Source organism: Rhinatrema bivittatum, chromosome 2, assembly GCF_901001135.1.
Source record: "Rhinatrema bivittatum chromosome 2, aRhiBiv1.1, whole genome shotgun sequence".
Classification (NCBI taxonomy): domain Eukaryota; kingdom Metazoa; phylum Chordata; class Amphibia; order Gymnophiona; family Rhinatrematidae; genus Rhinatrema; species Rhinatrema bivittatum.
Window position 1 is genome coordinate 114,797,674 of NC_042616.1, and position 72,089 is coordinate 114,869,762.

Here is a 72,089-nt window from a genome sequence, read left to right on the forward strand (position 1 = left end):
TCCAACATCATTAACATTCCTGGGTTAAGTTAGTCAATAACATAGCTGAAAACCTCAGTCCTATCCAAATGAAAACTATTAACAAAGAAAGGAATAACTCCAAACTGTACAATGATGAATTAAGAAACACTAAACAGAAACTTAGAAAATGAGGGGGACAATGGAGGAAAATCCCATCTGTGGAATCTCTAGAAAAATATAAATCCTTCCTTACAAAATACTGTACACTAACCAATAAAGCAAGAAAGATTACTGTGCTAAACAAATTCACGGGATTATATTTAATTCCAAACCACTCTTTGAGACTGTTAAACATTTAATTTAATTAAAGATCCTACATCATCCATCTCGAGAAACTACAACTTCACAAAGGCCTCTTGCAATGAATATGCCAGTGCACTCATAGATAAAATCAATAAGTTGAAAAAACAATTCACGATCAGTTCTCCAACAAAAACACCTGAAGACAGAGTATCAAAACTGAAAATCAATCAAATCATTGCTAAAATGAAACCTGCTATTCACCCACGTGACCCAATAACAGCCAGGTCCTTGAAACAAGTACACCATGTTATCACTCTGACAATCACAACCTTAACTAATCTTTCACTGTCAGAAGGAATTATACCTCATGGATTAAAAGAAGTGGTGATAAAGCCGATCCTAAAAAATAAGACTGGTAGAATTGACGATTGGGATAACTATTGTCCAATATCCAACTTACCAGTTCTATCAAAAGTTCTTAAGAAAGCAGTGTTATCCCAACTTGAAAATCACCTAGATCAAAATATTCTCTATCCAAATCAATTTGGATTTAAGAAACATCACTCAACTGAGACATTACTCCTCTCATTAACAGACTCGGTTTTATGAGGGCTTTATGCAGGTGAATCTTACTGCCTTGTGCTAATTGACCTAATAGCCGCCTTTGACACAGTGGACCATATCATGAGATGCCATCAGATGAGAGACATAGGGATTGATGGCTTAGTTCTCAGATGTTTCACTTCATTTCTATCTAACAGAACATTCCAAGTCAAACTGGGCAACCACACATCTGACACTTTCCAATGTGATACAGGGGTCCCTCAAGGCTCTACCCTCTCAGCAACACTGTTCAATATTTACATGCTCCCACTGTGCAAATTACTGACAAATCTAGGAATAACTGTCTTCTTGTATGCTGATGACTTACAGTTTTACATCCCACTCTCCAGATCATTTGAAAACACAGCTTCAATACTCTCTACCTATTTGAAAGCAATACAACAAGAACTATCACATTTTAAACTGACATTAAACCCTAAAAACACTGAAATCATTTGGCTAAGTATAAACTCATCAACAGTTAAACCACCTACCCTTGACCTGGGTCAAATCAAATACGAGCTAGATGAGAACCTCACAATGAAAATGCACATCAGTAAATTAATTCAGACAGGTTATACCAAGTTACAAATACTACATCGGCTGGAATCATTAACTTTTGCAGACTTCCGTACTGTATTGTAAACTCTAATCTTCTCAAACCTTGACTAATGTAACTCCTTGCTACTACGTCTTCTAGCCAGTCACTTAAAACTACTACAACTACTACAAAATGCTGCAGCAAGACCATTATTAGGATCTAGGAAATATGATTACATAACACTCTTGCTGATAACACTATAGTGGTTACCAGTACAATCCAGAATCTACTATAAAATATTAATGGTAATATTCAGCATCATTCACTCCAATAACACCGGCTTATTAGGAGTGACACTACAACCTTACATGCCTCAACAAACACTAAGATCTCAAAATAAAGGACTACTGTCTATTCCCACAATATGGTGCACACAACTGACACAAATAAGAGATCGAGTGTTTTCAATAGCAGGTCCAAAGCTCTGGAATTCCCTGCCTGAAGCGTTAAGTATTTTACAGAAAGCAAGAGATTTAAATGTGAATGCTTATAATTTAACTTAAAAACATCACAATATACAGAACCACAAAAATAAGAAGGACAAAAATAATAATAGAATCATGAAGAATAAATCAAACAAGAGAATGGAAGATTCTCAAACAACTCACTATTGGGGTTATTTTCCAAAGGCTTATCGCACGCAATATTACCGTATCACGTGCGATAAGCCTCTATCGCATGCGAAAAGGCCCTTTTCATGTGTGATAGCATGTAAATTAGATTGGGGCGGAGTTGGGGTGGGGAGGGGTGGAGTTGTGATGGGGAGGGGGCGGAGTCGGCAGTGGCTTCGCTGCCGGCAATAATGTTACTAACGTTATCGTCGGCAGTAGCGCTGAATAGCACCATCTTTCACGGTGGTGCTATTTGGTGTGAAAGCTGGCAGCCGGCATACCGCGGCCGCCAAAATCGCACAACCATGGTGCGAAGGCCCGCCCCACCCCCTGTTTTCGCAGGATTCATTATTCTGCGAAGAATAATGAATCCAGGCCTAAGACTTGAAAACTACCATTTCGTTTGTAATTATCCTCACTCTTTGATTCATGTACCGTGGTAGATCATTTTTAAGATGTAATAGTAAATTGTTCTTGACAGATATCAATGCCTGACTGTAAAGACCTCCTCTGTAACCAATCTTTGTTTGTTGGTTGAGTTACAATTATGAATGTTACTTTATAAACCGTTGTGATGGCTGCCAATCAAATTTAGATTCTTGTATAAAATTGTGATGATAATACACTTACTAAACAGTTCTGATTCCATCCGGCTATGTACAACTTTGAGAGTATATAAACCACCGAGAGAGCTTAGATCTGCTACTAAGAACCTGTTAGAGATACCTTCTGTACGACTTGCTACATTAAATGTCACAAGGCAAAGAACCTTTTCAGTAATGGGTCCCATCCTGTGGAACTCTTTACCAAATGCCCTAAGACAAATAGCAAACAGGAATGATTTCAAGAAAGCACTAAAAGCTTATTTATTCAAAGAAGCTTTTGGAAATATAGAGCTTAAAGCTGAAGCACCAAGAGGGTCATTTATCAAAGTGCTATATGGCATTTTTGCATGCATTAAGGTGTTTTCACCTTTAAGGCATGCAAAAATGCCCTTAACGCATGTGAAAGCACCATAATGCATGGTGTGAAGCAAATGAGAAAAATAGGAGGAGTTTGGGTGGGATTTGTGGTCAGGTGGGCTCATAGTTTTGCAAAGTCATATTGTATAGCTTTAATGTGAATGTTAACTACCCCTTTTTCATTTGTGTAAAGCCATGTGATAGGGCTTTATTGTGATGTTTTTAATCTCCTGGCTGTCAGGGCCCTTCTATAACCATGAGGGAGGGAGGGAAAGAGAGAGAGAGAGACTAGCCACAATGGCCTCATCCTAGGTAGGTATTTATAGCTCTATAGGAGGCCCACATAGTAACTTGAGGTGAGGTTTAGGTATTAGTGGAGGGGTTAGGGACCACTTTGACATTCAAAGTGAGATGTACGAACAGAATAGTGCTCTCTGGTGAAGATTTGATGACCTTCAGAGTGAGGAAACTCACCCAAAGATGAGATTTGTGCAATGTTCTCTCAACCTAGCTTGAAGTTACACAGGTAGAGAGTCCATCATGCTAGGTTGAGAGAACATTGCACAAATCTCATCTTTGGGTGAGTTTCCTCACTCTGAAGGTCATCAAATCTTCACAAGAGAGCACTGTTCTCTTTGTACGTCTCACTCTGAATGTCAAAGTGGCCCTTAACCCCTACATTACTACCTATACCTCACCTCGAGTGACTAGGTGGGCCTCCTATAGAGATATAAATACCTACTTAGGATGAGAGTATTATAGCTAGGTTCTCTCTCTCTCTCACTCACTCACTTACTTACTCACTCACTCTCATCCCCCATCCCCCCCTGGTTATATGTAGGAAATACAACAATTCTGGCAATAAACTGCCTATTACCATGTGATATTTAGTACATTTTGATAAATCCAGGCCCAAGTATGTTTTTTCTCCTTGATTCCTGCTATTCTACCTGTTTCTTGTTTTTAATTAATATTTATTTAGAGGTATCTTATTTGCATAGTTGACATTTGAATTTTTATTTAATATGAATTATTGTATTTTTCTCCAACTGCATTTTTTATTTTATTTATTTACTTTAATTATTTCTAAACACTTAAGGATTATGAAATATAGTGGTTTTATTTTAATTATAATTTTTATTTTATTTTTATTATTGTAAACTGTTTTGGTCAATTTGCTTTGTTAAAACAGTATATAAAACTATCTATGCCCGGGCGGCGAGCCTTTTTATTGGCACATCTGCTCTTGTTTTGAGCCGAATTTCCCTATAAATTCATTGTAAGAGTGTCCATTACACACACACACACCCCCTCATACAGGCTCTCTCACTCTCTGGTACACACACACATCTCCTCATATAGGCTCCCTCTCTGAAACCCACAGTCAAGCATCCTGTACACTTCCCTTTTACCAACCAAGCTGTCTCTTGCACTCCCCCACACCCCCTCTCCTCTCTCACACACACACATTCTCTCTCACCGGCATCCCCCTCCCCTCATATAGGCTCCCTCTCTCTGAACCCACACTCAAGCATCCCCCCACCCACCCTCTCTTACCTCCCATGCTCTCTCTCACACCCTCCCCACCCCCCTCTCACCAACAATGCTCTCTGTCAGCCCCCTCTCTCACATATACATTCTCTCTCACCGGCATCCCCCCTCCAAGCTCTCTCTCACACACCCTCCCCACCCTCTGCTCACCAACCATGCTCTCTGTCACCCCCCTCTCTCTCACACACATTCTCTCTCACTGGCATCTCCCCATGCTCTCTCTCACACCCTCCTGCTCTCTCTCACCCTCCCTGACACACATTCTCTGTCACCGGCATCCCCCTCCCCTCATATAGGCTCCCTTTCTCTGAAACCCACACTCAAGCATCTCCCCACCCACCCTCTCTTACCTCTCATGCTCTCTCTCACACCCTCCCCACCCACCTCTCACCAACCATGCTCTCTGTCACCCCCCTCTCTCACACACACATTCTCTTTCACTGGCATCCCCTCCATGCTGTCTCTCACGGTCTCCCCCCCCTCTCCCACTCACCAACCATGCTCTCTGTCACCCCCTCTCTCTCACACATACATTCTCTCTCACTGGCATCCCCCACTATGCTCTCTCTCACACCCTTCCTACCCCCCTCTCACCAACCATGCTCTCTGTCACCCCCCCTCTCTCACGTACACATTGTCTCTCACCGGCATCCCCCCCATACTCTGTTTCACACCCTCTTGCTCTCTCTCACCCTCCCCGACAAACATTATCTCTCAGCGGCAAGCCGCAGGACCCGAGCTGTTCACGGCGAAGATGAAGGACTGGTGTGCCGATTGCAGCAAAGATGAAGGCCCGGCGCACCATTCGCGACACATGGGGGCCTTCCATTTTCGGCGTGATCAGAAAATAGCAGCGTAGATCAGAAAATAGGAGCGGAGACCCCGGCTTGCCGCGAATGGAGCGTGTCCCGTGGCACACACTCCGTTCACGGCGAAGATGAAGGCCCAGGCACGCTGATCACGGCACACGGAGGCCTTCCCATTTTGCCATGAACGGCGTGCCGGGCCTTCTTCCTTGCTGCGGGACACGCTCCGTTCACTGCATGCCAGGGTCTCCTCTGCTATATTCTGCCTCTCCCGCGATGGCCACTGTCCTTCCTACCTGTGCCATGTTTGAGCCACCTACGCCATCTATCGGCGGGCTGGGAAACTCAATGCCACTTGAAATTAGACTGCAGAGAAGCTTTAAACTTTTCAAAGTAAGTCTAAAAACCAGGCTTTTTAAACAGGCTTTTTATAAGGAGTAAGCACCAAGCAATCAGTTTTTAAAAATTTTCTTTCCTATCTCCTAATACATATTAGAGTGTTAAATTTATATAGGAACTGTAAAGAAGTTTTTTCAACCAACATATAAGCAAAATCAACACATAGCTTTTTATATTATAAAAAAACATGTTACCGTTCACTAATGGCACATCTATAATATGTAATCTATACCAATCAACTTTTAATACTATTTGTGCCTTTTTGTAAACCATTGTGATGGTGAATTAACTTAACAACGGTATAGAAAAGATTTTAAATAAATATAAATAAATAAATAAATAAATAAATAAATATTATAGCGCCATCTATTGGTGGGCTGCAGAACATCCGCGATCACTGACGGACACACTCCAAGCCCGATATATTATGGATACTTTAAATAAATAAATAAATAAATAAAATACACATGGAACAATGGTATATAAAACATCTAAATAAATACATATTTAGATTAAAAATATTTGCATTATTATGTAATTTACACAGGGACCAAGTAATTAAGAAATTGATTTGTGTGACTTTATGGAGATTAGAGAACAGAAGGGTTATGGATGGTATGCTCCCAATCAAAGATGTAGACCAAGGCAGGAAAGCTCACATTTTGAAGATGAATGAATGGCTTTATAGATGTTATTAATGAGGTTGTTTTGGTTTCCTGGAGCATAGAATGATGTTTCAAAGACTGCTGAGAAGAAAAGGAGTCCACCTCTTGAAGAAAGGCTGCAGCATCTTTTAGGACAGACTGAAAAAACTACTGAGAAGTGTTTTAAACTAGGATTGTCAGAGATGGGTGTTTCGGGTAAGTAAACCATTTGTTTGGAAATGAGGGAAAAAAGGGCAATATCTGGAAAATTATGTACACTAATGTTCATAGTATGGGAAATAGTCCTGGATCTAGAATCAGTCATGGAATTGCCCCTATAGTAGGCTGTCACAGAGATGTGGTATATGGAAATCCATGACTGGAATATAGCTATACCAAACTACAATGTATTCAGGAAGGACAGGGAAGAAGAAAGGGAGAAAGAATGGCCCTATATAGATATAGATAGATATAGATATAGGGCCTTATTTTCCAAGGCTATCGCAGGCTTGCCCTAACAGCGCAAGCCTGCGATAGCTTGCGAAGGTAGCGCATGCCTGCGCTACCTAAATCAGGGCGGAGTCAGCCCCGGAAGAGGAGGAGTCGGGGCGTCACCGGGGCCGACTCCGCGAAGACGCCGTGGATGGTGAAAAGGTAAGGGCCTTTTCGCGTCCTACTTCGCGCCCAATAGCTACACCTTCTATGGTGGCGCTATTGGATGCAAAACCGGCAGCGATCGCACCACCGTGGTGCGATCGCTGCCGGCTAGCGCAGGACCTCCCCCCCGCTTCGACCCCCCCACCCCCCCATATGCACAATTTTCTAAAGTATTGCAGGCCTGCGATACTTTAGAAAATGAGGCCCATAGATAGATATAGATATAGATAGATAGATATAATATTATTGCTACAGAATGGCGGGGCTTATGAGTTAAGAAGGAGGCATTATGGGTTAAGCAGTGTATTGGTGTAATATACAGACCTCTATCACATACAGAAGAATTAGATAGATTTAATGGAGGATATTTACAAAATTGCTTTAAAAGGAGAGATGGCTTCAAGCAACTTGTTTGGTAATAAATGCAAAATATAAATATTTTGCAAATAAATAGGGGATTTCAATCTGTAGTATCTTCTAGAAGCAGGGAGATCCTGGATTTTCTGCAGGGCAAACTGTTCTGTCAACTAGTAATGGAACCCACATAAGAGAGGGAAATATTGGACTTGGTGCTTACCCTTGGGTACAGTATTTATGTTGTCATAGATTGTTAGGGTGCTTTGAAAAGGTTTTTTCTATGGAGCTATTATTATTGCACTGTGAAATTACACAGATCAGATTTGTAAAACTCTCAAAGTTGCTGACATACCAAAATATGGTGAAATGCTAAAATGTAGACCATAAGTCAAAAAGTATGTCAAATTAAACCTTAAATTTTGTTCCTGCCTTCTGTGCTAATTTGCAAGAAATAGCATGATTTACAAGAATCCCAGCTTCATTATCACCATCCTAATAATGGGATGTTGTGTTAATATCACCAAATTAGGAAAATGTTATACAAACAGGCAAACTAGCTCTCTGATGTATAAACTGGCGGCGTCAAGAACCATCAGGCCAAACAGCTTAGATAAGGATTGCACATATATCTTGATAAAAGAGCCCAACTCTGGCCAAGTTTCACACTAGGCTGCTTCAGGGAATAAAAATACAAACAAAAGGACAAATGTAAATGATAAAAACACAAGTCAAAACATAAAATTTCAATAAGAAAATATGTGTATGTGAAAACCACATCAATTGAAGGTGTGATCTATTGCATCAATTGAAGGTGTGATCTGAGGAATTGCTTCAGAATTTTCTTGCACTCTAAGTCAAGATCTTTCTTAAGATGCCAGTATAAAGTGTTTATTTTGTTGACCCACAACAAGATGATCATTTAGGATCCAATGATCAGCAGATGGTGTGATTCAGCATTAAAATACAGGAGGTGATTAAGCCTCTATTTACCTGGATAAATTGGAACTTGTTCAGATAAGTGACACTACTTAGCCAAATAACTCAAAACGTGTCTGCTATATTCTTGTATTTTTCGGTCTAACATTAAAAATATATGCATGGAGGAGCGAGAGAGGAGGTCAGTGTGAGCTGGGAGGCACCCGTTTGAGCTGCCACGAGGCAGCAGAGAGACTATATCAACTGCTCTACAACGCGGTGAGTCTGAGCCCGGACCGAGTGGGCGGACCCGACTGGTGACATCATCAAAGGGCGCCACCGGGAGACTATAAGATCGAGGGCCCTGCGAGCAGCCGATTGAGGAGCGAGCGAGGAGGTCGGTGTGAGCTGGGAGGCACCCGTTTGAGCTGCCACGAGGCAGCAGAGAGACTATATCAACTGCTCTACAACGCGGTGAGTCTGAGCCCGGACCGAGTGGGCGAACCCGACTGGTGACATCATCAAAGGGCGCCACCGGGAGACTATAAGATCGAGGGCCCTGCGAGCAGCCGATTGAGGAGTGAGAGAGGAGGTCGGTGTGAGCTGGGAGGCACCCGTTTGAGCTGCCACGAGGCAGCAGAGAGACTATATCAACTGCTCTACAACGCGGTGAGTCTGAGCCCGGACCGAGTGGGCGGACCCGACTGGTGACATCATCAAAGGGCGCCACCGGGAGACTATAAGATCGAGGGCCCTGCGAGCAGCCGATTGAGGAGCGAGAGAGGAGGTCGGTGTGAGCTGGGAGGCACCCGTTTGAGCTGCCACGAGGCAGCAGAGAGACTATATCAACTGCTCTACAACGCGGTGAGTCTGAGCCCGGACCGAGTGGGCGGACCCGACTGGTGACATCATCAAAGGGCGCCACCGGGAGACTATAAGATCGAGGGCCCTGCGAGCAGCCAATTGAGGAGTGAGAGAGGAGGTCGGTGTGAGCTGGAAGGCACCCGTTTGAGCTGCCACGAGGCAGCAGAGAGACTATATCAACTGCTCTACAACGCGGTGAGTCTGAGCCCGGACCGAGTGGGCGGACCCGACTGGTGACATCATCAAAGGGCGCCACCGGGAGACTAAAAGATCGAGGGCCCTGCGAGCAGCCGATTGAGGAGCGAGAGAGGAGGTCGGTGTGAGCTGGGAGGCACCCGTTTGAGCTGCCACGAGGCAGCAGAGAGACTATATCAACTGCTCTACAACGCGGTGAGTCTGAGCCCGGACCGAGTGGGCGGACCCGACTGGTGACATCATCAAAAGGCGCCACCGGGAGACTATAAGATCGAGGGCCCTGCGGTGCGCAGCCGCTGGCGCGCAGCCGAAGCCGCGTGCCAAAGGGGCGCGCCCCTGGTAAAAAAATTTTCTTTTAGTAATTTTGTTTATATAATGGGCAGGAAACGCATATCTAAGACCTTTGCTTCCTCACCAATAACATCAGTGCCGAGGAAAATTGGACCCATGGACTCCCACATAGTTCGTATGGGTGAGTCCATTGGAGAGGACGTTTTAGAAGGAAGCTCTCAATCGGGAGATTCCTTAAGTCCTAGGCCATTGCAACCTCCCATACAGACTAGAAGTGAAGCAGCACTGGTTAGCAATGTAGGTATAATGCCACTGGGTGATACAACCCCCAATAGAGTGGAGGAAGTAGCCCCAGTGAGTACTATACAATTTCCAAATTCTGATATAGTGGACTCAGGAGTAACTGTCAATATAAGAGTAAAATGTCCAGGAATAATATTTGAGCCAGGTAATGAGGAATTAGACAATGAAGCTGAGCCCGAGAGTGTTTCATTATTAGATCTATGGAAGCTTACGAAGAAAATAGATAACAAGTTGTCTAGTTCTATCACTAAGATACATACTTTTTCCGTGGAAACTAGGGGAAAGTGTGTGGAATTAGAAGATAGAACCAGCAAAATTGAGAAAGGATTGGGCAATCTGAATCCATTAGTTAACAATTTGCAAGCTATCAGTGCTTCATCCATAAAAGACAATCTTATATTGCATAATAAAATTGAAATGCTTGAAAATGATTTACGTTCAAATAATCTTAGAATGTTAAATTTCCCCGAATCAAGATTAATTTCCGCTTTTGAATTATATAAAAAATATGCAGTAGAAATTTTGTCTTTTGATGATATACATGTCCCCAAACTATCTAAGTTGTATTATATTCCAAGAGGGAAAACATTAAATGCACAAGAGGGTGGATTGGATACAATTGAAAGTCCAGGGATCTCCACTTTTCTTGAGGACTCCCTGGACAATATAAATTCTAGGGCAACGCTGTTAATATCTTTTTCCCTGAGACAAGAGAAAGACTTGTTCTTCTCAAAGTATTTTCAATTTAAAGAAGTAAACTTTTGTGGACAGAAGATACAAGTCTTTCCAGACGTTTCGCGAGCCACACAGGCTCGTCGTAAACAGTTTTTGTCTCTTAAACAATCTGTAGTAGATATGGGGGCAAGTTTTTATTTAAAATTCCCCTGTAAGTGCCAAATAATGTACCAGAATAATAAATTTATTTTTGTAGATCCCATGCACTTAGAGCGTTTTGTTAGGGACAAGACGGTAAATAATTAATGGTTTATGGGGTAGGTTATAAAATAAATATTATCCAGCTCCTGGTACCTGTATCTCACTTCTCCGAGATGTGGACTAGATAACCTAGAATATGTGTATCAAAGTTTATGGAAAATCTTGTATTTGATTTCTATTTCCTTGGAATTCTTGATTGTATCATTTGTAATAAATGTTATACTCAATAAAAAATAAATTAAAAAAAAAAATATATATATATATGCGTGGAGATCTTACTTGTATAACATTACATGCATTTACCCTCCAAAAGGCAGCTTTTATGCATGTAAGTTGAGAGATTTTCTAACATGCGCGGAGGCAATGAAATTATCAGTTTTACCAATCAGTCTACCAGTTCGCCCAGTCCATCTGTAGGTTATCAAGATGCTCCTAGCTCTTCAGACTCATGTCCCCCTATTTCACCCATAACCTCCACCCAGTCAGTCTTTCATTTTTTAAATGATTACAATCTCTTACTCCAGATATAGAGCAGGTATAAATATATAAGCAAGAAGGCTGCCAAATTTACATGCATAAATTGCTTATAAAATAGCATCTTCCTCATGTAGATGTTGGCCCCATCCTAGAAGGCTCCTAGCCTATTCCTTTTTTACATGCGCAAATTTACTTGAGCTTTATAAAATGGCATATATACTATTTTACATGTGCATCTTATGAAAGTTCACTAAGGGGGTCATTTTCCAAGGAGTTACCGCAGGAGACAAATCACGCTAACAGCCGTTAACGCAATTTGCGAATGCAAATTTGTAATTCAGGGGGCAGAGCATATGTAAAGCAGGAAACGGTTATCGTGTGCCGTGAAACAGCCACAGTGTTAGCATGGCTCCTATCGCGGCTAATAGCTACAACCCTTTCATTTGCATGCTACAGGTCAGTGAAGGGTTATTGCAGTCCACAACAATTCCAAATGGAGAGAGAGAGAGAGAGAGAGAGAGACTTGCTATAGTGCCTATGCCATAGACAGGTATTTGTATCCCCATGGGAGGGCCACCTAGTAACTCGAGGCGGGGATTAGGTATGAGCGTAGGGGGTTGGGGGCCACTTTCACATTCAACATGAGACGTACGTACGGAAAGAACAATGGTCTCTAGTGAAGATTTGCTGGCCGTCGGAGTGAGGAAACTCACTCCAAGAAGAGATTTGGGCAATGTGCTCTCCACCTAGCTTGATGGACACTCTACCTGGGCAACAACAAGCTAGGTGGAGAGAACGTTGCCCAAATCTCTTCTTGGAGTGAGTTTCCTCACTCCGACGGCCAGCAAATCTTCACTAGAGACCATTGTTCTTTCCGTACGTCTCATGTTGAATGTGAAAGTGGCCCCCAACCCCCTACGCTCATACCTAATCCCCGCCTCGAGTTACTAGGTGGGCCTCCCATGGGGATACAAATACCTGTCTATGGCATAGGCACTATAGCAAGTCTCTCTCTCTCTCTCTCTCTCTCTCTCTCTCTCTCTCTCTCTCTCTCTCTCTCTCTCTCTCTCTCTCTCTCTCTCTCTCTCTCTCTCTCTCTCTCCATGCCCCCTCATGTGTTACCACTGTGATATTGGAAGTTGAGGCCCTACGTTTGTACCTCAGGTATTAGAGGCTGAAATGACTTCTCTAAGGTCAGCAGCAGCAGTGGGATTTAAACCCTGGTTTCCAGTCTACTAGCAGGGCTACTAATACTAACATCTAAGTCACTTGGGCCTAAATTCATCAAAATGCTATAAATTTGGCATGAATAGCTCCTGTGAAAAAAAAGGGGCATGGTTAGGGACATTTTTCACTTGCTGCAATATGTGCTATTTATAGATAAGAACATGCCATGCTGGGTCAGACCAAGGGTCCATCAAGCCCAGCATCCTGTTTCCAACAGAGGCCAAAACCAGGCCACAAGAACCTGGCAATTACCCAAACACTAAGAAGATCCCATGCTACTGATGCAATTAATAGCAGTGGCTATTCCCTAAGTAAAATTGATTAATAGCCATTAATGGACTTCTCCTCCAAGAACTTATCCAAACCTTTTTTGAACCCAGCTACAACTAACTGCACTAACCACATCCTCTGGCAACAAATTCCAGAGCTTTATTGTGCATTGAGTGAACAAGAATTTTCTCCAATAAGTCTTAAATGTGCTATTGGCTAACTTCATGGAATGCCCCCTAGTCCTTCTATTATTCGAAAGTGAAAATAACCGAGTCACATCTACTCGTTCAAGACCTCTCATGATCTTAAAGACCTCTATCATATCCCCCCTCAGCCATCTCTTCTCCAAGCTGAACAGCCCTAATCTCTTCAGCCTTTCCTCATAGGGAAGCTGTTCCATCCCCTTTATCATTTTGGTTGCCCTTCTCTGTACCTTCTCCATTGCAACTATATCTTTTTTGAGATGCGGCGACCAGAATTGTACACAGTATTCAAGGTGTGGTCTCACCATGGAGCAATATAGAGGCATTATGACATTTTCTGTTCTATTAACCATTCCCTTCCTAATAATTCCTAACATTCTATTTGCTTTTTTGACTGTTGCAGCACACTGAGCTGACGATTTTAAATTATTATCCACTATAATGCCTAGATCTTTTTCCTGGGTGGTAGCTCCTAATATGGAACCTAACATCGTGTAACTACAGCAATGGTTATTTTTCCCTATATGCAACACCTTGCACTTGTCCACATTAAATTTCTTCTGCCATTTGGATGCCCAATCTTCAAGTCTTGCAAGGTCCTCCTGCAATGTATCACAGTCTGCTTGTGATTTAACTTCTCTGAATAATTTTGTATCATCTGCAAACTTGATAACCTCACTCATCGTATTCCTTTCCAGATCATTTATATATATATTGAAAAGCACCAGTCCAAGTACAGATCCCTGAGGCACTCCACTGTTTACCCTTTTCCACTGAGAAAACTGACCATTTAATCCTACTCTCTGTTTCCTGTCTTTTAACCAGCTTGTAATCCATGAAAGGACATCGCCTCCTATCCCATGACTTTTTAGTTTTCGAAGAAGCCTCTCATGAGGGACTTTGTCAAACGCCTTCTGAAAATCCAAATACACTACATCTACTGGTTCCCCTTTATCCACATGTTTATTAACCCCTTCAAAAAAATGAAGCAGATTTGTTAGGCAAGACTTCCCTTGGGTAAATCCATGTTGACTATGTTCCATTAAATCATGTCTTTCTATATGCTTTACAATTTTGCTCTTGAGAATAGTTTCCACTATTTTTCCCGGCACTGAAGTCAGGCTCACTGGTCTATAGTTACCTGGATCGCCCCTGGAGCCTTTTTTAAATATTGGGGTTACATTGGCCACCCTCCAGTCTTCAGGTACAATGGATGATTTTAATGATAGTTACAAATTTTAACTAATAGATCAGAAATTTCATTTTTTAGTTCCTTCAGAATCCTAGGATGCATACCATCCGGTCCAGGTGATTTGCTACTCTTTAGTTTGTCAATCTGGCCTACTACATCTTCCAGGTTCACAGTGATTTCGTTCAGTTCGTCTGACTCATCACCCCTGAAAACCATCTCTGGAACTGGTATCTTTCCAACATCCTCATTAGTAAACACAGAGGCAAAGAATTCATTTAGTCTTTCTGCAATGGCCTTATCTTCCCTAAGAGCCCCTTTAACCCCTCTGTCATCTAATGGTCCAACCGACTCCCTCACAGGTTTCTTGCTTTGGATTTATTAAAAAAAAGTTTTTATTATGAGTTTTTGCCTCTATGGCCAATTTCATTTCAAATTCTCTCTTCGCCTGTCTTATCAATGTTTTACACTTAGTTTGACAATGCTTATGTTTTATCCTATTTTCTTCAGATGGATCCTTCTTCCAGTTTTTGAAGGATGTTTTTTTTGGCTAAAATAGCCTCTTTCACCTCACCTTTTAACCATGACGGTAATCGTTTTTCCTTCCTTCCACCTTTCTTATTGCGCGGAATACATATGTACTGCGCCTCTAGGATTGTATTTTTAAACAATGTCCATGCCTGTTGAACACTTTTAACCTTTGCAGCTGCACCTTTCAGTTTTTTTCTAACTATTTTTCTCATTTTATCAAAGTTTCCCTTTTTAAAATTTAGTGTTAGAGCTGCAGATTTACTTATTGTCCCCCATCCAGTTATTAGTTTAAATTTGATCATGTTATGATCACTGATATTTTACTGTGCTGCATATTAACGGGTAAATTTTAAACCCTGGTGCGCGAAAAGTCCCAGGGTTTACGCGAGTAGCCGGGCCTTACGCGCACCGGGCAAATTTTCAAACAGCCCTGGCCACACGCATAAATCCCGGTATGCGATTGTGCCGAGGCCTGAAAAAGGGGTGGGTGCGGAGAGGGGCGGGGCTGGAGGCGGCCGGTACAGTGGCCATTTGCCACTGTTCTGGGAAAGAGCGCAGCGGCAGTTGGCCGGTGCACACAAGTTGCTTCTGCTTCAATCGAGCAATAAGCAACATAACAAGAAAAACTAAAGGTAGGCTAAAGGGTTTAGGGAGTGGGGAGGGAACATGGGCAGGTGGGTAGGGAACTTAGAGATGCCTGTTCTCGTCGCTGCATGTAATTTTCTAAAATTAGGTGTGTGTCCCCCCCGTGCGCGCAGCCCCCAGATTTTATAGCATGCACACTCATGTTATAAAATCAGTGCATCCACGTGTGCATGCATGTAAGTTTAAAATCTAACCCTAAATTTCTTGCACCCTGTGATATTTCCTCTTTACAAGTTGAGAAGTTCCCAGACAGGCATTTCTGTGAGGGAGGGGGAGAGAGAGAGAGAGAGACTCTTTATAAGGTTCTCATAGTGGTCAACAATTTATACTACTATAGTAAGGTCATCTAGTAAGTCAAGGTGAGGTTTTGGTGGTGGACTAGATTGGGGGCCAGTTTTACATGCACAATCAGATGTATAAACAGTACAGTACACATCAGTGAAGATTTGATATGATTTGGAATGAGGAAAGATACAAAAGATGAGATTTCTACAATAGCTTGATAGTATCTAGGTAGTGATGCATCAATTGGGGATGTTGATCCAATTTCCTGTGGATAGGCATCCCCAGTACTAAATATTCATTGTCACAATTGCCACCCATGTTTATTAATTATATCTCTCTATATATTATATAAGGCTTATGTCAGTCTGTTAGGTGTCCTGTGCAAAGACAATATTCTCTATCTGCACTGCCCTATCACATACATGCACACACATACAGGCTCCCTCCAACTCATACATGCATACAAACACAGGCTTCCCAAACAGACATAAACACACAGAGATATAGGCTCCCACAAATACTCCAAACCATACATACACATGCATGCACACACACACATATATACACAGACAGGATATATTCTTCAGGCACCGTCAGACCTCTTCTTCAGCTGCCATGTGATGGGGTCGACGGTGGCACTCGCCTTCTTTGGCCGTCATGAGATGGGAACCACTGTGGCCATCCTGAAGCCTCTTCTAGTGTTGGGCAGCTCTGATTGTGTGAGTCTGAGCCTTAAGTGGGTGGGCCATGGCCCACACAGACCCACCGCTGTTGTGGATTTTGAATTGGTAAAGGACAGGAAGCAGAGGATAAGACTAACTGCTCAGTTCTCTCAATTGAGAAAAATAAATAGTGCAGTGTCCCAGGGATCTGTACTGGAACCAGTACTTTTTAATCGGCTTCTGTAACAATTACTATTTAGCACTTTCTAGAGCTGGATACATTTAATATACTGTCCATGTAGTTTATGTGTTGCGCTCCTCCCGTGGCAGGAGCCACGGGAGGTGCTTACCTTCACGGCCTGGAGGTCGCAGCTGAAGCTGGGGCCTTGCCTGAAGCGGCCGATGCCGGGTGCTCCCGTGGCCCAGCCACCATCTTGCTGGCACGGCAGGAGCGTGCCGGGTTTCTCCAATGCGGCCTGCCATTACCCAGTGGCTAGTCTGAAAGGGCTTGGAATGGTCGGAGGACCATTCAGAGACCAACATTGCATTGCTGGTCACATTGAGGTGTGCAGGTTGGCAGGGCTTGGGCTGCTCTGTTGCAGATGAGGTATGTCTCGCCGCAAGGGCACACTTTCCCAGAAGTCAGGAGCGCCCCCTAGCGCTCCCGCCCTTAGTCCCGCAACATTATGGAGAGTATCCCTATGTTTCTCTTGCTGTTGGTTATGTAACAAACTAAAACTATTTATCATTTCATTTTTGTTCAGTTATAAAATTTATAGCTGCAACACTGGGCAGTTTTCACTAGTTTCCTCATACACCTATCATACTTATTTCTCAGTATCATCATATTGTTGTAATTTAAGTATGGTGTTCTGGTTTAGGCTTTATTGTGCATATGACATATTGCAAACTATATGTAAACTTACTCAAACATCCTGTAAAATTTCCACAGAATCTTCAAAACTGTGCCACAGAATTTTCTAACTCTTGCCACAGAATCTACCCCTGGGTTGCTTCAGGAAACTGGGTGCGGCTTTGTCTATACTCTCTTTGCCAATGAAAATTCCATCTCTTTCATGCCACAAAGTGACAAAAAATAATAATTATACCTGCTCTCTTAGCAGTACAAAGCACTGTAAACTTAATAATAATAGACACTGTAAACTTAATAATAGAAGAAAAAACTTTTTAAATGTTTATCCATGAAAAACTTAACACATTAAAATTCAAATTCTGAAAACTTGGAACCCTTATATTGTTTTAAAAACTGCTTTTATCAAATACAGCATTTACTAGAAAAGCTATAGGCCACTGCAGTTGCTATGGTATCCTACAAATATCACACAGAGGCTTCATGTCTGGAATACTAAAAACTTCATAAGGGGTTTCTACCTTGCATACTTGCAATCTTAATATTGCAGCTTTCAGGATTAAAAGTGGTTGCCCTAGATTTCTCATTCTGTGCCACATTTCTTACCCACCCAGGAAACTAAAAAACCAATAACCGATGACTGTTAATGTCATTCAGCTGAAGAGAATGATCACGGGTATGTGAGATCCACCTCCTCCTCATAAGACTGAGGAGAAAAGGTAAAATGTAATCTAAAGCAACTAGCAAACGGTGGTTAGAATATAGCAGTGTCTTACTGGCCTTATAAGGAAACAAAAAGGAAAAAAAAAACTTCCTAGAAACAAGTATAGTGTGGTAAAAATAGAATGAGCCACAGCAAGTTAACAGCAGCTTGCTTTTCAAAGCATAGTTTTCACTAGTTTCTTGTTTTAAAGTAGCAGCAGCGTTGCTTGAAGGAGATAGATAAAAGGTGACCATTTGTGCTGCTGTCAGTCAGTGCAGCTTTGGTGAACTGTGGGCCTTTAGCAATACAGGCAATGACTTGCACTCGTCAACCCACTAAAGACCATGTTCCTCAAATTGTTCTTTTGGTTTTCCTGTGTTTCAAAATAAAAAAAAGTGAAGCAAGCAACAGCTGGCGCTGAATATATGGTGAAATCCCTTGCAAGCCACAATAAGGCTTTCAGATCTGAGCCTGCTTCTTGCTCTGCCTTCTACTTGACTTGTTTGCAGGTTCTAAATATTAAACGAATTGAATGAATCTGAAAGCCTAGAAGGCTGTGCTTATCGATTCCTTTCAAGAGACCAGGCAGCCACAAAAATTCCGGTATTAGTCATGCTACAGACAGCTTGAAATGTAACACACCCAGAGAACACTAGCAGAGTCTATAAACCTTGTTTTATTTTTACAGTGTTTACTATTTTTTCTTGGCTTTTAAGGATCTAGTGGCTTAGCCAGCTTCACACAAAATCCTTGTTTGTTTCCTCTTCAGCCCAACAGGTTTGTTTAGCACATGGTGCCTAAAGCCGAAGTGGAAGGAGGGGTATAAAAGGAGTGGTACATTGAAAGGATAAATCTTGCCTTGGCCTGTCAAGATGCATATGAGTATGAGTTTCCTTCATACCAAAGTCTTTCATCATTCATGAGAATTTCACAGCGTGAGGTTTGGTGCAAGGACAGAGTACTAGGGCTACAAAGTCACTGCTGCTCAGGCCATTTGAGGGTACTTAAGAACAGAAAATACATGTTTCCATTCTGGGTTATGTTGAATCTGGAATCTCTGGCTTCAAAGTTGTAACCCTACTGCTAGTGCTAGCTTTGAACCTTCTTTAGTTTGCACCATAGTATTTCGCCTCTTGTTATTTGAAAGGCTTTATTATATAGCTCTCCCTTACAAGACATGGACTGGAGCAGAAACAGGCTGTTCCAGTGCATACTGACTAGTTGCTGCTTTTCTCCATTGCTATAGAGTAATACTGATGCATATTAAAAGGCAACAGTTCAAGTGCATCTAGGGTAAAAGCTTTCAGTATCATAAATTGAAAGCTACCATAATAAATCTGTCAGTGCTGAAAGCCACAGAAAGAAGTGGAGGCGTAGCCTAGTGGTTAGAGCAGAAAACTACAAGCCAGGGAAACCAGCGTTCAGTTCCCACTGCCACTCCTTGGGACCTTGGGCAAGTCACTTTATCCTCTGTTACCTCAGGCACAAACCTAGACTTCTTGGCATATGGAAATAGTGGCAGTACCTCAATATAATCCACTTTAAAGTGTTGAAAAGTGGGATGATAAATCAAATAAAGGGTGCCCAGCTCCACAGATCATAGATTTGCAGTTCTCCTTTAAATCAAGTATTTCATAACCATGATAGGGCTTTACTTTCAAAAGGGCTACACCATATCCATGATAGAAAAAGTTTCAGATATGAAACCAAAGTGCTATTTCCTTACAAGTGAAGCAGCCATTATTTGCATGCTTCATGGCAATGAGAGTGAATAAACAAAGATAGCTCAAAACAGAGAAGTTAGAAGTCTCAGTTCTACCAAAAGAGTTCTTGAAATAACTCGGTTATAGTTTAAACAAAAGTATATACAATTTATGCATACTATTTATGAATGATCAGATTCCCCTTTTTGCTCTTTTATTTCACTGCTAAGCAGATATTAATCTTTTTCAAGTTCCTCTCAGTAAGCCACACCCACTATTTTGAACTGAGGCGGCGGCTGTGCCCATCTTCCTCAGAGCGCCATGCTGACGTCACCCCAGTATGTAGAAAACACGAAAACTGTAAAAACTGTAAAATTTGGATAAAAAGGTTCAGAAAAGACTTTGAAAAATAAGGGAGTAGAAGGGAGATATGGGGGCTACAATGCAGAGCCAATGAAAAGAATATAAATCTTGGCAAAAAATTAATATAAAAAAAAAAGTAATTCATTCAAATGTTTGTGAGCCCAGCCTCTCAAATATGCTTAAATTGAAACAGAACAGTTAAATTTAATTAGATACTTAAAAAAAAAAAAAAGATTTGCATAAACATATCCACAAAAAAAGCATTTTTGAACCCGTACTGATTTGGTTTAAATATAAACTAGGGCGCCCAAACACAAACTGTATTCAGAAAACAGGTACCAAAATAAAAGAAATGAAATAATATTAGAAGGCCTCTGAAGACACGGAGAAGGAGGCAATAAAATAAAGAAACTAACATCCTGACATCCTGAGCAATCTGCATTAAGTTAAGGAAGATTATATAATGCGCTCAGCACCACACAAGAAATGGTAGACAAAGAATTCAAACCTGTGTCACCAAATTTCAGATCTGTGCCTTAAGCCATTTGACAGGTCTAATGGAAATTCTCCCTCAGTTTAAGCATGAGGAAGCCAAAAGGATAAAATAATTTCAAGCCAAGTAGGCTGTGGGACAAAGAAAATGCTATTAATCCTGGTGGGCAATATTCAAATGTAGGCAAGCAAATGAAAAGACACAACAACGGACGCGTTTGACCATGCAGTGTTCCTTCAAAAGCTTAAGATTATAGAAACTGATGAAGCTGTATCTAAATGGGTTGAGTCGACCCCACCAACAGAGATCGTTGTATGAAATGAGGTAATTCCTGCTGTGTGTTTAGGTGCCTTACATGTAAAGTACCTCAGAGGTTGATACTGTCCTCAGTTGTCTTTAATATCTGTATGTTTCTACTGATAGAGGTAATTTAGAGTTATGATGTGAAAAAGGCCACTTTTCCACTGATGACAACCAGTTATATGTGAATATGGATGATGAGCAGGCATCCAATGTAGCTAGACTGAGCTCTTGGCTTCCAAAGGTGGTAACTAGGTTTGGATCACCTGTTAAAATTAAATCTTAGTAAATCAGAAAGCGCAGAAGGAGCAGAGTGCTCACAGTTTTTTCATCTATATTAGGAATGAAACTTAAGCCTAAGTAAAGAGGTGGTTTGCAGACTTAGGCCTGGATTTTCTAAGGTCACAGACCTTACAGAATCTGGCTGTAACGAGGGCCGGGGGGGAGGGGGGGGCCAAGTGGGAGGTGGGCCTGTGAAAGCTGGCAGAGATCGCACCTCTGCAGTGCCATCGCTGCCAGCTTTCGCACCCAATAGCGCCATCGTAAAAGGTGGTGCTATTGGGTGCGCTACTGGCAGCGAAAAGGGTTCTTACCTTTTTGCCACCAGCGAAGTTTCCACCGCGTCCGCCCCGACGACGCCCCGATTCCTCCTCTTCCGGGGCCGACTCCGCCCCGACTCTTCCCCGATCTAGCTATCGTGCGCGAAAAGGGTCTTTTCGCGTGCGATACGCTACGAAAATGACCCCCTCAGAGTTTATTTGGATACCAAGCTGTTCATGCAGTCTCAGGTCTCCGCAGTCATTAAATCTACCTTTTTGTATTTATGCCATATCCGACAATTCTGTCCATATTTATCTAAAAAAGGACTTGGCAATTGTCATCCACGTTCTTGTTACAAGTAGGATTGACTACTGTAACTCACTTTACCATAGACTTCTTCTTAATCTACCGAGGCTTACAGTTCCTTCAGAATACAGCAGCAAGATTATTAGTAGAAGAGAAGTCTAGTGATAATATCACACCAATTCTGGAGTAGCTGCATTGCCTTTGATTCTTAAATGGAGGATCAAATTTAAGATCTTAATAACTGTGTTCAAATGACTTAATCAAAAGTATCTAAAGTACTGTATGGATTTACTGACATATTATTTGCTATCTAGATCTCTCTGGTCACCTTAGCAGACATTGTTATCTGTTCTGACGCCTTCTATGGCTAAATTGCTGATTACATGCCATACTCCATTTAATAATTTGGTTCCAACCTTATGGAACTTTAGCTCCATTAGAAATTTTCTTGGAGTCTCAGAAACTCAGAACAAGTGTTTTTGAATTGTCTTTTGTTTGACACTTATTTTGAGCATGTGATTATCTACCAGATATATTATGATACTGGGGAGGTTACAGGCAGAGTTATAGGGATGGAATGATTTGAAAATCTTTGAGCTTATTTTATGAATTATACATATCTTCTACTTTAATTGTAGCATACCTTGTGGTATCTGTCTAATGATAAGGAGAGTAGTCAAGTTTAAATAAATAAAAAAATCTTGATTCCTATCCTTTCTATCCCCAAAAAATAAATATGTTTATAAAATGAAAATTCAAGTCACTAGAGGCTGTTGTTCATTCCCTGTGTAGTGTACTGCACAATAAATAATTAGATTGATCAATTATATGGCAATTCTTTCCTTAGTAAGAGCTTTTCACTCCTACTCTAAAAGGACAGCAGAATATAACTTTCTCACTGTACCGTCTTTTCACACATTATAGAGTGAATTTTCAAGGGGATTGTGTGAATAAAAACTGCTTACATGATTGTACATTCTATGTAAGCTCATATATGGCATTTTAAAAACAATGCAAATATGTGAAGTGTCGCACAAAATAGTGACTGTGGACAAAATGGGTACATTTGGGGAATTTTGGGACATTTTTATCCAGTATATATGTACTTCCTTATTTTATAATCAATGTACATATGAATGAATGAGTGGATGCTTTTACACCAGCTATGTAAGGTGCCAAATTTAAACCTTTTCTTTTCAAAACTGGTATTTATTTGGCCAGCTGGATTCTGGTGGCTGCTGGAGAGTGCAGTTTGGTGGGAGTAATTGAGAGTGTGTGCAATGCTTATATGATACTTGTTTTTCCATTTAGATTACATTTCTTTGTCTTTTCCTTCACTCATCTCTGTTTGTTTTTCAGTTTGTCAGTGTGCCTCAGGCTTGGCTAATTTCCTATGTTTGGGTGTCTTTCTGTGTGTCATAGTATTAAGGAGAGTGTGTGTGTGTGTCTGGGTGACAGGTGGTGGGTGTGGGTGACAGGTAGTGGGTGAGGACTGACTGATGGTGGAGTAATGAAAAAAAATGAGTAGTATTAATGTGTAGATACAAAGGAAACAGTGTTTGAGGAGGGAGAGACAAGAGAGGAGGAAGATGAGAAGGTGGTCCACCTTGAAGAGGGGATACATGCCCTGAATTGGTTTTAATCTGTCACAGGCGCAAGTCATATGCAGGTTCAGGTTCAGATCTCCTTCTAATCAGAGAAGCCATGCCTTGTCAATACCCCTCAATATGTCTATGGCCTTGGTCTCTTTTGCCACTGGCACCTTCCAGTAATGGCATGAATAAGGCAGTTAGCCACCTCACTATATATAGACCAGTTTGTGGCAGCATTTCTCAAGAAAGCACATCAATATACACCTTTCCAACATAGTAGACAGTAGCAATAGCAAATTATGACTGACTTCAAAAGGACATGGGATAAATACTGTGGAACCCTAAAGGCTAAAGAATGGAAATGAAGAAAAGTGTGTATGGAGGATCTTGATGGTGCAATGGTTAGTACCCTTAACCAATAAGACTTGATACTGATGATGCAACTCCATCATTACTCTCTGCTTCATCAGCAGGGGGAAAAGGGGAATTGGATTCATTCAGCAAATGAGGGCCTTGACTTTTACAGTCTGGGGAAGAACGTATGGGGGTAACTTGCTGATGCGGCAGTTACTACCATTAACCAATTGCTCGCTTTCCTTCATTTATAGGGCTATTGATTGCATGTACGTGGCTATTAGGATACCTGCTGGGAACGAAGCCACCTTCCACAATCTCAAAGGCTTCCAATCACTAAACATGCAGGTGGTCTGCATTGCAATACCAAGTGCATCATTATGGATGAAGTTTCCAGGTTTCTGGGATCTTCCCATGATGCCTAAAGCCTTTCACAGTCAGAAATTCAAGACTGATTTCCAACTGGTCACATCACTGGGTGATGGCTTCTAGGTATGTATGAAGATTTCTCAACAGCTACTCTGCAAATAACCTGTCTCTAGGTGGTTTTTGGGCCTGTAGGGTCACTACAGCCTCATCCATAAGCCAGCCACACAGCACAACACCTTAGAATATCTTACTCTCTTTCTCTCTGCTTTCTCCCCTACAAGTGATAGAGGATATCCCATCAAAACCTGACTCATGATTCCCCTAGCACAACATGAGATAACAATAGATGAATGCTACACAGGTAGACCTTGACAGTCATACAGAGAATATTTGGCCCACTCAAAACATGCTGCCTGGACAGATCTGCAGGCTATCTCTTATACAGCCCCAATGAGGTCTGCAATGTCTTTCCAGGCTGCTGCATGCTCCATAACCTAGCTAAAAGCCATGGCCTGCTTCCCCTTGAGGATGAGGATGCACAACTGAAAGTGTCTGATGTTGAGAATAGGGAGGCAGATGACATGGAAGAAGCAGAAATGAAGGAGATACAATGCCAGACTCACTGTGAGGCTATTTTCCAAAGTAATACTTTGATACAAAGTCATTTTTAAGTATGCTAAGGTGCCCATTTGGTGCCACAAAGCTGGGCATGGAGAATTCTGCAGTTTGCTTGGTTACTGGAAAACAATGGCAGGTAGGGATGTGAATCGTTTTAGGACGATTAAAATTATCGTCCGATAATTTTAATATCGTCTTAAACCGTTATGGAACACAATACAATAGAGATTCTAACGATTTATCGTTATAAATCGTTAGAATCGTGAGCCGGCACACTAAAACCCCCTAAAACCCACCCCCGACCCTTTAAATTAAATCCCCCACCCTCCCGAACCCCCCCCAAATGAGTTAAATAACCTGCGGGTCCAGCGGCGGTCCGGAATGGCAGCGGTCCGGAACGGGCTCCTGCTCCTCAATCTTGTTGTCTTCAGCCGGCGCCATTTTCCAAAATGGCGGCGAAAAATGGCGGCGGCCATAGACGAACACGATTGGACGGCAGGAGGTCCTTCCGGACCCCCGCTGGACTTTTGGCAAGTCTCGTGGGGGTCAGGAGGCCCCCCACAAGCTGGCCAAAAGTTCCTGGAGGTCCAGCGGGGGTCAGGGAGCGATTTCCCGCCGCGAATCGTTTTCGTACGGAAAATGGCGCCGGCAGGAGATCGACTGCAGGAGGTCGTTCAGCGAGGCGCCGGAACCCTCGCTGAACGACCTCCTGCAGTCGATCTCCTGCCGGCGCCATTTTCCGTACGAAAACGATTCGCAGCGGGAAATCGCTCCCTGACCCCCGCTGGACCTCCAGGAACTTTTGGCCAGCTTGTGGGGGGCCTCCTGACCCCCACGAGACTTGCCAAAAGTCCAGCGGGGGTCCGGAAGGACCTCCTGCCGTCCAATCGTGTTCGTCTATGGCCGCCGCCATTTTTCGCCGCCATTTTGGAAAATGGCGCCGGCTGAAGACAACAAGATTGAGGAGCAGGAGCCCGTTCCGGACTGCTGCCGTTCCGGACCGCCGCTGGACCCGCAGGTTATTTAAGTCATTTGGGGGGGGTTCGGTAGGGTGGGGGATTTAATTTAAAGGGTCGGGGGTGGGTTTTAGGGGGTTTTAATGTGCCGGTTTTTCGATTTTTTCGATTTTTAGATTTTTCACGATTTTCACGATATTTTACCCCCCCAAACGGCAACAATACGATTCCCTCCCCCTCCCAGCCGAAATCGATCGTTAAGACGATCGAGGACACGATTCACATCCCTAATGGCAGGTACTTTTATACCGGTATTGAAAGAGCTGCATTGGCTGCCCATAAAAGAACAAATTACATTTAAAGTTTTAATGTTAGTATTTAAAACATTAAAATCAGACAAATCTCACTATTTTAGGACCCTCTTAGATTATTATAGCCTTGCTCGAAAATTAAGATGATGTGGAAAATCTTTGTTGGCGACCCCATCTATTAAAGCATCTCATCTTTTACAGAAGAGATGGTGGGCATTTTTTTCAGTAGGCCCAGATCTTTGGAACACACTTCAGGCCAATCTGTGAGACTTTGATGACAATGTCCACATTCATAAGCAACTCAAAGCCGATTTCTTTTCTGATGCTTTTTGGTTAACTTGGTATATTTGTTCTAGTATATGTGTAGCCAAGATGTTTTATATTATTGTATTTGTTTGCTTGTTTTACATTGTATTTGTGTTCTTTCAATTTGTAATTGGCATAGCACAATTCTTTGCTATAAATGGATGATACATGTTTTAATAAATACATAATAAATAATAAGTGGTAGGCCTGATTGACAAACTGATTGACAAACTGAAGAGTAGTAAATCACCCGGACCGAATGGTATACACCCCAGAGTTCTGAAAGAACTAGAAAATGAAATTTCAGACCTATTAGTAAAAATTTGTAACTTATCATTAAAATCATCCATTGTACCTGAAGACTGGAGGATAGCAAATGTAACCCCAATATTTAAAAAGGGCTCCAGGGGCGATCTGGGAAACTACAGACCGGTTAGCCTGACTTCAGTGCCAGGAAAAATAGTGGAAAGTGTTCTAAACATCAAAATTACAGAACATATAGAAAGACATGGTTTAATGGAACAAAGTCAGCATGGCTTTACCCAGGGCAAGTCTTGCCTCACAAATCTGCTTCACTTTTTTGAAGGAGTTAATAAACATGTGGATAAAGGTGAACCGGTAGATGTAGTATACTTGCATTTTCAGAAGGCGTTTGACAAAGTTCCTCATGAGAGGCTTCTAGGAAAAGTAAAAAGTCATGGGATAGGTGGCGATGTCCTTTCGTGGATTGCAAACTGGCTAAAAGACAGGAAACAGAGAGTAGGATTAAATGGGCAATTTTCTCAGTGGAAGGGAGTGGACAGTGGAGTGCCTCAGGGATCTGTATTGGGACCCTTACTGTTCAATATATTTATAAATGATCTGGAAAGAAATACGACGAGTGAGATAATCAAATTTGCAGATGACACAAAATTGTTCAGAGTAGTTAAATCACAAGCAGATTGTGATAAATTGCAGGAAGACCTTGTGAGACTGGAAAATTGGGCATCCAAATGGCAGATGAAATTTAATGTGGATAAGTGCAAGGTGATGCATATAGGGAAAAATAACCCATGCTATAATTACACAATGTTGGGTTCCATATTAGGTGCTACAAACCAAGAAAGAGATCTAGGTGTCATAGTGGATAACACATTGAAATTGTCGGTATAGTGTGCTGTGGCAGTCAAAAAAGCAAACAGAATGTTGGGAATTATTAGAAAAGGAATGGTGAATAAAACGGAAAATGTCATAATGCCTCTGTATCGCTCCATGGTGAGACCGCACCTTGAATACTGTGTACAATTCTGGTCGCCTCATCTCAAAAAAGATATAATTGCGATGGAGAAGGTACAGAGAAGGGCTACCAAAATGATAAGGGGAATGGAACAACTCCCCTATGAGGAAAGACGAAAGAGGTTAGGACTTTTCAGCTTGGAGAAGAGACGACTGAGGGGGGATATGATAGAGGTGTTTAAAATCACGAGAGGTCTAGAACGGGTAGATGTGAATCGGTTATTTACTCTTTCGGATAGTAGAAAGACTAGGGGGCACTCCATGAAGTTAGCATGGGGCACATTTAAAACTAATCGGAGAAAGTTCTTTTTTACTCAACGCACAATTAAACTCTGGAATTTGTTGCCAGACGATGTGGTTAGTGCAGTTAGTATAGCTGTGTTTAAAAAAGGATTGGATAAGTTCTTGGAGGAGAAGTCCATTACCTGCTATTAAGTTCACTTAGAGAATAGCCACTGACATTAGCAATGGTAACATGGAATAGACTTAGTTTTTGGGTACTTGCCAGGTTCTTATGGCCTGGATTGGCCACTGTTGGTAACAGGATGCTGGGCTTGATGGACCCTTGGTCTGACCCAGTATGGCATTTTTGTATGTTCTTATGTTCTTAAGTGAGGACTATGAGTAAGTAAAAGCATGAGAACTGGGACTGTTGTTGCAGGTAAAATATGTGGATAAATGTTCCCTCTGCTCCTATGGAGAGAAACTGAGGGTTATGAAATAAAAAGAGTACAAGAAGAGGACTTAAATGGTAGAGAGAGGAGAAGTAATTAAGGAGCCAAATTACTCAAGGAATTGGCTGAAACAACTGGAGGAAAAGTTTGTGAAAGAGTTGGTCACAAATGTATATAGTTCCAAGTTGTGGAAATCTATTGAACTATTTTCACTTTTGAGTTTGTAAAGAAATCACCAATTCACTTTTACAACCTATTTATAAAAATTGAGTTGGAATCAACACACTCTCCAGCTGCCTATGTTGGGAGATCATCAGTGCTGTTTACAAGGTGTGGAACAAGAGACTTACAGAGAGGGGTATGGGTTAATAACACAAAGGGTTTTGAAGCTCTCAGACTGGTATGCTATTCTTGTGAGAACTGTGCAAATAGGGTCCACACTTTCTGATGTGGACCTCTGGGTTCCATATTAGGGTCCTTCTGCTCAGGGGGTTGCAGATGCATTACATGTATGTGCGTACTTTTCATACAGCTAAGTATTTATATTCCCTATTTTTGTCAGAGTAAGAACTTTTTTGTTTGTATGTGTTGAATAGAGTAGTCCTATGTGCACTCCCACAATTTTGAAGACTCCATGTGTGGATGATGTTTTCATTATCTGTTCCCTTCTCAGGTGAATTCTAGCTCTTATCATAATGTGTGTTGTCTTATGGTGTGATCTCTAGAAGGCATCAAAGGAGTTTTTAATGTATGTGCCTGTATGGAGTGCAGCTATAGTTACAGCCAGTACAAACATCACTGCAGATGATTCTTTTTGGTCTCCTAAGGGCAGCTTTATGTGTGTCCAGTTGTATTCTAGCAGTCCAGGTATGTGATGTGGGGAAGGAATTATAGGCAGTTGGTGTCCCAGATAGCTGACAGTTGTGCATTGTCCTCTTGAAGCATTACTGAAGGCCTTTTGCCAACATGCCTGGCAGGAGAGGGAAGCTTTCACTGAAACCTAGTTTGAGCAAGTAGACTACTTGTGAGGTGTGGAGCATTCTGTGCTTGATCTACTAGGAAGATGAATAAGGCTAAATATGCTATGAAATGAGACTCTTGTGGTTCTGCACCTTACCAGGGTGAGAGCCCTGTGTCTGGAGTGTAATGGTTTGAATGGGCCCTAATAATTATAGCCTTGAGTGTATTGTTAGCTGGCAATTGACATCACAGTAAGAACATAAGAAATTGCCATGCTGGGTCAGACCAAGGGTCCATCAAGCCCAGCATCCTGTTTCCAACAGAGGCCAAACCAGGTCAGAAGAACCTGGCAATTACCCAAACACCAAGGAAATCCCATGCTACTGATACAATTAATAGCAGTGGCTATTAGCTAAGTAAACTTGATTAATAGCAGTTAATGGACTTCTCCTGCAAGAATTTATCCAAAACATTTTTGAACCCAGTAACACTAATTGCACTAACCACGTCCTCTGGCAACAAATTCCAGAGCTTAATTGTGCGTTGAGTGAAAAAGAATTTTCTCCGATTAGTCTTAAATGTACTCCAATTTTTTTTTATGTCTTTTCTCTCTAAAAGGATCTATGCCAGATGTTAGATTTCAAACATGTCTTTTCTGCTTCCCTCCCATCCCTATGTGAGGTCAATACTCTATCAATGAGAACTAGCTGGTGAAATTTCCATATCACCTGAATCTCTTCCCAATATACTAGCTCTGTTAAATAGCTTCTAGCAAGACTGTTTTGTACAGCTTTGCATGTTGAAGCCTATTGAGAGGTTTAGGGGACTTGTATTACATACCAGCTACAAAGAGCCAATTTTCAAGGTTGGGCACTGTCTGAAGCTCTATAAAAGGTACAATGTTAGATAAATTATTTGGCTTTTCCTGTCCTAAAGAATATGAGCGTGGATGTGTGTACTAGAATAAAGTTATGGATGTGAAAGAATGGTAAATTGCTAGGTAGCTATGTTTGTATGATATAGTATGTACGTGCTGTGACATTTAAAGAGTCTGTGTTTTAAAGATATATTTTTGCTTAAGCCTGCCCCCTATATATTTCTTCACAGTCTGTATATACTGGATGTGGTTCAGGAGTACTGCAGACTAGGCATTCTGACAGTGGAAAAAGTTATAGGACTGATAAGTACAATGGTGTTCTTTCCCTCAAAACCCATCTTTCTCTTTGCTGTGCAGATGAAAACATCCCCATCCCTAGCACACTCCATAATTATATGTGTGTACCCACTTTCCCTTTCACCCAGTGTTAATAATGATCCTGATGTGCAATCCCCCTACCCCCTGTGAGCCTTAAATCTTTCCTCTCTCAGCCATAATAGAGTAAACATGTGTTTCAAAAGAAAAGGTTTGGTACACAACTCAGAGGGGCTCCCTGAGTCCCTGAGCTATGAAAAGAAGCTATGAAAAGAAGAAAGCAACAAAAAAGTAAGTAATTTGTTTTCTATATGTGTTGGAAATCCATGTAGTTGCACATGGTATGTGGAGATGGCATGCGATTTCCCAGGACCCTTATAGCTGCCCCTAGCAGCTATATGGCCCTAAGAATCACATTCATGATCCTGTATTTGGGATGCTTTAAGGCCACATGTTCAAAGATATTTGCACATCAGTACTTGCGCACATATGTACGAGGTTTATAAAATAGCTCTAGTACAAATTAGTCCTATTTGCCCATGCATCTGCAAGTTTTTGTATGCACATCACTTTTAAAATTCACCTTTTAGCTCTGATGTTGTATTATCTTCAAAATAAGTCACAGTTTGTAATCCAAAATAAAGTCATCTTTTTCAAGGGCTAGATTCTCTAAAATGGTCAACATATATTGGTATTCTTAATATAGGAGCAAGGTTTCAAAACCTCATTAAAAAAAAACAAACAACAAATTGAGAAAGCGGCTCAAGCACTGAACTAATAGAGGCCACTATAGGTCTAATTGGTGGATTAATCAGCTGTTATGAATTATAGGAAATGTGTAAAAAGTAAGTACAGTCAGATGTTTTGGTGTCCAAGAAATTCAGTTCATGCCTTGTAAGAAAACCTAATTAAGTGCTATTTTCGGCTCATCTTGAATTTAACTTACTATACTTGAAGTAGGATCGCTATCCAATTTCTTGTAGTATGGAATCATTAATTGCTGCACAATCTCTTGCACATATTGATCACAGGGCTGGAGCACACTAGCACTACCTTTGTCAGCAGGTTTTATGACCAGTGTTTTACTTGCTTGTTTCATTTGTTTTAGTGCTTGAAACTAGGGATGTGGTTCGTTGCACGATTTGTTTCATTCTTTTTGGTGGTACTCACATACCTCGCAAATGGAGAGTAGACGCGCCAAACAAGAACTCCTCAAGGCATGTTAACTTTCAAATTGATTAATAATACCTCATGCCATTGGGATATTAGATATTCCCTCTTTGAAAACAGCATGTGACCTGTTAATGTGCATTCTCTCTTTGAAAACAGCATGTCGTCATGTGACCTGTTAATTTGCATTCTCTGTTGCAGCACCGGGTTTTCTGGAATTCTCTCTCTATAGAATTACGTTTCTGCGACAGTTTAAAATCATTCAGAAGTCTTTTTAAAACTTTTTTATTTAAGTTGGCTTACACATAATTACATGTTCTGAATCCTGAGATTTTCTATATTCAGATATGTCCATATCCAGAAATGTCCTTGAAGCTCAGATATGCTTTACCTCCAGTAATGTCCTTGAAGTTGCTATTTATGATAAGGTTTTATATTTTAAGATAATATTGTTTTGTTGTTTTAGAATTTTATTACTGTTTTATGTCTATTTTAACTATGTATGTTTTATTGTACATCGCTCAGGCCTTCAAGAGTTAAGCGATTAACAAATTTTAATAAATGTAAATGTATTACATCACCTCCATTCTGGAGCTGGAGGTGAATGATTAAAATCTGTAGCAGATGTCTAGTATTGAAAAGAGAACCAGTCTTCACTACCTTATGATACTTCTTAGCTCCACCATTGTTTAAAGCTGCAGTTGTAGTGGACTTGCTCTTAAATATGAGTGATGCTTTTACAGCTTTGGGGTTGCATTCAGGTACCCACAGTACCTGAATGTAATCCCCTTTCATATGCCAAAAAACAGAAAATAAAAAATCAAAATCAAATCTTTGCCCCAGTAGTGTGATTCCAGTTTATCTAGCTCTGCAGGCCATAAAAAGAATATGGATTTCACCCCTTTAGTGAAAGGGTATCAATATGTGGTTTGTTAGGCTTATAGACAGGAAAGCTATGTAACCATGGGGAGTGTGCCTTTATTTGGTCATCCGTACAGCATACTACAGAGGGGTTAGGGTTCTGCTAGTAGACGGTCTCAGAAAACCTATGGTAGCTTGTGGGGATGCGAAGAAGGGAACCTGACAAAAGGTTTTTGATGACTAGAATCTAGTACTGGGTAACTTCTGTATGGCTTTTACATTGGCAGGGGTATACCCCCAGGATAAGAGCCTGTGCTGTGGGTTGGGAACACAGCTAACACATATCTTGGAGCTGAACTGTAGAGATAAATTTGAACCCAGGCTTGTGTGGGAATTTCATGTTGTGGATCTTCTATGTTTACAAATGTGAAGGGAATGAAGCCGTGGAGGCAAGCATCTTTCCACCTTATCCCTGTAGGGAAAAGGAATGCAGTAGGGATGTGCAGAGCAAAATTTTATGTTCATATTTTTTATGTCCGAAAGGGGGTCCCACTTGCGGCCAATATGGACATAAAAAAAATCCAATGAGTTGGGTATATGTACATATGTGCAAAAAAAAAATTTAAACCCCCTCACCCTCCTTAATCCCCCCCCCCAGACTTACCACAACTCCCTGGTGATCGAGCGAGGAGTGAGGACGTCATTTCTGCAATCCTTGGCGAGAAGCATGTGACGTCGGTGGCACGTCGAGTGACGCGGCGTCACGTGATTCCCGGCTCGTTCGCGCCGGACGGCTCGTTCGGCCCAAAAAGAACTTTTGGCCAGCTTGGGGGGGCCTCCTGACCCCCCCAAGCTGGCCAAAAGTTCTTTTTGGGCCGAACGAGCCGTCCGGCGCGAACAAGCCGGGAATCACGTGACGCTGACGTCACGTGATTGTTGAGCGATTGTTGAGCCAAAATAAAAATATAAACCCCCTCACCCTCCTTAATCCCCCCCCCGACTTACCACAACTCCCTGGTGATGGAGCGAGGAGTGAGGACGCCATTTCTGCAATCCTTGGCGAGAACTTATCAAGCTAGATATTCACTTGGATGCAGCTCCATCACTGCTTTCTACATTAATGGTGGGGGTGGAAGGGAAATAGAACCAAGAGCTAAGAGAAACAGATAAGTATGAGAGAAAAAAGTGTGTGAAGCTTGCTGGGCAGACTGGATGGGCCATTTGGTCTTCTTCTGCCGTCATTTCTATGTTTCTATGTTTCTATATCTGCATCGGTGTAGCTGACTAGTAAGGTTTGCCTGTCCAAGCTCATCTCAATGCTAATTCTCCTCCCCTAGTCACTGCCCTTCGCCAATAGATTCCAACTGAGACCCCTCATGCACAGCATGTATCCAGTACCTCCTTCTTCTTTATAGACTATAAGCATTGCACTAAATTTGATCATTGCCCACACTTTTCACAGAAGAGCCAGAGGAGAAGGGTCCGTTTTGCCTAGCTAGAAGCCACTCACAGCCTACTGCCACTCCATTTGGCCAAGCACAGTCCCAGGTCAAACTGGGCAAACCTGTTTTCCTGTAAAGGCCCCCCCCCACCTTTGAAGAGCTTCCTTCCCATTGTCCCAGGCACCAGAGGATGCAGGTCCTGCTGCTGCCAGCATGCTGGTCCACAGCCACCTGCAAACGGGCCAGACAGCCGAGCACCTCTCGCAGTTCGCGCAGCTCCAGGCACGGAGCAAGTCCAGAAAGCTGGGGCAGTGACCCCTGGCCAGCCTGCGTGGGTCAGGAGGCCCCCCCAAGCTGCGTGGGTCAGGAGGCCCCCCCAAGCTGGCCAAAAGTTCTTTTTGGGCCGAACGAGCCGTCCGGCGCGAACTCGCCGGGAATCACGTGACGTCGCGTCTGAGTGACGCGGCGCCACGTGATTCCCGGCTCGTTCACGCCGGACGGCTCGTTCGGCCCAAAAAGAACTTTTGGCCAGCTTGGGGGGGCCTCCTGACCCCCCAAGCTGGCCAAAAGTTCTTTTTGGGCCGAACGAGCCGTCCGGCGCGAACTCGCCGGGAATCACGTGACGTCGCGTCTGAGTGACGCGGCGCCACGTGATTCCCGGCTCGTTCACGCCGGACGGCTCGTTCGGCCCAAAAAGAACTTTTGGCCAGCTTGGGGGGGCCTCCTGACCCCCCCAAGCTGGCCAAAAGTTCTTTTTGGGCCGAACGAGCCGTCCGGCGCGAACTCGCCGGGAATCACGTGGCGCCGCGTCACTCAGACGCGACGTCACGTGATTCCCGGCGAGTTCGCGCCGGACGGCTCGTTCGGCCCAAAAAGAACTTTTGGCCAGCTTGGGGGGGCCTCCTGACCCCCTCAAGCTGGCCAAAAGTTCTTTTTGGGCCGAACGAGCCGTCCGGCGCGAACTCGCCGGGAATCACGTGACGTCGCGTCTGAGTGACGCGGCGCCACGTGATTCCCGGCGAGTTCGCGCCGGACGGCTCGTTCGGCCCAAAAAGAACTTTTGGCCAGCTTGGGGGGGTCAGGAGGCCCCCCCAAGCTGGCCAAAAGTTCTTTTTGGGCCGAACGAGCCGTCCGGCGTGAACGAGCCGGGAATCACGTGACGCCGGCGTCACTCGACGTGCCGCCGACGTCACATGCTTCTCGCCAAGGATTGCAGAAATGGCGTCCTCACTCCTCGCTCCATCACCAGGGAGTTGTGGTAAGTCGGGGGGGGGATTAAGGAGGGTGAGGGGGTTTATATTTTTATTTTGGCTCAACAATCGCGATTTCCCACATATCGAACATATCTATGTTCGATATGTGGGAAATCCGATCGTTTATGTCGAATCAATTTTTTAAGTAAAAAAAAAATATGAGTTGCGTTTTACTAATGCGGTCAATCCGAATGCACACCCCTAGAATGCAGTAACCAAAGGGTAAAGTATTGAATCCTGCCATGAGAGGGCAGTAATTTTTATGAGATGAAAATGCAGTAGATACACTAAAAAAAAACCTGCTGGACACAGCAAACATTTAAATAAATAAAAACTGTTTATAAAAAATTGTACAACTTTTCTATATCTATATCTGTCTACATATCTATATTAAATATGTGGCAAAAGCAGGGGGAGAAGGACAACAAAACCTAGGAAGGAAACAATTTACAAAAAACAAAAATACCCAGAGGAATGCCAGTCTTGCTGGGCTTAGGGGCCTGATAGTTCTGGTCTCAGGTGCATGGGCTATAGCTCCAGTGCTCGCACCAGCTGCTGGTGGCTGTGGACCAGCTCCCAGACCAGCACCATCAATCCTCTCATGTCGACCTGCACGCTGGTCACAGTCTCACGCAGGCTGGCCAGGGGTCACTGCCCCAGCTTTCTGGACTTGCTCCGTGCCTGGAGCTGCGCGAACTGCGAGAGGTGCTCGGCTGTCTGGCCCGTTTGCAGGTGGCTGTGGACCAGCATGCTGGCAGCAGCAGGACCTGCATCCTCTGGTGCCTGGGACAATGGGAAGGAAGCTCTTCAAAGGTGGGGGGGGGCCTTTACAGGAAAACAGGTTTGCCCAGTTTGACCTGGGACTGTGCTTGGCCAAATGGAGTGGCAGTAGGCTGTGAGTGGCTTCTAGCTAGGCAAAACGGACCCTTCTCCTCTGGCTCTTCTGTGAAAAGTGTGGGCAATGATCAAATTTAGTGCAATGCTTATAGTCTATAAAGAAGAAGGAGGTACTGGATACATGCTGTGCATGAGGGGTCTCAGTTGGAATCTATTGGCGAAGGGCAGTGACTAGGGGAGGAGAATTAGCATTGAGATGAGCTTGGACAGGCAAACCTTACTAGTCAGCTACACCGATGCAGATATAGAAACATAGAAACATAGAAATGACGGCAGAAGAAGACCAAATGGCCCATCCAGTCTGCCCAGCAAGCTTCACACACTTTTTTCTCTCATACTTATCTGTTTCTCTTAGCTCTTGGTTCTATTTCCCTTCCACCCCCACCATTAATGTAGAAAGCAGTGATGGAGCTGCATCCAAGTGAATATCTAGCTTGATAAGTTAGGGGTAGTAGGGGTAGTAACCGCCGCAATAAGCAAGCTACACCCATGCTTATTTGTTTTACTCAGACTATGTTATACAGCCCTCATTGGTTGTTTTTCTTCTCCCCTGCCGTTGAAGCAGGGAGCTATGCTGGATATGCTTGAAGTATCAGTTTATTCTTCTCCCATGCTGTTGAAGCAGAGAGCCATGCTGGATATGCATCGAAAGTGAAGTATCAGGCACATTTGGTTTGGGGTAGTAACCGCCGTAACAAGTCAGCTACTCCCCGCTTTGTGAGTGCGAACCCTTTTTTCTTCTCCCCTGCCGTTGAAGCAGAGAGCTCTGCTGGATGTGTGTAGTATCAGTTTTTTCTTCTCCCCTGCCGTTGAAGCAGAGAACTATGCTGTATATGCATAGAAATTGAAGTAACAGGCTTATTTGGTTTGGGGTAGTAACCGCCGTAACAAGCCAGCTACTCCCCCCTTTGTGAGTGCAGATCCTTTATTCCACATTTCCTCTTGCTGTTGAAGCTAGAACGATGTTGGAGTCACAGTAAGCATGTGTACGTTTATTGAATAAGGGTATAGTCTCCAGGCAGTAGCCATCATTCTGGCGAGTCACCCACTCTTCATTGGCGAGTCTTCATTGGCGAGTCACCCACTCTTCATTGGCGGCCTCTTGACTTTATGGATCCACAGTGTTTATCCCACGCCCCTTTGAAGTCCTTCACAGTTCTGGTCTTCACCACATCCTCTGGAAGGGCATTCCAGGCATCCACCACCCTCTCCGTGAAGAAATACTTCCTAACATTGGTTCTGAATCTTCCTCCCTGGAGCTTCAAATTGTGACCCCTGGTTCTGCTGATTTTTTTCCTACGGAAAAGGTTTGTCGTTGTCTTTGGATCATTAAAACCTTTCAAGTATCTGAAAGTCTGTATCATATCGCCTCTGCTCCTCCTTTCCTCCAGGGTGTACATATTTAGATTCTTCAATCTCTCCTCGTACGTCATCCGATGAAGATCCTCCACCTTCCTGGTCGCCCTTCTCTGTACCGCTTCCATCTTGTCTTTGTCTTTTTGTAGATACGGTCTCCAGAACTGAACACAGTACTCCAGGTGAGGCCTCACCAAGGACCTGTACAAGGGAATAATCACTTCCCTTTTCTTACTCGATATTCCTCTCTCTATGCAGCCCAGCATTCTTCTGGCTTTTGCTATAGCCTTGTCGCATTGTTTCGCAGACTTCATATCATTAGACACTATCACCCCAAGGTCCCTCTCCTGCTCCGTGCAGATCAGCCTTTCCCCCCCCATCGAATACAGTTCATTCGGGTTTCCACTCCCCATATGCATGACTTTGCACTTCTTGGCATTGAATCTCAGCTGCCATATCTTCGACCACTCTTCCAGTTTCCTTAGATCCCGTCTCATTCTCTCCACTCCTTCCGGCGTGTCCACTCTGTTGCAGATCTTAGTGTCATCCGCGAAAAGACAAACCTTGCCTTCTATCCCGTCCGCAATGTCGCTCACAAAGATATTGAACAGGACCGGTCCCAACACCGATCCTTGTGGTACATCACTTAAAACCGCTCTCTCTTCAGAGAAGGTTCCATTTACCATCACACATTGTCTTCTGTCCGTCAACCAATTTGCAATCCAGGTCACCACCTCGGCACTCACTCCCAAGCTTCTCGTTTTATTCACCAGTCTCCTGTGCGGAACCGTGTCAAAAGCTTTGCTGAAATCCAAGTATATGATATCGAGCGCTCTTCCTCGATCCAATTCCTTGGTTACCCAGTCAAAAAAGTCAATCAGATTTGTCTGACAGGATCTTCCCCTGGTGAATCCATGTTGCCTCTGGTCCATCAATTCTCCGGACTGTAGATAGTTCACTATTCTCTCTTTCAGCAGTGACTCCATTACTTTTCCCACCACCGAAGTGAGGCTGACTGGTCTGTAGTTGCCAGCCTCCTCCCTTTTCCCACTCTTGTGAAGCGGGACCACCACCGCTCTTCTCCAATCACTCGGCACCACTCCCGTTTCTAGGGATCTATTGAACAGGTCACACAGCGGAGCTGCCAGAACATCTCTGAGCTCCCTCAATATCCTTGGATGAATCCCATCAGGCCCCATGGCTTTGTCCACTTCAGGTTCTTTAGCTCTTCCCACACATTTTCTACTGTAAAAGGATTTTCATCTATTCCACTTCCCACCAGTTTTTTGTTGTGTAGAGATGGTCCTTCTCCAGGGTCTTCTTTAGTGAACACAGAGCTGAAGTATTTGTTTAATATTTCTGCCATTTCTTCGTCTCCCTCCACACATTGATCATTACCACCTTTCAATTTCACTATACCACTTTGGATCTTTCTCTTTTCGCTGATGTATCTGAAAAATGTTTTGTCACCATTTTTTATCTCCTTGGCAATCCTCTCTTCCGCTTGACTTTTTGCCAACTTGATTAATTTCTTTGTCTCCCTCAGTTGATACAAATATTCTTCTTTGTGTTCCTCCCTTTGGGATCTTTTATATGTCTTGAATGCTGTTCTTTTAGCTTTAATTTTGTCAGCCACCTCCTTTGAGAACCAGATAGGTTTCAATTTTCTTTTGCTTTTCTTTACATTTCTAACGTATAGAGCAGATAATACAGCTGGAAGTAACATAATGCTGTCAGCATTGTGTTGGAGCCCAGGTGGTGGTGCCACATTACTGGCTGGGTGACAGAGAGACATCTTTGTGTATGTGGTGATGATCTGGAAGGGTGGGAAAGAGAGTCTGTAGCAGCGAGGAGTGACTGAAGACCAGGAGTTTCTCTGGGCCTGCCTTAGAGAGCAATTCTTGCTGCGCAACATTGAAAGGCCCCTAGATTCTATGGGTGCCAACCAAGCCCCTACGGGAGGACATCGGAGAGGCAGCAGTGGCCATCGAAGACAGATCTAGACTTCCCTTTGATTGGTGAGGCTTAAACCTGCCACGTGGTCGTTTGATGTCCATACCTTTTGACGCATCCTGCCAAGCACACAACCTCTCAAGCCAGTCCCATTCCAAACATCACAGCTCCCTGGCCTTTTTCTTCAGATCCTGTAGCTGAAGAGATGACATGATAGGGAGTTGTATATTTAAAGGTGACTTTTAAAAGTTGGATGCACGCCAAAATCGGGAGATGAGTGCACATCTAGTTTATGCACATGTCCACCTGATTTTATAAGCCTCCCACAGGCGCACACAAGTCCTATTGCGTGAATATCTCACATTGGGAAAAGAAGGGGTGAAATGTAGGCGGGGACAAGAGATATACCCCCAAGTAGCTCTGCGCCTGGGTGTGTGGCAAGGTATATTTCAGCACAAACTTACTTCTGCTATGAATGAGGTGTAAGTCTTAATAAAACTATTTCCAAGAGGCCTGGATTTACTGGGAAGTGGGGGGAGGGGGGGATTGGAAGACTGTAGACTAGGCAAACTGGTAGATGAACTGTGGAACTGGTCATAGGTTGGATGTGCATCGGTTATAAAATTCCCTCACTTACGTGTCTCAAAGCTGACACATTCTGCTGTGTGCACACAAGCTTAAAATTAGGTGCACACATACACGGGCCAGGGCTATCTTATAACATGTGCGCCTATGTGCATGCAGGATATAAAAATTGCCACATATGTGGCCGTGCACCCATATACATTACACATGTATATGAGCAGCTGTTTTAAAGTTACCATCCCTGAGCAGAGAAACAGCATGAAGGGCAACTATCCCAGCCTTTTCCCTTAGCTATTGTGTTACCATCACCTTCCTTGCTTGGGCACTTTCCTACCCTTGTAGGTTTCTAGGGATGTTGCATACCTCAGTCAAACATGGTGATAGAAAATTGTAAATTTTTGAATTTTCCCTTGGGAATCCCTTCCATTATTACCCCGCCAGTGCTTTTAGCCTTTGATAATAATGAAGATGGTAGCCTGACATTGGTATCTGGCATCCACTTAAGTGCTCCTACAGCTCTATATGGGCCTGCTGCCTGGCTGCATATGCCCATGTGGCATTAAGCCCTTTACCCAGTTGCCCTTTCCCCTTCCCCTCTGTGCAATAAAGCATATTGAGGCCGATGCAATAAATTTGCGTAGAAAGCGGGTGCTGAACAGTCAGTGCCCACTTTCTTCATACGCTCCAGGCACCCCTAAGGGGGGGCGCCATGCAATATTTAAATTAGGGGGTCGCGTTAGCAAGGAGGCGCTAGGGTCGCATGCCCATCCCTAGCGCCTCCTTGCTAACAAGAACCCGATCGGCGTCTGTCGTCTGCTGTTTAGGAAAACCGACGCCGAGTTTATCGGCGTCGGTTTCCCTAAACGACCGCACAGCCGCACATCCAGAGGGTTCAGGAAACGGACACTTGTCATCCAAACGTCTGTTTCCTGCATCCAACTGCCAATGATAACTTTATTTAATTTTGGTTTTCCACCTACTTAATATCGCAATATTAAGTAGAAGACAATACAGAAAAGAGGTTTTTTCTGCATTTTTATACTGCTTTAAGGAGCGCTCAGCAATTAACGCCTGCTCCAGGCCTGCTCCAGGCAGGCGTTACTTGCTGAGCGCTAGGGGCCAGATTTTCAAACCTACGCGCGGGCGTAGATTTGTGCATGGAACCCGGCGCACACAAATCTACACCCAATTTTATAACATGCGCGCGCAACCGCTCGCATGTTATAAAATCCGGGGTCGACACACGCAACGCACGCGCCGAGCCCTAGGGGAGCCCTGATGGCTTTCCCCGTTCCCTCCGCCCCCCTCCCCCCTCCCCACTCCTATCTAACCTGCCCGCCAGCCCTACCTAAATCTTCCCCTTTTATTTTTTTTATTTACGCCTGCCTCTGGGCAGGTGTAAGTTGCACGCACCAGCCGAGTGCCTCTGGCCACGCCCCCGCCCCGCCCCCATTTTTTCAAGCCCAGGGCTTGTGCACGTCGCCGGGCCTATGCAAAATAGGCTCGGTGCGCGTAACCCCCCCGTACACGCGTAAATCCACCTGGATTTACATGCGTAGGCTTTGAAAATCTTCCCCTAAATGTGCATCCTAGACACACATTTATTTTTTTTTTTTTTGCATCTGGAGTGAATGTTAATCACCTCAATCACATGCATTTGCATGTGATTAGCGCTATTAGACTCACTCCGTGTCTGACACACGTTGAATAGGGGCTAACCCCCTTATTCCATTAGGGGGATTCATGAGCGCCTAATTCAACCCGCTGAGCGCACTGTATTGCATCGGCCCCATTGAGTGGAAAAGTCTTCAAATTACCCACATGGTGGTGAGGGTGTCGCCACAATTTTGGGACCCCCCTCCCCCGAAAAAAACATTGTGGCTCTGTGGAACGTTCTTTTATCTCGCAGCCAAACACCACAGGTCAAAAGAGTGCAGCTAGAAGGCCTTTAGGTGCGATGGTGGCCCCATCCTCAAGGGACCGCCATTGCCTTAAAGTGCCGGCGGCTTTAAAAGCTAAGTTAAGTGGCAGGCAGGGCTGACTACTTGAGGCAGCCCAGACTTCTCAAATTTAAAAAAAGTCTCGTTTTCACACACAACAGTGGCCCACCCCCTAAAAGTTAAAATAAAAAGTTAAATAAAAATGTTATTGGTGGTACAGTGGGGGTACTTTTCTTGTATCCTTTCTCAGCAATTTCTATATAGGTACCTTCATTTTTAATTTTTATTGTTCTTTATTTTTCACAGGACTTTATCAGGGTTTATTATGACAAGAACAAAAGCAAGAAAAAATCAGTTGAAAACAAAAACTGACTAATTTTTCCAGGTAAATATTGGAGTTTATTTTGGTGGACAGAAACCAGGACCATAAAACAATGTTAAGCAGATTCTCCCCCCCCCCCCCCCATCTCTACCCTAATCTCCGGCCTAGCATATCCCTCTCTCCCCCTACCTTCACCCTGCCTTCCCCACCTCCATGTTGCAAGAGCATTCATCCTTACGGATGGTGGCTCCTGGCTTTTCCTCTCCTTCGGCCGCATGCTTCCTGATGCTCCCACAGGCTGCAGCACTGCACTTCTGTTTTTGTGCAGGACCAGGGAGCTTGCCAGGAAGTGCTTCTGGTGGGACAGGGCCTGCTTCAAATGCATTTGTGGCACCAGGGCGCAGGTACTATGGCTGCTTGGGGGGGGGGGGGGGTGAGAAGGTGGGGCTTGAAACACGGCATGGGGGTGGTGGTGTGAGTGCTTTCAATGGTGGAGGCTGGGACTTGAAACACAGCATGCACGATGGCCCACACTGGCTTCCAGCAGTGGCTGGAGGTCTTGAAACCTTGGAGAGCTTTTTAATCAACCTAAAATTAGGGTGAATATCCATTGATTTATGGATAAATTTAGTTTAAACTAAAAACAAAAGACCCTACATATACATATATATGCATGTTTAGATGTTACTTTACTTTCATCATCTCATGCCCTGAGTGCTATCATCAGCTTCCGTGCCCAAATATGTGCTACAGTTGTGGCGAGAAGTATGTTAGCATTTTTGTAGTCATGTTTCAAAGCTTGGTTCATTTTCCGCGCCATCTGCAGTTGCCATTCACACTACTGTTTTGCTCAAAAGATAGTTAATCATTTGTACTTTATTTCAGCACCTGATGTTGAAATGTTAAGTTAGTTATATTGCTGCTATGCATTCACCTTCTCATAATGTTACATTGTTATTGCATTCCATTCTCAGCCTCTTGCCCTATCCTCATCTGCTTGCATTGTAGTACTTCATGTAGCCAACATCCATAGTGCTGTTACTGTAAGTTATTTCATCAAATTTTCATGTTCTTCTGGAGTAATTGTAGTGCTTCTTCTATGCTTGTAAAAGTAAATGAGCACGGTAGGCTTTAATGCATGTTAAAAGTGTTAGCACACTCAATCTGCTATTGTGGAACAGTGCTTTTAACGCACATTAATGCTCGCAAAAACACTGGCACACTTTAGTACAGTGGTATCTATTGATGTAAATTGTTTATGCCAAAAAACGCCTTGTGTGGAATTGTTAAGATTTTACCACAATACTGTAAGCAAAGTGTTTGTATTAGTTAAAAATACAGAGGATAGATGCAGCCCATACATTTTACAGTATTCTCCCCAAATCTCTTGCTCTCTATTTTTGCCTTGATTAGATTAGAAGATCTATTGAACAGGGCCTGTCTCTTATGTGTTGTTTGTTCAGCACTGTATACCATTATAGCAATGTTAAGCAGTAGTAGTAATGGTGATAGAATATAGAAATGCAGCCATGTACAAAGAGCATAGGGCCAGATTTTAAAAAGGTTACGCACATCACCGGGCCTATTTTAAAAAGGCCCGGCGACGCGCGTAAAGCCCCGGGACGCGTGTAAGTCCCGTGGGCTTGCAAAAAGGGGCGTGGAGGGGGCCAGGCACAACGGCCATTTGCCATTGTGCTTGGGATCACGTGTCGGCAGTTGGCCGGCTGAAGTAAGTTTTGAAATAGAATCGAACAAAAGAAAAAGGTAGGGGGGAAAGGGCGGGGGAGGTAGGGGAAGGGAAGGTGGGGGGGGGGGGAGGCAGTGCGGCTTGGCATGCGCAAGGTGCACAATTGTGCACCCCCTTGCGCGTGCCGACCCCCCCGATTTTATACCAAGTTATAAAATTGGACGTACATGTGTGCACGCCGGGTAGCGCGCGCACCCTTTTAAAATCTACCCCATAGAGTGCAAGGATGAGGTGTGACAAAATGCATGTGTGAGAAAGAGAAAAAAATATGAAGTTAAGGAAAGGCAAGCTTAGAATCATAAAATAGCTTGCATGTTGATCAGGTCCGCATTATGGTAGGATAGGCCAAAGCGGATTTTAAAAGAGAAGCTGGCTAGAAAAGCATTAGGCTTTTGCATGGAAAACTTTAGCTAGCATTTAAAAATAGTATATGGTTGCTTTTTTTTTTTTTCTTTTAAGGTATTGTATGATAGATTAATTACAGGAAGAAACCCATGTACTATCCTACAGCACAGGTTAGTGGTCTCCTTTGCATACAACTTTGCTACCCATGCAAATAAACTAGGTAGCAAACGTTTTTGGGAACTTTGCTCCTTTGATGACCAAAAAGAGCTGACTCTAGCTTGCTGGTTATTGCAATGTTCAGAATTAATGAAAAGCTTTGCCTGCTTTTGCATAACAGCAGCTCATTATTTATTAAATTTAAATACATTTTCACCCATAGAGGATTGCAGAAAAGGGGATGAAATTTGCATTTTTTTTCTTGCAAAAAGGGGGCAATACATGAAAAAACACAATTCCAAACTTTTTGTGTCATTTTGCACATTTGGGGAAATACTTCAGCCCTGACTTATGCCAGTAAGCATTATTTGAGAGAGAGCGAGAGAGAGAGACTATTTATAAGGTATTCAACTATTTATATGCCTATAAATATCACCCCCCTGAATCCCTCACTCCGCTACTTCCTCCCACCCCACCTTCCCCCCTCCCTTCCCTCATCCCCCCCACCTCTATTCCTAAATTACCTACCCAACAAGTCCCTCATCCCAATTTTATTTTATCAACAACACATTCATGTACATATGTTATTTTCTATAACCTTTTGTTATATCCTATAACCTTTTGTTCCATGTACCACTGTTATAATATGTTATACTTGTTTTTTGTAAAATAGGGCGGACTACGCCCTATTCCCTTGGTTATCTGGAAACCGATGTGATATCTCGATTGAATGTCGGTATATAAAAGAAATAAATAATAAATAAATAAATAGGAGGGCCAGCTAATAGCTCAAGGTGAGGTGCTGGTGGTTTAGGGGCCAGTTTTACTATAACAGGGTACTATCAAGCTAGGGCGAGATAACATAGTAGAAATCTTATCTTTGTGAGACTTTCCTCACTCCAAATGATGTAAAGTCTTCACCGAGGTATACCGTGCAGTTCGTACGTCTCACTCTGCGTGGAAAATGGTCCCTAAACCACAAACACCTAACCTCACCTCCCAGCTGGCCCTCCTATAGGCATATAAATAGTTGAATACTAGAAGGCCTTATAGTCAGTCTCTCTCTCTCTCTCACTCCCTCCACCCCACTGTGGCTGTTTCAGGTATATTGCACAGCTTAACGCTAAAAAATTTGCATTCACGCCATGCGATAATCATATTATCACATGTGTTATGGCGTTAACGCCATAACACATTTTGATGAATGACCCTGAGAGTGAATACATGTTTGTATGCATTGTTATAAGCAGACAAGTTCTAATAGAGCATCTAGAGTAGTATCTCCTAAGTATACCCAATATTTGCTTTTTACAGGTCATGACAAATCTTTTCTTGGCTTAATATGGTGTGACTCTCTCTTTTTATAGTTATTATCCAGCAAAACCTGAGTACCTCATGATATTTGGCATCCAAAGATCAAAATGTGAATGAGGGCAAGTTAAACTTTCGACCACTTCGGTGAGGTTCGTGCTCACCATCTAATGCAGTTTCAAGAAGTATCCCTGTAATGCCAATGCACCGAAAATGGTGCATCCCTTCTAAATATCATAAGCAGCAGCTAGCACTTTAGATATTAAAACTGCAGGCTGGATGTAGGGCACACCAGCTGGTCATCTTTTTGTGCAAATAAATGCCATTCAGAACTTCTGCCAGAATGACTGGGGCCTGTTTCCTGCATCCATGGAGAGGCTGTCCTCTAGCCTGTCAAAATTACAAAGTTTATCTTTTTTATTATTATTACTATTTTTAAACTTTCTGCAACATAGACATTCATTTTATTTTTAGCTTTAACCCATGTACCGAGAATACAACAGAGAGCAAATCCAGAATGAACTCAAGATAATGTTACCAGGAATAGCACAGAGATGAAAATAAAAAAAAAATAATAATAATAACAGTTCATCTCACTTGATAAGTTAATATGCACAAGGCAGTGAAAAAATAATCTCATAGTTAGTGCTCTCTACCATATTGCACTATAGCATTCCCACAGAGACAATATGCTTTTGCTCTAATTACTGACCACAAAAAATACTGCACAATTCAATTTTTTTTTTTTTAAAGTAAAAGATCAGTGTCAAGACAGTCTGAAAAATGTTCAACATTTAAATTACAAAAGAGAAAACTCTCGACTGTCCCCAGGGAGAGGCAGTAGCCACCAGCCTGCCAAAACAGAAAAGGACATTAAAAGAATTCACAGGAGTACGGAGATAAGGGCAGTCACTTCCAACACACGAATTGATTTTGTCGAACCGTAAACAAGTTGTGAATTTGTAATATGCATTTTCTGTTTTGCTTTTTTTTTTTTTTTAGTGATTAACGATTAAATGTTTATCTCTGTGAGAATGCTATAACTATGACGGAGATAGCAGGAAATGTTTGCACATTTACTGCCTTCTGAATATTTACCAAAAATATAATAAATTTTGGAGCTGTTTTTTCATGATAATCTCATTAACCATATTGTAGGAAACCAAGGTTGCCAACATAGTAACATAACATGGTACTGACCGCAGAAAAGGACCAAATGGTCTACCCAGCAAGCTTTTTATGGTGTATCTGCCGTGCAGGATACCCCGTGTTTCTCTTAAGAGTAGCCTCTGTGCGGTAATCCCCCCAAGCCTTATGATAACCCATTAAAAATGTACTGCTAGCAACAGTTTTACTGGGTGTTGAGCCTTCTTGAAAATTCAGACAGTGGTGCTCTACGTGCTTTGCTTAGGGGATTGGCAATAGAAGCAGTCCTGTGCTTTTTCCCCGTATGTCTGCATATCAGTTACCCAGCCCATAAAAGCCCATGTTGGTTAAATCCAATTCCACTCATCCCCCTACTCCCACTGTCAAAGTGGAGTGTGATGTTGCAGTTGAAATCTGCAGAATCGACAAGAAACACAAGGAGGCTAATGAAGAGCTGAACACAAAAATGCTGATAAGAATTTTTTTTATGTTATTCCAATAAAAAATACATTCATACAGAAATATAACAATCTTGCAAAAACAATTTCAAATAAAATCTTGTAAAACAAAATCTTACAAAAATCTTACAAAGATTCTTTAGGGTGCTTCAAAAAAAAGAAGAAAATTTCACTAATAGAAACTTTTTATTTTTTTTTTTCAATTTCAAGCAAATGTTTTTTTTTTTTTTTCTATCGGCTCAATTGAGGCTCAGTTATCACCTGAATGGAGTGTACTTGCTTATTAAGAAAATTACAGGCATTAGGACACATAAGGTACAAGCCTCACCCCATCCAATGGTATTTCACAAGTGGAACAAGCCAGCACAAGTGTTTGCAAGTTTACCTTCTTAGTACTATTATGGCTAAGGCAGGAACAAGGCAAACAAAAAGTTTTGAAACAGAAACTCAGTTCTCCAGGTTTTCTGTAGCAACTGCATAGTTTCAAGTTTTTGAAGTAAAAAAAAAAAAAAAGAGCTTGTCTTTTTAAATCCAAATATGCTTGCATGATTGATTTCTCTCAATATGCTTGTGCAAAATTTTTTTTTTAAGCTACCTTCAACTGAACTAAGTTTAAAAGACAAGTAAGGCTTAATTGCCCAGTAATTCTATAATAAGGACATCTGTAAAAGAGCTGCTTGACATGATTTAAAAACCAAAACAAATACCACGTTGTCCATAAGGGCCAAGAGGTTGCAAACCATCAGTTTCGTTTTGCTGCATTGTTTCTCATAGGCTCAAATCATCAGTCTGTGACAATTATTTTTCTTTGCAGTTGCTGGTGCAGTTTTTTTTTTTTTTTTTTTTAAATTACCCATTTCTAAGCTCAAACCAGGATTCTCAATGGGAGCTTTGTTGGCAGCAGCAAGAACTCGCATTTTGAGAAATAAGCATGGAAAGGTCTTTCAGCCACAACCCTTTTGGCTTGCAGTGAACAGGGGGTTAAGCTCACCTGGATCTTCTACTATTGCTCAGGACCTGAACAGTTTAGAGTATTTAACCCCTACAAGTAAAAATGATTTTTAGTGTCCTGGTACTTTGCCCATGTCTTTTTTATTTTTTTTTTTATTACCTTTGATAATCTGTTTTGACGTGACAATAAATGGCAAAGCACAGCAGTTCAGGAGCGTCTCAATGCCAGCTGAGCCAATAGAAGAAGAACAGTATGTCAGACATCAAGCAGATTCACAAATGACATTTAACTGTAGCTTTTGCAAATATTGCCTCCCGTATAATATTGAAAAAAAAAACAAAAAAACAAACAACTTTTCTTTTAAATAAAATATATATTATAAACAAAATTACAAAGAGAATTAAAAAAAATAAATTCCACCTTTTTTTAAATTCTTAAAATACTCTGATCAAACACTACTATACAGTGGCTCTCAAATGCAACAAACCAAAACAAAATCTCTATAACAACAACTATCCTATCTTGTTACCACCTCTTTATAATTCTCAGAAAGCAGGGCTCATAAGGGTGGTGGTATGGAAAGAGTGCAGTGAGCGTATGCATGTAATCTACAGGTCTAAATGCATTTGTGTGTGTGTATGCATAGGTGATACCCATACACAAAGTATTTGCTGCTTATTTAATAAATGACCAACTAATAGGCGATGAAATTTAAACAAAGAACTGTGGGGCATTCACTTTGCTGAAAATACATTATTCTATAACCTCTGTACCTCTGAAACGCTATACATTAAGTGTAACAGGTGTGTGTGTGTGTGTGTGTGCACACGTGTATATGCATGTTGGGGGTAGGGGGGGGGAGTTTCAATTCTCATTAGGAAGGTCAATGCACAAATTCACAAGATGACAGACAGAGTCAGGTATTCACATACTGAAATATGCATTACACTGTAACACTGAGTCAACACGAAGCAATAAACTGTTAAATACTGACTTTTTTTTTAGAAAATGTGTTTCTGGTGCATATTTGTCTTTCAGTAGAGGACTTGAATTGCATTGCAGGATGCATATTGGACAGAGTACACTTCCAGGTGACAAAAGAGCCTTAATAAAGCATGCATCACCCATACCCCTGTAATAGACCTCCTACATGAGAAGGTCACTTGCATAAGGCACCATTATTAAGGTCAACAGTGCATTAACAGCTAGAAAATCAGAAATTAGTCCTCAAGGCATAAATAAGAGAAAATTAGCTGCATGAGAAAAATCAGTTTAAGCTATAGTGGTTTTATCCACCCAACAGAAAATTATTCAGGTTTCATACATAATAATGTAACATTATAGACCAATTGTATCTTAGCTGCTCTTAGCTGGAATCAAAATTGCAGTCCTGATTAAAGAATGGAAAAGCGTATAGTTCCCCAGAACCATGCAATATCTTTCTATTATAATGAAAAGTTATAGTTGTGTTATATTTGTAAATACACAGCTTATACAATGGATTACAAATGAGCTCTGTAGCATGTAAAACAAGCTACTTGACACATTGCACGTTTAATAGCTGCACCAGACACCAAAAGCTCCTCTCACACAGGAAAGGGGGCCATCTCCACTTTGGGGGTCCCAATCTTTGCTTTTTTATTTTTATTTTTTTAATTTAACAGTTCCTTTTGTTAAGTTGCAGACCCCACTGGAAATGATTGGTGGTTGTCCCATCTCTAGGTATGTCCTTGCATACAAACACTCAGACCACTTTTTTTTTTTTCCTCTTACAGTTAAACTCAACCACAAGAAAAAAAAAATTTGCTCCTCAACACACAGTCATCAATAAATCCTCATGAACATCATACAGTCACCCAATCATTAACATTCTCAGTGCACATGCTCACGGCAGAGGCTTGGGAGCCGCTCAGAAGATCAGGTACCAGTAGTGCACGAGTCCAGGAGATCCCAAACCACGCACACCACGGTTGCTATGCCGCTTCGTACATGATTTACTAGCCCTCAGAAGACCTTCGAAGAAGAAAGGACCTGAAGGCAACTGGGTGGGGTGCAAAATGGCATGCTTTGGCTGGAACACGCATCCCTCCTCACAAGGCAGTTCAACCTTGAAGCTGCTTAAGCCCACTGGATTCACCTCTTGACCCATTCAGAGGTGTCTCTTCATGTGAAGGGCCAGGTGGTCGGACCTGGAAAAACACCTGCCAAAACAAGCAAGCCGTTGCTTTAATTTCCTTATGTTCACTGCTACCTCAAATGCACTCAATAAAAGTCACATAAATGACCAAGTTCCCTCTCAATGAAGGCAGGCATGTAAAATTTTGATTTAAATTGAACCTAAGCTGCTGCAAATCTCGATTTAATCCACTAAGGGCCTCATTTTCCACGCCGCTCGCACGCGATAAGGGACCTTTCGCACGCGAAAAATCCCTTCTCGCGTGCGATACCAGGATGGGGGTGGAGTCGGGGCGGAGTCGGCCCCGGAAGAGGAGGAGTCGGGGCAGAGTCGGCCCCGGAAGAGGAGGAGTCGGGGCGTCACCGGGGCCGGAAGAGGAGGAGTCGGGGCGTCACCGGGGCCGACTCTGCGCCGACGCCGCGGACAGCGAAAAGGTAAGTGCCTTTTCGCAGCAGCTTTCGCTCCCAATAGCTACACCTCCGATGGTGGCGCTATTGGGTGCGAAACCGGCAGCAATCGCACCGCGACGGTGTGATCGCTGCCGGCTAGCGCAGGCCCTCCCCCCGTTTCGGCCCCCCCGCCCCTCATCTTCTAAAGTATCGCAGGCCTGCGATACTTTAGAAAATGAGGCCCTAAACTACTAAGTGCAAAATAAACAAACAAACAAAAAAAAAGTCAAGAAAAGAAAAGTTTGAGGTGATTAGCATCATAGGCCTGACTAGAATGGCCCCTCCACTTTATGGCTTGCAAACAACCTGCATTGTATACGTAGACTTCTTCTATCCAGATTCAACAAATAGCTTAGAGGACAAGAATAACTATCACTTGAATATGCAAATGAGAGTGACATCTTGTCTCTGCCTTAATTACACTTTAAAGACCAGGTCACAATTAGCATAAAGCCCAATTTTAAAAGGCCTGTGTGTTTAAAAAAAAAAACACGGGGGTTTTGCATGCGGCCGGGCCTTGCATGTGATGCGCGCATTTTAGAATGGGCCCGGCCACGTGCCTAACCACCCTTTTGCGCAAAAGTGAGGGGCCAACAAAAAGGGGAGGACCAGGGGGGGGCGGGGGATCAGCTGGGACAGCGGCCATTAGGCTCTGTCCCAGAGAGGAGCGTGCCGGGGACCAGCTGTCACAAGGAAGATACTTCTGCTTAGGAGAAGCAGTAAATATTAAAACTAAAAAAAAAAAAAAATGGGGAAAGCTTGGGTAGATTTAGGGGTCAGGGAGGAGAGGGGGAAGAGGGAGGAATCCTAGCCATTGTCATGCCTCGAACTTACTCAGCTCCCGCTCAGCCTACACACCCTCTCCTCAACCTCCCCCCCACCATCCTAACTCCCCCTGCTCCCTTACCTTCCCAGCCCCCCCTTCTCCCCTACCACTTTAGCTCCCTCCCCCCACCCTTCCCAGCACCCCGCTGCCTCTCCCCTACCCCACCCCTCTCTTCCTCCAAATAGCCTTTCCTTGAAAGTACCATTGCCTTAACGTTCTCTTATACCCCTACCCCCTCCTCTCCTTTCCCCTCCTCGACCCCCCTTCCCCCTCTCCCTGCCCCTGCATTTAATATTGTAAATAAGTTCATATGTTAAGCTCTTAAGTGCACATGCATCCTTAACATCCTGATGCATACCTAAACTTAACATGGATAATCATTATCCAGTTTGTTTTATAAAGTTGTATCCCTGCTCGTTGACTCTCTCTTTCCTTTGTTCCTCGCTCATTGTAATATCGTTGACTCTCTCTATCCTTGTTCCTAGTTCATTGTAATATCGTTGACTCTCTCTATCCTCGTTCATTGTAATTTCCTTTCTCAGTTAATTGTGAACCGACATGATGTGTCCTACGAATGCCGGTATATAAAAGTGTTAAATAAATAAAAAAAAATAAAAAGGATAGGGTTAGGGTAAAGTTCCCTCCCAGTCCACTCCTTAATTGGAGCAAACTGGGAAGGAACTGGGAATAGACCCAATCGTGTCGCTGCGCGCACTTTTGAAGTTTCTCCCACATTGCGTGCGCGATTCGCGGGCCACCAGCACATGCGTGCGCGGGATGTTAAAAGTGGCACGCATGTGCGCGCCATTATCACATTTTATGACATGCGCGCGCCGACACACGCATGTTACAAAACGATTGCATTTATTTGTGCACGCCAGGAATCGCAAGCACATGGACGCACGCGCTGAACTTTTAAAATGGACCTTATAGCTTTTATTGTAGCAGGCTTGTCATTCACGCTGAATGAAAAAAACAGCTCAAAACCCAAATATTTTGCGGTTCCCCAATTTGCCTCATGAATCCCACCGGTTAATAAATCAAGGCGTCCTTCACATACCTGTCACAGTGAGTGCACTTAAAAGGCTTGGCACCAGTGTGCTTTCTGAAGTGCCTGGTCAACTCGTCACTCCTTGCAAAACGCCACTCGCACCCTTCCCATGAACATCTGTAAGGCTTTTCTCCTGCAACAGTGAACAATGGATGGGGGTTAACCATGGACAGTCATAGCCTCAATGACGGGTCTTATTCCTAAAGCACAGCGAGATGATTGGAGAGCAAGTAGATCTGCAAACCAACAGATATTGAAAACTAAATATGTCACCAGGGAGGAGCATAGGGCCTGTTGGTATCAGAGTTAGCATAGACAATGATTAACTTGATGATAAAAGTATACATTGATAAATCAGTAGGATTTATATTCAAAATATGCCGCCTACCCTCAGTAACTGTTCAACAAAATTCTGATCTGAATTGTAACACAGCACACTGTCGTGAAGATGCTAATGGCATTTATAATGAGGGCAGAATGATATCATCCAGTCAGGGGTTTGTTTATGTACAAGAAAAAATGTGTGTGTTTACACCAATTTGCCTCAGCTCATCGTACATGTCCAGAGAGCTCTGTCATTGATAATAGTTAAGAAGAGCATTTTCCACCAACAGATTTCTTGGAAAACTGCCCTTTTTTTTCCCCCTATCGTAACATTTAGGTTAGATGATTTCCCACCATTCAGCTAACGTGGGGTGGCTGAACAATGCAAGTCCTCCTTCTTTAAGTGCAGCAGATTTGGAGATTAATTCTTTCAGGGACACGTTTAAGGGCTGTGCATGTCCTGGAGATGTGACTAATAAGCCAAACAGTGATTAATAAACAAGAAGCACCCTGGCACTTGCTACCCATGTAGAAACACACAGGCTGCAGACTGGCTTCTTCTGCCTTACTTACTTCCACCTTGTAGAAGGGGTTAATCTTTCCAGTCTAAGGGCCAGCAATGCAATAAAGGGGAACTGTAACCTGAAGGACATGAGGATAACTGCAATCTGATTTTAGACTGAACTGGGGTCTAAGACATATTCTGCCTTCATGCTAATATCGATATTTTTATTACTATTCATTATTAGTGCATCAAAAATGTGCATTTAATTCATTCTATTGTGGATCTAAAATATATATTTTAATTCAAAATAATTTGCAGATTTTTCCTTAAATGTAAACACAACAGATCTAGCTTTTTTTTATTCAGATAAAGCAATTAGCCAGTTTAAACAAGCAAGATCATTAAGATCCCCCTTCATCTTTCTGCTTCCTGTTTCATTCCCATGAGCTTGATTAGAACTTCTGAAAGCTCCTCCTGCTTAGCCACTCCCCCCCACCCCCTTCTGCAAATATAAATAAACCAGGGCATGCATACAGCAAGGATAGCTGGAAGGTGGACTCAGGGATGGAGATTTTCAAAAAGCAAGGGTTACTGTTAAAGTTAAAAAAATAAAAAAGTCCACATGTTAAAAAAAGCCAAAAAAAAAAAAAGATCAAAAAAAATCCACTGCAAGCAATACGATAAAGAAAAAAAAAAAAGACTTTGAAAGGATTATTTTGAATCCACCGTATATCTTGCTGCTTTACCAAAGCATATTTTTCTAAATATAGAATACCTGCAGAAGGGTTTGTTCAAGAAAGTTCTGCACAAGAGCTTCTTTACATTCAACCATTTTAAAATGGAGACCAATTTAATTGATCGACTTTAATAATACACTAAAATCTTATACCATCAAATTATACAGAATTTTGAACTAGAATATTAATTTGCAAAAGTGATAAAAAGAATTTGAAGGGTCATGCTGCCAGCAGTATTAAATTACTTTTGCAAAATGGTCCTTAAATGTAGCAGAACAGAGAGTTCTTTGCTTAGAAATTAATTTCAATGGGGAAAAAAAAAATTGGTCAATTTACTCCCACAGTCAATCTTTTTCTTCTTTAATTAAGTAGCTCCAAGGGAATTAAGGACATTCTGCTAATTGGCAAAGATAACCATTCACCCATGACAAATGAACAGTCTTTGCTGAACTGTCTTTTCACCCAAAGGCTTCGACTTCATGATAACAAGAATGCGGAAATGATGCTTTCACAGGCTGGTTAGCCTGTGGCATGATTACATTATCTGCAAGCTCTGGGACCTTACCCAGTGGTTGCATAATGTTATGACAACAATATCATCAGGGGTTTCCCTGCTGGGAAGTTGCAGGATTATCTGGGGGGGGAGGAGGCAATGGGAAAAAGAAGCAGCATACCTGTATGAGTGCGTTGATGTGCTTTCAGGTGTGAACTTTTGGTGTAAACTTTCCTACAGCCATTGAAATCACACCTGTGGATACGTCTCCTGCCATCAGGTGACGCCTCCCCGCTGGCTGGGCTACCTTTTTCCACAGTCTTTCCAACAGAACCAGTACGAATTTTCCCCGAATGCAATTCGCTGGGCATACCATTCCATAGAGGAGGAGGGGAAGGCTCCTTGCTCAGCTCTGGGGATGATGGCGGAGTAGAAGTGACTGATGAACTTAAATTTCCTGAACTGGGCAAAACATCACTTATTGGTTCTGAGGTAAACTTAATTGTAGGTGAAAGTTCTTCAGAGCTATCCGAAGACTCACTGCTTACATCAGAATTCAAGCTGTTGGTCTCTAAATTCTGGTTGCTGAGATTGTCCTCCTTTGGAATAAATGCAATTCTTGCATCCAATTCCTCCTTTTTCTCACAAGCCAAAATAATTTTGGTCCAGATATCCTCTTCTCTGTCAAATTTAAATTCAGATGCTGACACGTAACAGGGTTCGCTTTGGAGGTATCGTTCCAACTCCAGGCAAGTCTAAAGACAACCAAACAAAAGTATTACAGATTTTTGCAATTTTAAAAATGAAGCAGTAAGAGAAAATGGAAGTGGCATCATGTCTGTTTATTCACCATATAACTGCTTGCTGCAAGAAGAGCAGGGTTTATAACACAGGTGTAAGACAAGCTTGCATTTTCCTACCATACTAAACTGATTCTAACAAGCAACTGCTAGCCATACCCACAAGATTGATCTACACCATCAATAAAAAAAGATCTGAGCAGGTTAACTTTCATCAACCCCTTGCATGTTAATAGGGTTTGCTAATGAACTGTCTGTCTGGAAAACACATGCATATTAAAGTGAACACTACATGCAGTGCAGTCTGATTGTCAAACCAAGAAACACTGTCACTTCAGTAGCAGCACAAAGCCACATTTTAGTAGGCGGCAAGTAGCTGACAACCTGTACTCAAAGCCATCAATGGAACTGCTGATAACCAGCCCATTTCCTGTGTACAAAAAAGTAACTTACTAGACTTTCAAAGAATGTCATTTCCAAGTGCACTGGCATGTAACACGCATATCTTAAGCTGCTGTTGCAGTGATTAGACTAAAGAAGTATAAGGAACTTTAATTACACGCCAAAGTTCCAGAATAGTGATGGGTTATTGTGAAGAATGTAAAAGGGGAAATTACCCCAAGGTCCTGCTGGGACTCCACAATGAACAAGGAACTTTATTTACTGGCCAACAGTGCAACTGTATGAGTCATCACTCTATTTCTTTCACGCAATGCCAAAAGAGACTTCCTTTTAAATTTTGACCAACAGCCAAGCTAGCACTCTGTTATATACATGCAATCTGTTATATACATGCCCTTCTTTCCCCTAAAGTAGCTGGAACTGCATTTCTCAACATCTTCCACATTTCAAGCTTTTTAGCCACAGAGAATCTGGCATCACATGCATGTTTGGCTATTTGGAAATTCTGTTCTGATTATTTCCCAACATCACACTGTTTTATGCGAATATTCAGTGTTGCCTACTAAATATTCATTCCAGAGCCTGCTTATGCCAGGTCTTATTTTAGCAAGACTGCACATTAGCTTGCAGGCAAAGCCTATCAAAATACCACACATATTTTTCTAGCTGTCTGCCCTGGGAGAGTTTCGTTCATGGCATTTTGACTGTGATGTGTCCCATCCAGCCAGCAGACTGCAGATAATGCAAAGTAAGAAAGCCAAAAAAGAATCAATATTTTGTACTTTTTCTCATAATTAGACAACTGGTTTGCGGTTCACATAAAACGTATTGATAAGAGAGAGCACAAGGCTGTATTGATCCACCAGGAAATTGGAAAGGACATTTATTGTTATCTTGTTAAAATTTAATAATCTATCTAATTTAAATTCTCCATTATGTAGATTAGTAGGGAGACCAGAATGAAGATCTGTGAGTTTAAATGCCTTTAAAGGCTACTGGGAGATAAAATCTGGCTCTTTGCCCAAATCCCGAATGCCTGAAGGAAACTACTTAGATCAATTTCAATCACGTACTATGGAGTTGTCTCTTCGAAGGAAGGAAAAAAAATGCATACAATTAAGTAGACATGAGATGGTTCTAACACTTTGCATTTCAACGCGCTTTAAACGTTTCTGTCTTTTCAACAAACGAGCAGACATTTGAGCTTGTAATTTGGTTTGTGAAAAGTAAACATCAGAGTGGGAAGGAGAAACCAAAACTTCACTCCCCCTGCAATAAAAGAAGACAATAGCAAAGCCAGTTTCAGTGATAGTAAGCCTATCATTCCCTGTAAAATCTAATTTTCTTGGAACCCTGACGACGCCAAGGAAAATTCCTCCTTCCTAAGGAGAATTAAGCAATTGGGAAAACACAATGACTGTCATATGACTAGCAGAGAGCAAACGGTTGCAAAACAGTCTGAAAGTCATCGAAGCCTCTGGCCGAATCATGTATACTGGAATTCTTATTGCAAATCCAACAGATCATTAAAAGAGCGAGCAGACTTTTCACTGTCAGAAAGGATGGAGGGGGGGGGGGGGTGTGTGGAAACCCTCTTGACAGTGGCTTGCTTAGATGACAAGATCCAGCTGTGTAGTTTGGACCTGGTACAAGGATAAACTTTGCCAATAGCCGACTGTACAGTAACTAGTGAAACCAAAGCTCAGGAATGATGGGGTTACATTTTACTGTCATCCTGGCTGCTGGGAAAAAAATATCATAAAGCTTGCCCGTAAACACCCGGCCGCAGGTTTCTGAGCTGTCAAACCCCTTGCACTGGGAAAAGCAAAATAATAATAATAAAAGAACCACGCTCTTCAGAAGCAAAACAGCAGACAAATCGTAAATCCTAACTATCTGCCCTGCCAAGCATGTTTATTCCTAAGAGCGTTTTATGAAAAAAAAAATGTTATTTACCTGTTGCCAGTATTCTTCAAGGGATGGCAAAGCGGAGAAGTAACCAGTGTCATGAACAATCTGAAGCTCTTGGAAGATGCTGCACATTGGTAGAACATCCATGATCTAGTTAAATTAAATGGTTACAAAAATATATATGTATATATATATATTTGCGTATATGTCATAAAAGGAAAAAAATCCTTAGCGAATGAAGTCCAAGACGTAAGGGTTCAAGCAGGCTTAATTGCACAGCAATTAAATCAGAAAACCAACTCCTCTTAAACCAGAGAACTCGTTCAGCGCTTACAATATTTGCAAACACTGAGCTGACTGCAAGTGTTAACCTCTGCAAAGTGAAAACTTCATATTCAAAATGTTCCTAGCAAGCCTCGCCCACGTGATCTTTCTACGCCGGCTCAGAGCACGGACCAATAGCTCTTTCTCTTTTGATTTCGTGCGCCTATGATGTCAGCCCCGACCAATCGTCGCGCTCGATACTTCCACAGTACTGCTGGTGTGACGAAACTCCTTCGTAACGGCTTCACTTATTGGCCAGATTCGAAATTCGGTCCCCTCCGATTGGCAGGTACTGGGCAGCTATTTTTAGCAGGGTATATAAAGCTGAAGCGGCCGAGAATGGCGAGACTTAAGTCTTGTAGTTTAGTTTTCTTCCGTGGCCGCTATGGGCGCCTCTGAGCCGAGGAACGGTCGGGCAGGGTGGGCGCGTGCTTGAAGGAGCGAGACTCCTGGGAACGTTCTGTCCGTGCAGTACCGGCGGTGGAGGAGGTTGGGAGCGCGGAGACGCTCACGCGCCGTCAGCTCTTCCCAACTCCGCGCTCTGGCGTTATTGTAGTGGTGGTTTGGAGGCGAGTGTGGGGGTGGGGTGTTAAATTGCGCTTTGGATGAAAGGTTCCTACAGTTGAGGGGTGCAAATGGACGTGATGCGCGTGTACTTCTGAAACAGTAGTGGCAGTCTCGTACATGGCGAGGTTAGGACTGCAGCTTCTCCCCCCCGCCCCAGTGAAAGGTTCGGAGGAAGGAGAAGGTAGAAGGCGGAGAAAACCGCTGTCATCGGAGGGGAGGGGGAAGATCGCTAGCCACCCTGCCAAGCAAAGCAACACTGCCTCTCTACCGCGGGATAAAAAAAGTTAACTTCTGCATCTTGTTGTTTGTCCAGCGAGATCTACGCGCAGTTAGCTCTGCTGCAGGGGAAGTGATCACTTAAATGGAGGCTAGGATTTAAACCAAAAAAAATCAGATAACTAGATACTTTCTTCTTACTAGTTATGTTCTCATAACCATGTTCCTTAAATTAAAAATGACATAACTTGGTGTGTGTTGTAGCATTTTGCAGAGACCTTTTTAAAATAGATTTACAGCTGCCTACGGCTGGAGATTTTTTTTTATATTTAGCATTTTCCAATTATTTAAATGTTCAGGGTTTACATAAGTGACTATATTTATGAGGAGGTGAGAATGTGAGATGTTTCTTGTAGTCTCTAACATGTTCACTAGAAACTAGAATATTTTAAGGAAATACATCATCTGGCCCTAATTAAGCAGTAGGGCTTATTATGCTTTCTGGAGGTTTTGTGGAACTAAAACACAAAGTTCTTTGATGTGTAAATACAGCACTGTCTTAATTTTACTTGGGAAAACTTTTAGTAGCTAATATTTTGCTAAATATATTATGGTACACAGCAATTCATTTTCTGTGCTTTTCTTAATTAGCCTTAAAGCCCATTCACAGGAGAATGTATGCCAGTGGAAAGATGTGTATTAATTTATAGAACTTTTTATACACGTGTTGTAGCCTGTGAAGCATATAACTACTTCAGGAAAAGGTGTTTCACCCTATAATGAAATCATAGTTGAAATAAATGCTATTTGTAGTGTCCCTACCAAACTAACTCTCCTGCTCTGCTAAGAGAAAATGTGACAGATTGTTGCAGTCAAAATATATCATACTTTCTAGATTCCATCTGTTTATAAAAGGGGGTTAAGCACATAGGTGAATCCCCTTCCTCTCCTGTTACTTTTTGGATTCAGGCTACTCTACTCCCTCCATCCTTATATTTTAGTAAACTCAACAATGATGACCCCCATCACTACCTCTCCTAGAACAATCTTGTGAAAGAAAATAATTGGGCAGAGGGAGGATTTGTGTGGGTAAATCATCTTTTGCAGAATTGCCCACCTTGAAATTACCTAAAGCTATGCACACTTCAAAGGAAAAGTATGCTTGTTTATTTGATTTATTCTGCCTTTCAGGCACTTTGAAGCAGATTACAGTCAGGTACTGTAGGTACGTCCCTGGCCAGAGTATTTGCAACGTAATGGGCCGATGCAGAAAACTGAGCGTTAAAACTGTGCTGAAACTCGGCACACAGTTTCTTCTTCCAAAAGCTACTTTTTCAATACTGATTCAGTAAATTTATTCTGATGCATCAGAAATGTAAAAATGCACACACACCAGAAAATGTACATAGAGAACAGGCTTAGTGCACAGAAAAACAAGTGTGTGCTGAAATCATAGTTTATACAAACAAATCATGTTTTCCATGCATAAAATAAGTTCTATGTGTGTAACAATGCTGGGTGTACAAAAAACATTTTTATTGTGCAAATAGGTCATTATTTCAAGTGTGGAACATGCTTTATGCATATAAACAATGTTTTGTGCACATAAAGGGGTATATTTTACAAATCTACGTGCATGCTTACTTTTGTTCGCACACCAGGCGCGAACAAAAGTACACGGGATTTTATAAGATACGCGCATCTTATAAAATCCGAGGTCGGCGCGCGCAGGGAGGTGCACATTTGTGCACCACCTTGCGCACACTTGCCTCGGAGGGAACTTTCCATTTCCCCCCCCCCCCCCCCCCCCCCCGGCCCTATCTAAACACCCTCCCTACCTTTATCTTAAAAGTTAGTACTGTCTCCGGGCAGTAGTAACTTGCGCTCGCCGGCGCAGCAGGCCCCAACAAAGGCTGCGCCCCCGAAACGCCCTCGAACTGGAAACACGCCCCTGGAAATGCCGCGTCACTCTCGCCCCCCTGACATGCCCCCCCAGGCAAGCCCTGGGACTTATGTGCGTCCCGGGGCTTGCATGCGCCGCCGAGCCTATGCAAAATAGGCTCAGTGCGTGCAGGGGGGTTTTAAAAGGGTTATGCGTGTAACCCTTTTAAAATTCGGCCCAAAATGTTCTTTGTGTACAATGCATTGTTTGGTCCACAAATCATATTTTATATGTGTAAAACTTGTCTTTTGTGCACAAAGCATGTTTTCTATGCATAAAAACCCAACTACAGGTTCTGGCACTAGAATACCAGCTTCCAGACTGATACTAGTGCTGGAAACTTAACTCCTAGCCCAAGATGGAATAAAGGTTCCAGTGCTAGCAAAACATTGCATTGGGGAGTAATACCTAATGCCATCATTAGCATGGAGTTTCCATATAAGAGTGCTAGTTTAAGAGTACAATGTTGTGTACACAGCTCCTTGCTTCATTGATAGTAGAGTTTGTGCAAAATATATGTGCACAACTGAGGTTAAACTGTGCGCTATGTTGAGTGTACATTTTTTCCATCGGCCCCTCAGTTTGTACCAGAGGCAACGAAAGGGGCAGTTTTCCTTTGAGAATTGGTGTAAAACCCACAGGTAAAATTATCCATGACTTTGCACCAAAATGCACACTTTAAAAATTACCTCATACTTTAAAATATTAAACTTTGTGTATATGTATAGACACATACATAGATAATCATGTGTTATTTTCAGAGGTAGATTTAAAAAATATCAAATATTTGAAACCTTTACTGCATTGGCTGAAGGTAATCTATGAAATGCACTGTACTGAAGTAGGATGTTTCCCCTTATTACTCACCATGCAAAAATATTTTAGATTCAATTGTGACCTCAGTATAAGTGACACATTCCCTCCATTATCAGGAATGTTGTTAAAATTGTATGTTATTCTTTATAAAAAAAAAAAAAATCACTTGGAGCTTGTATAGAAAACCTAACCAAAGCAGCAGTAACCCCCTACCTATGCAAAGAAAATATTGCACCATTTTCTAGAACGGCATTACTATTCTTTCTGAGGAAAAAGGAGTGGCCTAGTGGTTAGAATCGTGGGCTGAGCCACTTCCCTCACTAACACTTCTTGTGACTATGAACAAATCGCTTTATCTCCTGTTGCTTCAGAAATCTACTTAAATTGTAAACATATTGGGGAAGGGAGGTAATTGAATTCTAAAAATGCTGTAAGGTGCCTTGAGCATTATTTGGAAAGGCAGGCTAAAATTCCAAATTTTATTACCATCATGCACCTCCTATTGAGAACATAGAATAAGCTGAAATACTCAAACTACACAGCTGAATACAATGTTCATGCACAGGACACAGAATTAACACAAATTAGACATAGAAATATACACACAATGGAATTCTCGTCCACTTCAGACTCACTCTTTCCCCTCATGTTCTCTTCACAATGGGTGGTGGGGGTGGGTTAAAGAGGAGGGGATTAGAGAGCAGAGTATCTCTTTTCTTTGCTCTACTCTGCTCACTAGCTGGGAAGGGAAGAGTTGTAGCAAAAAGTAGAAGGCTATTTTCTGCCTGTTCAATATAGTTATCAGGGCAGAACTATGTGTGCACTGTTCATGCACAGCTAAGCTGCTGCTAACTTCCTAAAATTGGTGTGCTATTGGTAATCAACCTAGACTTACTAATGGAAGGGCTGGCTCAGATTTACAATATCAGCTTACTCTTTTGAGTAGTTAAGCAGTCAATAATGTTCTGAGCTGATGTGTTTATAAACACTTCACATTTAATTTGCTTGTGCTATATTTGTTATGCACTGAACTTTTATGGAAAGCAGGTTGAAAATTTGTCCGGAACCAGCAACTTGTAACATGACAAAGTATATTCTATATCCTACTAGACACTATGAAGTAATTTTCAAAATGATTTGTTTGCTTCTACACTTTATGCATGTAAGTGGGCTTTTGAAAATTGATATTACATATGCTATTGAATTTTCAGTTAAGCACTGAACAGATTTGTCTCCTAGCTAGTAGAGGATTGGGCATGTGCTGGAATTGCCTTGTGAACACAACATGGATGTGTTTGCAGTTTCTTCAGATTTTTTATTTTCAAAATCCTTTAAAATTTTTTACTTTTCATTATTTTCTTCAGTTTTCCTACTTTATTTGCCTTGCTGCCCTACAACACTTACAACAGCACTTTTCAGTGCTATGGGTAAAAAGAAAAGGCAAGCTGCTATGCCTCTGCACAGATGTCCTGCATCCTTTGCAAACAGTCATGGAATAAAGAAGGCCAACAAGAGAAAAACCAAAAAACTGCAAAAGGAGAGAAGGTGGCTCAGGCATGCATGGAAAGTCCAGGCTATAGTAAGAAGAAAAAAAACAACCTCAGGAGCGCCTCTTTGTGCCCCCAAAATTGGGCCGCAGGAGCAGAGAGCATAGTCTGGCGAAGAAGATGAGAAAATGGCGGCATCAGGCAGCATTCAAGTGACCATGGGGGAAGCCAGACGCAGGCCATCGGTAGGCAATCAGCGCAGCCAGATCTTCATGTGAATAAGTAGAGTTATGACCTGTATTCTAGCTGGGTATAGCAGGCCATAGTGTGCTTCCTCCTCTCGCAGTCATGGCCTCAGGCCCAGGAAGACTTTCCTGCGGGCAGCGGTGGTCTTGGCCACATCAGGGACATAAAGCAAGCTCATCTTGTCAAATAGGGTGGGCAACAGCCAAGGCAGCCGCCAAGATCATCAAAGCTTGCTGGTAGCGCAAGAGCTTCAAAATGATGGGCCGCAGGGGAGAGGCTTGAGATGCTTGTTGCGAAGGGATCTTATGCCTGTGCTCAGTCTCCAGCGGAAGCTCGAATTGTAAGCCCAGACTAGCAGGAATTAGCTGTCGAAGAAAAGGTAGGATGTCGGCACCTTCACAGTCTTCAGGTACTCCAAGAATATGGAGGTTATTGCGTCAGTTAAGATTCAAAAGATCCTCAAAATCCTGTTGCAGCGAGGTAAGTTTCTATGAGAGTAGCTGAAGGTTAGCAACAGTTGCCTCACAGGAATCAAATCAATGTTCCACCGTGTGAATGCGGTGCCAGGGCCGCAACAGCAGTGAAATCCAAGAGTTCTAGCTTGATTGCACGAGTGGTTTCCATGTTATGGTGGTGTATATATTTTAGCTGCTGCAACTCGTGGAAAATAGTGTTCTGAAGCAACGAGGCCTGCTCAGCTGGCACCTTCTTCACAGATGGAGGATCATGCTTGGTTCTCTTTGTCGCTGAGGCGGCTAGCAGCCATCATATAAAAGTTCACAGCAGACCCCAGTGAACAGAATGTGAAAAAAGGGCAACAGTTAAAAGAACAGATAGATCTGAGGAGTTAAGAGATTAAGCAGCCTTCTTCCTTGGTGCTTACCAGCATCTCTAATGTTCTGCATTCTCAATGTTCCAGGGCACACTGCATAGAGAAACCTCATAAGTTGCTAAAGCCAGGAAGATGCTGAGCTGCACAGAGAGAGGTTAGAACTAGCAGGAAAAGGGAAGTGATAATGCCCTTGTACAGATCCTTTGAAGCCTCAACTGGAGTTCTGTGTCATCTCTGGAAACTATCTAAAAAATGATATAGACAGGATGGAAACAGTCCAGAGGAAGGTGACCAAAATGGTGTGGGGTCTGTTTCAGAAGACCTATGAAGAAAGCCTGAAGAAGGTGCAAGGGAGATATGGTACAGGCCTTCAAATAGCTGACAGATATTAACAATGCACAAACTTCAAACCTTTTCCACTAGAAAGGAAACAGTAGAACTAGGGATTATGATATGAAATTCCAGGAGTGACTACTCAGAACCAATATCAGGAAATACCATATTCATGGAAAGGATAATGGATGCTTGGAATGACCTCCCAGAAGAGGCGGTGAAGATGAGAACAATTAATGAATTAAAGGCATGTGGCAAACACTGCGGGTCCCTAAAGACTTAAAGGGATAGTATAAAATTTATGCAGGGAGTAACTTGCATGGAGCAGCAGTTACTACCGTAAATAAATTGTTAGGCAGACTAGATGGACCATATGTCTTTCAGAAGCTGCAATAGTTCCTCCTACACTGAAGTCTGTGCCTTGCTAGGTCATGAGTTGAGCAGGAGCTCCTCATGGTCTCCTCCATTGGCCCAAATTGAAGTGTCAAGGCCAAGTGATTCAATCACCCAGCAATGAACTGGAGCATGCATCAAAGAAACACAAGGCAGCATTGGCACTATCAATGCAAGTTGCCATGCACTTGATGCATGGTACACTGATTCATGTATTAATGCATTTAGTGCATTTTAAGTTTTAGTGCACAAGACTCACTTCTCAAATATGTTGATGCATCATCCTGTCATTCTAAAGGCCCATCAATATGCAGTGGAAAAATAAGCTTGCTTGCCCATTTGAAGCCAATCACTTCAATGCTGTGGAAGCATGTATCAACAAAAACATCCTTGCTCTACGTTTTTTTGAAACATTCGATGTACTGAGCTCCAAACAATCATCGAGCAGCGTTTCCTGCACAGCTGTGTGCAAACCACTCTAGTCCAATTGCTGAAGGGGTCATCTTACCTATGCCCTCTCCAATTATCATAGCTATCATTCCTTCTAGATTGATAGTGGAGGGCTTCTGATTAGAGATTCTAGTACCTGGTATGCTTCATTCTGTTGCTTGCCTCCAAAAAATTAAAAAAAGCCCTCCTATTGACATTTAGGAACTTTTCCTTGTCATCAAAAAGGATATTCCACCACCTACACCAGGTTAGAGAATACATCAGTTGCTTGACCAGATTGCAGGTCTAGTGAGAATTTTCTTTACCTTTTTTATCTACAGCGATGGAAGCAATAATCCAACCACTCTCTTCTCCAGTATGGCTGCAGTAATACCTCAGACCACCCATCGGGGTGAACACAACATCTGAACCCTTGATACATCTACTCCGTGGCAGCAAAATCAAGTTGCCTAGAGGAAGTTGACTAGGGCTTTTCCCTTCCGAGCCAACTAGAAGTGCCCCTCCGCCCCCACCCGTATCACCACCTTCATCATATCTACAGATATGCCTTCTAACCCATTTCTGGATAAGCCTGACCATACATCGCCCTGAACATCTGTCATATTCAGAGTTTGTGGAAAAGATGGGGACAACACTTAGCGTCAAAGATCACCGCTTAGATATCTTTGAGCCCTCCAAATATTGGAAGCCCTATCAGATCCAGCAGCTTTCCCAGTCCACAGCATTCTAAACTGGTTGCAGATGAAAATGTGGAAAAACACCCATCACTGGCACTCCTATAGCTAGGAAAATGGATTTCAAATACAGTCCAAAAATCTCTAGTTCAGAGTCGTCCAACTGCCACATCAGCAAGTCATTGAGTCCACTCTTTAAAAGGCTACTAGGCAGTCTTGACAAGAAAGTCTTCCAAAGCTCCATGCTTATTGCCTGTATCTCTGCGCACCAGTTCCATATGGTACAATATCCTCCCGACTTAATTAAAAATCTGAAGGTTTTTGTACAGTGTGCGGAAGAAGGGTCTTAGTGCCCACAACCACTTTTGAAGGCGGAAGAATGCATTTGTCACTATCTTCATTCTGTCTATAAATGTTTTCAATTCCCTTTCACCCACCTCCTCAACTTCAGATAGAGCTTAGGTTATGACATGGATCAGAGTAAGTAGCATCCAAGCTGATGTCCACGAGGAGTTACCAGACCTTCCTAGTCTTGGTGTCAAATTAAGAAACGGAATGTAATGTCCAATCCTATTGCAGATCCCCGATCACCTTCTGCACTTTTAAATTGTGGCCTTTGCAGCAATACAGCCTTCTGCCCCTTATGTCCCAATATCAGCAACCATTTCCTGTCAGACCCAGAAGCCATATGTGCTATCAGCCTAAGACTACACAACAGGCCCAGCAAACACTTGTGGCCAGTTTTTGATCCCTATAAATTCTATCCTGATGGGGGACAGGAACTAAATCCTCTTGGAGATATGGTGCTTGTTAACCAAATACCTCTAGGTCTTTCAAACCATGGAGTCTGGATACCTTTTGCATTTCTCCCACCTCCCATCCCCTCCACATTACACAAATCTTGATCCATATCCATCTAACTTGACACAGCTTCACTGAGAAGGGTAAATCACTTCACTAATGAACGATAGGACTAGTCCCAGCAAACAGTAAGTTTATTTGGCATGAGGTTTATGTAAAATGCAGTGGTTGAGTGAGAAATCCTTGAAGTGAGGGAAGTAAAAGTAACTAAATATAACAAATGCTTGTAGGAAATGTTCAAGGAAGAGTAATAAAATCAATGCACCTGAAGTGAAAATAAGAAGATGACATCAAAGAAATAGTAACATGTTAAAAGATAAAATGTATCCTAAAATTTGTGAAAAGTATGGAGACCGAAATGGAAACAGTATCACACGGTGCCCAAACAGGTATACAGTTTAATACCAAATCTTCCAGAGTATTCTACTGAAGAATAATCAAACCTTACACACCTAGGGATGGTAGTTTACAAACTGGCTCATAGGTGCACATTGGCTCACGCCTAGGGACTCGGCCATTTTATAACGTGTACATATAGGCACATGCGCCAAATTTTAAGTGAGCATGCACAAATGCTGTTTCTACCCTGTAAATCGAGGGATTTTAAAAGGTGTGCATGCCGATACTATTCCCAATTTTACTAGTTCGTCCCCATTTCTCCAAACCCCTCATAGATCTACCTATTTTTCTTTCTTTCTTTTTTTTTTTTTTTACTTGCATGTCACCCATAGCAGAAGCAAAGTTATGCGGCAGGGGGCCCTCGCCACACACTGACATTTTAAGCATGTCTCAGGTTCATGCCCAGAAATTCTCATTCCCCACCCCTTTTTGAACTTCTCAGAGATATGCATATGCCGATAGCTACGTGCATACCTTGGCAGCTTTTAAAATCTGCTTGGTGCATGAGCCCGACATATTCGTGCAACCTTTAATTGATGCTTGTCGTGCTTTTAAAAATACACCTTAGTGTGTCGAGCAGAGTAAATAAAGGAAAACCACCTGAATATTTAAGTAGCGATTATGTCATGTAATAAGAAAATGTTTATACTGAGGTTTATGTAGAAATTGGGTACTTCATATCCCTGTTCCATCACAAGGGCGAACTAAGCTCGTAGTCTAGAGACAATTGTAAAGCTTTCCCAACAGATGATAGATGGAAGAACAATTCACTAGTTATATGTATGACCAAATGAAAAGGGAGCACTTGATATACAAAATGTTATTGCTTTGCTTAGTAGTATTTATGTTCAACTATATGTCTTTTACCTTACTTTGCCTGTGAATGTGCTATGATTGTAGTTTAGTAATATGGAATGTTGAGGTCAATAATCAGTTCTAAGTGTGTGTGGGGGGATTTAAATAGTTTTCCCAAAATAAAAATTTACCTTCGTATCAAGACAGGGAGGATTAGAAGAAATGGTGAACTTCTGAGGAGCTGGAGGAGGCCTGCGGTGGAGGGGGCCTGGAGCAGCTGAGCCAGAGGCAGTGACAGCAGGGGCATGGGAGCAAGTGACAGTTCCCACCATCGCTACCTGAGACTGTCAGAGGCTGGATTGGAAGGCCTCTATCCTGTCTCTATTCTTTTTTAGATACGGGCACCAGTACTGAATGCAGTACTCCAGATGAGGCTTTACCAAGGACCTGTACAAGGGCATTAACACCTTTTTTTTTCTTTCTGGTTATTCCTTTTTCTATGCAGCCCAGCATTCTTCTGGCTTTAGCTATCACCTTGTCACATTGCTTTGCTATCTTCAGATCACCAGACACTCATACCAAGAACCCTGTCCCAATTCATGCACATTAGTCTTTCACCGCCCATCACATACAGCTCTTATGGATTGCTGCACCCGAGATGCATGACTGCACTTCTTGGCATTGAATCTCAACTGACAAATCTTCGACCACTCTTCAAGCTTTATTAAATCACTTTTCATTCTCTCTACTCCTTCAGGTGTGCCCACTCTGTTGCAGATCATAGTATCATCCGCAAATAGACAAACTTTATCTTCTATCCCTTCCGCTAGGTCATTCAGAAAGATATGGAACAAACCGGTCCCAAAACCAATCCCTGTGGCACTCTACTTAACACCGTTCTTTCTTCAGAGTAGGTTCTATTTACCATTACACTCAGTCTACTGACAGTCAACGAGTTTGCAATCTACGCTACTATCTTTGACACCCACTCCCACATTTTGTTTACAAGTCTCCTATGTGGGACTCTTATCAAAAGCTTTACTAAAATCCAAGTAAATCATATTCAGCATTCTTCCCTGATCCATTTCTTTAGTCACCAAATAAAAAAAAAAATCAATCGGATTTGTCTGACAGGACCTTCCCCTGGTGAATCCATGCTGCCTCGGGTTGAGCAACCCACTGGATTGTAGATAATTCACTATCCTTTCCTTCAGGAAAGTCTCCATTAATTTTCTCACCACTGAGATGAGGCTTACCAGCCTCCTTTCTGCTTCCACTCTTGTGAAGTGGGACCACCACTGCACTTCTCCAATCTTGCAGCACCATTCCCGTTACCCGGGATCTATTGAACAGGTCCTTCATCAGACCCACCAGCACATCTCTGAGCTCTCTCGGTATCTTGGGGTGTATCTCATCTAGCCCCATGGCCTTGTATGCTTTCAGTTTTCCTAACTCTTCCCAAACATTCTCTTCTGTAAATGGAGTATCATCTACTCTATCACCAGCCATAGTCTTATCAATTAGCGACGGTCCTTCTCCAGGGTCTTCTTTAGTGAACACCGTACTGAAGTATTTGTTTAATATTTTGGCCATTTCTTCATGTCTCTCCACACATTGATCTTTATCACCTTTCAATTTCATTATAGCCTTCAGACCTTTCTCTGATATATCTAAAAAATGTTCTGTCACCTTGCTTTACCTCTTTTGCAATCTTTTCTTCCGCCTGACTTTTTGCTTTCTTATTCCCTGTGTTCCTCTTTTTGGGATACTTTATATTTCTTGAACACTGCTTTTTGTGGCTTTATTTTATCAGCCATGACCTTTGAGACCCAGATTGGTTTCTTATTTCTTTTACTTTTCTGTACTTTTCTCACATATAGATTTGTTTCCTTTGTAATTACATAAGAATGAAAGAAATGCCATACTGGGTCAGACCAAGGGTCCATCAAACCACTCTTTCCAACAGTGGCCAAACCAAGTCACAAGTACCTGGCAAGTACCCAAACATTAGATAGATCACAAGCTACTATTTCTTATTAGGGATGTGCATTCGTTTGCAATGAAATAGGAAATATCGTCTTATATTTCCTATTTCGTTGCATTTCAGGGGGGTTCCTGAAACGATAGGAAAACCCATGCAATTTCATGCGGTTTTCTTATCATTTTGGGATGAGGCAAAGAGCACATTAAAAAAACCCCAACCCAAACCCACCCCCAACCCTTCAGATTTAATTAATTACAATCCCCCACCCTCCCAAACCCCCCCCCCCCCGCCCAAAAAAAAAAACTTGCCTAAAGTCCCTGGTGGTCCAGTAGGGGTCCAGAGAGTGATCTCCCCCTCTCGGGCTGTTGGCTGCCACTAATCAAAATGGTGCTAATGGCCCTTAGCCCCTGTCACATGGTAGGAGCAATGGATGGCCCGTGCCATTTTTTAAGATGTAGCTGGCCATCCATTGCTCCTACCATGTGACAGAGGCTGGCCAATGGCACCGATAGCCCCTGTCACATGGTAAGGGCAAAGGGCCACCGGTGCCATTTTGTTTACTGGCAGCCGACTGCCCAAGAGCGAGGGATCGCTCCTGGGATCCCCGCTGGACCACCAGGGACTTTAGGCAAGTTTTTGGGGAGGTCGGGAGGGTGGGGGATTGTAATTAATCAGAAGGGTTGGGCTGGTTTGTTTTTTTTTTCGGTTTGGTGCAGCCGAAAAACAATCGGCCCAAACCGCGGGAAACAAAATTTCCCGCGGCGGGCCGATAAAGAAGGCCAAACCAAAAGGTTCAGCCGAATCACATCCCTATTGTTATTAATTACCATAATAGCAGTTTATGGATTTTTCCTCTAGGAACTTATCAAACCTTTTTTAAACTCAGTTACACTAACTGCTGTAGCCACCAAGACTAGGAGCTTAACTATGTGCTGAGTGAAAAATAATTTTCTTTGATTTGTTTTAAATGAGCTACTTGCTAACTTCATGGAGTGCCCCCTAGTCTATTATCTGAGAGAGTAAATAAACGATTTACATTATCTTTTTCAAGCCTTTTCATGATTTTGTAGACCTCTATCATATTCCTCCACAGTCGTCTTATCTCCAAACTAAACAGCCTTAACTTCCTTAGCCTTACCTCATAAGGCAGCCGTTCCATGCCACTTATCATTTTGGTCGCCCTTCTCTGCACTTTCTCCAGTTCAGCTAAATCCTTTTTGAAATGTGATGACCAGAATTACACACAGTTTTCAAGATGCAGTCTCACCATGGAGTGATACAGAGGCATTATGACATCCTCTGTTTTGTTTTCCATTCCCTTCCTAATAATTCCTAATATTCTGTTTGCTTTTTTGATTGCCACAGCACACTGAGCTGATGATTTCAATGTTTTATCCACTATGACGCCAAGATCTCTTTCCTGGGTGGTAACTCCTAAGATAGAACCTAACATTATGTAACAACAGCAAGAGTTATTTTTCCCTATATGCATCACTTTGCACTTGTCCACATTAGATTTCATCTGCCATTTGGAAGCCCAATCTTCCAGTCTTGCAAGGTCCTGCAGTTCATCAAAATCCACTTGAGATTTAACTACTCTGCATAATTTTGTGTCATCCGCAAATTTGATCACCTCATTCATTGTACCCCTTTCCAGATCATTTATAAATATATTGAAAAGCACTGGTCCAAGTACAGATCCCTGAGGCATTCCACTGTTTACCTTTTTCACTGTGAAAACTGACCATTTAATCCTACTCTCTTCCTGTCTTTTAACTAGCTTGCAATCCACAAAAGGACATTGCCTCCTATCCCATGAATTTTTAGTTTTGTTAGAAGCCTCTCATGTGGCACTTTGTCGAACACCT

General features: G+C 42.5%; 1 protein-coding gene across 2 annotated transcripts; it reads right to left on the reverse strand.

The window, feature by feature from the left end:
* Positions 1 to 47,443: 47,443 nt before the first annotated feature.
* On the reverse strand, positions 47,444 to 58,749 carry KLF6 (Kruppel like factor 6). Of its 2 annotated transcripts, none has more exons than XM_029588555.1 (4): positions 57,948 to 58,749; positions 54,971 to 55,544; positions 52,740 to 52,863; positions 47,444 to 50,429 (listed from the first exon to the last, which is right to left on the reverse strand). In XM_029588555.1, exons 1-4 carry the CDS (start codon positions 58,047 to 58,049, stop codon positions 50,378 to 50,380), a joined length of 852 nt encoding a protein of 283 aa, XP_029444415.1. In that variant the 5' UTR covers positions 58,050 to 58,749; the 3' UTR covers positions 47,444 to 50,377. The 2 variants fall into 2 exon arrangements, with proteins under 2 accessions (XP_029444415.1, XP_029444416.1); XM_029588556.1 differs by lacking the exon at positions 57,948 to 58,749 and adding an exon at positions 56,043 to 56,154.
* Positions 58,750 to 72,089: the final 13,340 nt, after the last annotated feature.

Excerpts from the sequence above, each read along its gene's own strand:
- KLF6 (XM_029588555.1), bottom strand. The coding sequence starts at position 58,049 with ATGGATGTTCTACCAATGTGCAGCATCTTCCAAGAGCTTCAGATTGTT. Across the intron at positions 55,545-57,947 it reads TTGAAGAATACTGGCAACAG|ACTTGCCTGGAGTTGGAACG; the intron begins GTAAATAACATT and ends GGTTGTCTTTAG. Across the intron at positions 50,430-52,739 it reads AAGTGCACTCACTGTGACAG|GTGTTTTTCCAGGTCCGACC; the intron begins GTATGTGAAGGA and ends TTGTTTTGGCAG.